At 42.1% G+C, this 63,137-nt stretch overlaps 1 protein-coding gene and 1 long non-coding RNA gene across 3 annotated transcripts in view; one reads left to right on the top strand and one right to left on the bottom strand.

The window, feature by feature from the left end:
- Window positions 1-1,768: 1,768 nt before the first annotated feature.
- SLC22A4 (solute carrier family 22 member 4) lies at window positions 1,769-59,747 on the bottom strand. Of its 2 annotated transcripts, XM_083728517.1 has the most exons (11): window positions 59,137-59,747; window positions 30,455-30,558; window positions 27,845-27,999; window positions 20,885-21,056; window positions 13,788-13,914; window positions 12,367-12,464; window positions 10,424-10,638; window positions 9,138-9,320; window positions 8,161-8,296; window positions 4,214-6,277; window positions 1,769-4,071 (listed from the first exon to the last, which is right to left on the bottom strand). In XM_083728517.1, exons 1-10 carry the CDS (start codon window positions 59,527-59,529, stop codon window positions 6,193-6,195), a joined length of 1,668 nt encoding a protein of 555 aa, XP_083584643.1. In that variant the 5' UTR covers window positions 59,530-59,747; the 3' UTR covers window positions 1,769-4,071; window positions 4,214-6,192. The 2 variants fall into 2 exon arrangements, with proteins under 2 accessions (XP_083584643.1, XP_083584642.1); XM_083728516.1 differs by having other exon boundaries at window positions 1,769-6,277; window positions 59,137-59,659.
- A 1,767-nt stretch (window positions 59,748-61,514) lies between these two features.
- The window catches only part of LOC310839761, a 3,573-nt gene continuing 1,950 nt past the window's right edge, over window positions 61,515-63,137 (top strand). Inside the window, exon 1 of the long non-coding RNA XR_014561645.1 lies at window positions 61,515-61,611. This is a non-coding gene — a long non-coding RNA (uncharacterized lncRNA). The remainder of the gene's footprint in view (window positions 61,612-63,137) is intronic.

Here is a 63,137-nt window from a genome sequence, read left to right on the forward strand (position 1 = left end):
ACCTCTCTCGCCCCCAACTGGAGCTGTTTGGATTTCCAGGTCCTGCAAAAATGGACAGGACAAGATGCCCGCATAAGGGTTAAAAAGTTCTTTAGAATTTCAGACTCAGCCATAATAAAATGCTGTGACTGCTGATGGAGGCTGAAATGATGCAAAAACAATTATGAGGAAGACATACCTTTTTACTGGGTCCCATGAAAAGCTCCTCATTGTATACATATTTCACAAAGCACAAGATAGCTCTGATATAGATATGCTTTAATCCAACGGAAAAATTCCACAGCTTTTCAAAACAGAAACTCAGACTATACAACATTAGGCCTTTCTTTACTAGTGAAGGCTGCACAACTAAACAAGGTCAGGAATATCTTCAAAGACTGAATAGCGTGATTTCACTAGACAGCAATACAGTTTATCTTCTCTATTCTTTTCTGTGCGTCGACAATGAAGTCTGCACACATTGTTTTTATCTTGTCACATCCGAGCTCACAATAAAAATTGCTCAACAGCACTGATAAGAGTACTCCTAGAAAAAAGGCCATTTCATTGCGCTTTTGTTCAATAAAGCAACTGGGTCTTAATTTCTCAGATGTGGCAAAGATTTCTTTCTAATATTTGCTTTGGATAAACAATGAAGGAATATTTTATATTTGTGTGTCTATTTAATATATTAGTCATCTAATAAAAACATTTTTTCTAGTGTATAATCCCAAGTTGCTCACCAACCACCCAGAGCTATGGGAAAGGCAGCTGCTTGCTTATAAGTTAGGACAGCAACTGTAGCCTCCAACCATATGGTGAAGCTGATTAATTAAGCTAGGGTATATGTTAATCCTGTTAACCTGGATTTCTAAGTGGCTGGAAAATGGTGCAAACAAAGTATTATTTTCATAACATTTTATTAAAACCTGAGTTACCACAATACAAAGTTTTAAGCAGCGATGGGTGAACGGCCCTCTGCTCAATTTAGAATTGGATTTGGCAATTAACCAATAGAAATTACTCCCAACTTGGCATGCTCTCATTGACATCAGGGAGAGTACAATGGTACCTCAATAACGTTAGGCATGGGTTATTACACTCAAGTTTAACATAGATGAGTTAGCAACAAGTTTGTAACCAATAACGACTTAAGATGAGAACAGTATAGATGTTTTTAGGCTTATTAACTTTTTGTTAGCAAGACTGTATTGCATAGTGTTAGTAAAAGCTTGCAGCTATAACAACCAAGGTTCAAGAAGTGGCTAATTGAAGTTTTGGAGTGTGTGGAAATGGACAGATTTTACTAAGATTCACTGTGAAAATAGATGCAATTGTTTGGTTGTACCTGGCCAAAAGCAATCACATTTGTTGCATACTGGAGTACATATTGTAGTGCTACTCAGATAGAAGAGTACAGATTTGCAATATTAAATGTATAAATAAAATTATTTTAAGGCTGTAACCCTATTTCAGTCTGGAAATAAGAATCACAGGCATTTGTTGACTAGATGGTCTTTAAGCTACTGCCAATTTTATAGTGCTGTGATTCTCCGTTTCATCATAACATGCAACAGAACGACATGGCTAATCCTCTGGAATTTGTGGATGCAATGGCTGCTGCTGGATTCTAGAATACCTATCTGATGTACTAATAGACACATGCACGGATTCTTTCAATTCTGCAAGTTAATTGTGGGAATCAAAAATTCTAATGGTGGAAAAAGTGACTAGAGACTTCCAAGATGCTCATTACTACTCTCCCCCACCTTCAGACCAAAAAAGCAAATTCTCTGGTAATCACAGTAGCTTTATTTTGTGGCTTTATTATTTATTTATTATACCAAAGAACATGCAACAAAGGTTGAGAACATGGTGGAACAGTAACTGTAGTGCCTTTACTAGAACCAATTAGAACAATGATTCATACTGACAGGTCTATCTATATTATTCAGTGCAAATTCATACCAGTTCTTCCATTTTCAGGTAAGGACATTTGTACTGGCTTGTTTCTCTCATTGTCCCACTTACTTAACACAATATCTGAGTATTTACACAGCGGTTTTTTGTGTTTTTTTTTGGTCTTGCAACCATATCTTAGAAAGAGATTTTTTTTTTAATACCTAGAGGAAACTGATCAGTGCAATTGTATTTCTTTTTTTCCTGCCAGTATGGAAAAATAAAGAGGCAACTGCTACATGGTGATGCATAGCATATTTTAAAAATCACACACAAAACATTTGTAGATCTAAACAGTGTATACATTATTCAGATATAACATGGAAAGGAGAGGGGCATCTCAGATAGCAGCTAGGTGAGGTCTAAGAAAAGGGAGACTTCCACTCAGGTTAGTAGAAGTACTTTGATCAAACATTTCTCCCTTCTAATAAAGAACTATCTTGGGCCCAACCTGACCAGCAGGCACTTTACAAAGATTGCAGCTGAACAAGCCTGCACAACTTAAATCTGTGACCGCAGAGCCATACACAGCCTACTAGGAGCCTGGTATCTTTATAGTTTGTGCCATCCCAGGCAGGCAGCAAAAACAGGCAGATTAAGCTGCTGGTTGGCTGTGTTTTGCCAAGTGGGTCAAAGTTGTACAGCCCTGTAATAAAAAGATAGAATAGTCCCACAAAAGTAAATTAAAGCTTTTGCCAGCACCTTCTGGAAGATTTACAGTAAGAAAGAAAAATAAGAAAAAGAAAAATAAGGTGCCAACAACAGAAGTCTCTCCATCTTGATCCTTCTTTCTTTCACAATCTTTGGACTACCGCAGATACCACCTGGCAAATCCCTGAGAGGAATCATCATTTGGCAGAGAAAGTACATTTTCCTTGTAAATGCTCCACAAGAATCAAGCAACTCTTTCTAGGGTCAATACTGTAAAGACTTAGTATAAAAATCCATTCCAGTCCCCAAGCCCCTACAGTTTTAATAGCAAAGCACATAGAAATGTTATGGTGGGTTTCTTCAACCACATATTGTATGTAGTTACTAAATAAGATCTCTTCAGACCAGAAGCCGTGTTGCATGGCAGGAAGCAGACCCTGACAGTCACAGCTTTTAGTAACGTAACTGATCTCATTATCTATGAAACCATCACCCATACTTTAAAAGGCAAATATACGCCAATAACTTTTAGTCAAATCAAGCAATATTGGGGGAATCTTTACAGAACTGGTCCCTTTTAAAAGGCCTTTATTTTATATCTCATCACAATCCTCTAGAAAGTGCAGCTTCATGTTTTAAGATTCCAAAAGATTTTTTTAAAGCACTGCCTAAGGAGCTACATTGGAATTTGCCCAATTAAAAATTGAGAGAACTTTAAATTGTTACAGAAACACTGGCAAAACAAAGTCTTCCACAAAAATACCACAATATATAGAGAGAGATATTAAAGTGTATATGTTAGAAATAGTGACAGTTACAACAGTGTAAAACAGAATAAGAATCCATTATTTTTGTATAAAATATATACATAAAAAGATGCCATGGTACATATTGCCAAACTGCATGTAAACAATTTTATCCTTTGCAGATGTTAAGAGTGTGCTGAGAAATATATTAGGATCAAGAGCTCCATATATATATATATATATAAAACCTAATCAGAAAGACTGCGTTTGGAATTTCTGCTGCAGAGCGAGCCCATGAAACAATATTGCCAAATATTTACATATAAAAGCAACGACTAGTCTCTGGCTCAGAAACTGGCCATCTTACCAGCAACCAAGACAACCAAGCCATGCTACACATGGGGCTAGAGATATTTTTTGTGGCAACCCTCCCCCCCCCCCAAGAAAAATACACATACATAACACACAAAAAATAAAGGAGTACCTTGTTTTGGCACAATGGTGTATCAATGGTATAGGCTTTGATATGGCAAATTAAATTGTTTCTGGAAAAAACTGGCTAATTTTGCAATGGTGAAATATTGGGCTTGCAACATTAATAACATTTGTTAGGCCTCTTGCAAAATCAGAAAGGTGTTTCCATTTAAGAACTCTGGCATAGCCAGCTGCTCCCCTGCTGTTTAAAGGAAGGCAATGATCACCCATATAGAATGTGGAGCACCAGATCTTTATAGTCCTTTAGAGCAGTGTTTCCCAACCTTGTGCCTCCAGATGTTTTTGGCCTACAACTCCCATCATCCCTGACCACTGGTCTTGCTAGCTAGGGATGATGGGAGTTGTAGGCCAAAAACATCTGGAGGCACAAGGTTGGGAAACACTGCTTTAGAGAACTAGGTGCCAAGAACCTGCAAAACAGGATCACCTTGCCACATTCCCTGCCATTATGGATTAGATGTGATGTCATGAAGCAGGTTCTAACCATATTTAAAACATAGCAACGATATACTGTGGAGTTCTGGTGCATTGGTAAGTTTAGGCTTTAAAAACAGACAAGGTAGGTCCCTCTACTTCAGTCTGATCATTCTAAGTTCAGCTGGACTATATTTTGTTGAAGTTGCAGCATGGAAGCAGACACACCATGGTCTTCCCCCCAAAGGGCTGCTAGTATATATGACTAGGTCCTCAAAATATGCACTAGGAAATTGTTCATTCTGAGGCAACAAACCAGGAGATTATATAATATATATTCCAAGCAGATAATTTCAATGTTAAGTGGGTAATTGCCATCTATACATGAACTTTACTTGGCACAAATGTCAATGTCAATCAATACTTGACTTGTTAACTCTCTCACCAATATTCATTTCTCAGCAGAAAATGTGCTCAAAATCTCTTAAGGAAACAACAAAACGTGTTTAGGTAATGAAGTCTTCTCTTATTTAAATACTTCTACTTCGTCCTAAATATAGAAATTTACAGTGTGCATAATATAAAAAATTAGAAGATTCCAGCTTCACAATGGATTTCTGTGGCAGAATGGCACAAGTGCAACCTAAGATCTGGTTTGCAGTAGTATTGGTCCCAGAAAAAACCAGTGTCTCTCTCTAAATGTCGGTTTGTATCCAGTTCCAATAATTTTATCTGCTACAGAAAATTTAATTTAGCAATTATATTGAAATAACTTTCATTTGCTAGGTACTTAGGAGGAATAAGAGTGTTTGGCATAACAATAGGAAATGCAACTTGCAAGCTTTCAGCGGAAGCCTATATATATCTATTCTGAAATAAGTCCAATGGGTTCAGTTGGCCTTGCTCTCAAACAAATGTATATAGGTTTGCAGCCATGGTTGCACTGTCAAATTTTTTTTGCAAGACCCAGTCTCCAGAAACACTGCCCTGCCTGGGCTTCATTGAAGTGAATAAAACTTGTAAGTACTTTGATATACAGTACTGCTTTCTGTACAAACCTTTATAGTTTGATGAACACATGTTCCTCAGCCACAATTAGTAGGATTTAAGGGGCAAGAGGGGAATTGGTGAGAGTGAAAGAGAAAGAAACCCAAATGTTCAATTTGTGAACATAGTTTAGGAAAAATTATCAGGATGAAGAGCAAGGTACCACTTGGTGAATGACAGCCGCTTTTAAGGGTGTGGAATTCCAGATATGTCATCTGGGATGGTAGGTGAATGGAAATATGGTTCAGGTTTACTCCTGACAATGACATAGACTCTAAAGAGAATGCGGCTATTTTCAAAAATGGCTTTTAAATTTTACATCTATGATTTATTGGGGATAAAGTGTTGTCGACTAAAATTTTGTTCCTTTTCAAGATTTTCCAGTTAGTGTAAGAAAATGAAGCTTGGTTCTCAAAGTACTTTCTGGTAACAGCTCCATTAATTTCAGTACCATTTATTTCCTTAAAACAATCTATCCAGCTATTTAAGGGCCTTTTGAAAGTGAAATATGGGATTCAGGGCAGCTTGATGTGCCATCAACCACAACTGAAGATTCTACAGTAACTACCTCTACTTCGTCCAACCATCATTGATGGCCTGCTCTTAAAATGTACATACAGTTCTACATAAATCCCAAGGAGATGAAAAAAAGTGCTCAAGGCTTCACAAAACAAACCCCAAAACCAAGGCACAAAAAAGAAAAGAAAAAAAAAGATGGAGGAGCTTTATACATGCTGACAATGACTTAGCATAAAAACCCACACATTTGGTACACCAGTGTTCTGAAACATGAGATTAGGACAACTGCTGCCTAGTATGGTAAATATTTTTTTCATTTATCTTCATAGTTGAATTTAACAAGTCCTGGTTGTTCATTTCAATAAAAGGCAAAGATATATGATCACAACGATGTTCTCATAGTCCTGGAGTTCAGTTCACTCTGCTTTGAACTCCCAATTTTGTAGGTGTGTTTTCTATTTCTGAATCTGAAAATAAACGGGAGATTACATACATTAGAAACAGAAACAGCAAAGCACTGGTTTATATTTTCCCCACAGGAACTCTCCTACAATACAATTTTGTTCAAGCATCATATTTCAGCAAAGAGCATCTGTAATCCAATTAAGGCAATCCTAAACACACTTAGTGGGAAGCAAGATCTATTGAACTGAGTTGGATTTACTTCTGAGGAAGCATGCAGAGGCTCAAGCTGCAAGAGCACTCGGGTCATTTTAGAACTGACACTTGCCGAAGGAGAGCATTTAAGACAATGTCCTCACTCAGATACATCCTTTTGTTTTTCAGCATCCACAATGAGAAAGCATTATGTACAATCTTTTTCTCTCTTTTTTTGAGATTAAAATGTATTTTTATTAAAAAATTTCTTGGTTTACAAAAGTATGAGCAGCGTCTCTCTCTTTTTCTTTTCCAGGTATCATTTTTACAGATCAGTTTCATTTGTTGAGACATTAGTGTTACATTAGGAAGAAAAGGGGGAAAGAGGTGGAGGGGGGAAAGGCAAGTGGGGGTGGGGTCGGGTGGCGATGTTTCTATTTTACTTAATGTATGTGTGGAGTTTTGTGTCAGTGTCACTTGTGCAGGTTCTCTGCTGTTCACTTGTGTTCCTTTGGTGGTGAGAGAGGTTGGGGTTGGCCTAGGGTGTGGTTGCTTGTTTGTGATTGGCTGTGGTGAGCTTTGTCTTCATGTGTGAGTGGGGTGGGTGGGTGTTTTGGATCAGGTTAGCCATATTGATTCGTATGCTGTTGGTGGATTCTTGTCGTTGTCTTGTTGGGCAGCGTATGTGATAAAGGGGAGCCATACCGGGGTGAAGGTGTCTTCTTCTATTTGGCTCTGTGTCAGTTTCAGTTTATTGGTTAATTTTCTAGTAGGGCTGTTTCCCATACTATTTGGTACCACTGGTCCATGCTTACTCCTCACAGGTCTCTCCAGTGTCTGGTTATGATGTTTCTGGCTGCTGAAAGTAGGTGGGTTATGAGTTCTTTGTGATGTAAACGTTTTGGAAGATGTTTAGTAGGGCCGATTCTGGGGTGATTTCTAATACATTATGTACAATCTGAACATTGTATTCCCTAACAGTAACACTGGTTTATCTTAATAGTAGTATTATTGTCATGATTGGGGTGTATGGGGTGCTAGGGGAGGGGCAGTATCTCTGGTGAAAGGAGGCGATGGTGGCTTCATAAGTGGGCAGAAAGTGAGATGGGTGCTTTGCAGTTTAAATGCTTGGGAGGAGGATGATGCCAGAGGTTACCATGGGTGGGGTCGTGTTCAAGGGGGGCGTTCCACAAAAGGAGGGGAAGAATGCAGTAGGGTCATGGCGTAAAAAGCGGAGATCCAGAATAAAAGAGAGAAGTGGCTTCAGAAATAGAATTAGGATGGTGAAAAGCAATCTTAGTAGTTGACTGGGGTGGGAAGTAGATGCTCTAAACATTATTATGGAGTGTTCATGTGGGAAAGGCAGAGGAATTGGTGAGCAGAGCAAGCAGGGGCAAAGTACCAAGTAGTATATAAGAACAGTGGCGTAGCGCGTGGGTTGTCAGCACCCGGGGCAAGGCAAGTAATTTGTGTCCCCTAACCCGTGGATTTGCGCCCCCTAACCCTAACCCCCAGGTGTTGTGCCCGGTGCGGCCGGCCCCCCTGCACCCCCCACACTACGCCACTGTATAAGAACCTTAAAGAAACAAACTTATTTTCCTTTATAGTTTGGTTTAGCTCCTAGCATCCTGTTGAAGCTTGCATAGCATCTAAGTAGATTTGACATTCTGCCTCCAGGCCAAAAGTTCATTATACTCGATGACTGCAAAAATACAATGCAAGGGGGAGCTTTATTTTAGTGAAATGTGTTTACCCTTTAACTCGCAGCATCTCTTCAAACGTCTCTGGCAGAGGATTCCCGTAACTCTCTGGGAGGAACAGGGTGAGAATCCCTATCAGCACAGTCAGACTGCCCATGACGATATAAGGTAGAAATCTATCATAGGCACCTGGTGAGAGACAGAAGTTCCAAAGTTTAGATTATATTCCAATATAGTTACAGAAGAACTTAAGTAATTATTACTTTATCATATTTGCATACTGTCCTTCCTCTAAGGACACCAAGGCAGCATGCATGGGTTTATCCATTTCATCCTCAACAATGTCCTTATGAGGTAGGCTAGGTTAAAATACAGTGAATATTTCAAGATATGGCGGGGGGGGGGGAGAGAATTTCATATTTTAACATGAAATTAGCCAATCTGGACTTCCTGAAACAATATGCAAACTGAAATGCGGTTATCCTTCAAAATTCATACTTCTCTGAATTTTGCACACAAAAAATGTGAACACAAATATACACATATTCAGTTTGCATAAAAATATATACATTGGTAAAAGCATAATCAAAAATTGCACTATATGAGGGGAAATTGCTTCGCTTGCAAAATGTATATTAGGAGAAATGTGAACTAAAATGCTAATGAATTTTCATGAGAACTAAAAAAAAAGCAAACTGATGTGAAAATGTTACAAACTGAATTAAAGGTTATTAAAAAAAATAAAAACCAAGTGAAAACAAAGCTGTCAGATTATCCACCCCTAGTTTAAGGTCATTCAATTTCATAATCCTAAATTAGATGGGAACTGGAAATTGAAGGTTGTTTTAAAAACATAGCTCAAATGCATAATAAATAATAATTACATTACTGCATGTTGGAAATTTGAGGGTGTTTTGAAGCAAGGAGTGACTGACGGTTAAGGCAGTCAGAATTGAACTTATGCAACAGCTACCTAGAGATGACAGAAAAGTGAACTGCAAGATTCTTAAAATGATAGGACACTTCTTACCAAGGTAAACAAAGTAAGGAGCAATGATGCTGCCCACACGGGATGACATGGAGGTGGCACCTACGGCCATGTTTCTTACTATGGTTGGATAGAGCTCTGCGGTGTAAACATAAAGCATAGAGAAGGCAGACGTGATGCCAAATTTCCCCAACATCACCAAGATAACAGACAGGAGGTTGAGGTCTGCAGAAAAACAGAAACGGAGTCATAAGACCTCTATTATTATTCACCACCTTTCCAGAAATCCTCCTTTTATCCAAACTATTCTTACTTATCCTACAAACAGTTTTAAATGTTGCTAAGAGCACTGCAGCATGTCAGCATATATGCCTTGTTGGTTAGTGGTACCTGTAAATACTTGATTTACACAACAGGTCTGAGACTAAGCTGCAGGTATACTAGTTAAATGTAGAAAATCTAAGTAATTAACCATAATAGCATTAAATGCACCAAATAAGTTTCTTAACTATTTAACATTGCATATTTGTTATATAGGCAGGGCCATTAAGAGCTGTGCCTTCATCCATGATATTAACCTTTGCCAGAGTTAGACAAGGCTGATGGGAGTTGTGGTTCAAAACATCTGAAGGTTGCACCATCACTACCAGCAAGAGAGACTTGTCGTTTTCTGCATGGGTGCAAGTAAATGAAGGCAAGGACCTGGTCCAGTCAACCTCTGAGCTACATAGCTTTCATTTATGCACATAGATAGGACTAGGAAGTGAAGCTTTCATTCTTCAAATCTCTGTTAGAATAAATGCATGATGATACGTCCTAAAGTACAGAGGAAGCAAGTCCATAATCTAACTTGCAACATGGATAAGCGACTAGGATAATGGAGCTAAACAAAACTCAAGGATACTTAGCTCAAGTCTTTTCCAATACCCAATCCTCTAGCAGAGTCTTTACACCAGGGGTGGGGAACCCTAGGCCCAGGAGCCAAATATGGCCCTCCATGCCTTTATGTGTGGCTCTCAGGACACTTCCCTGACCACAGCCTTCACTGGCCCAGCTGCACACCCTCAAGTGTTTTTATCTGCCTGGAATATGTCCTTGAGCTTTGTTAATGCCTCTTGCTTGCCCAGATGAAGGATAGAGCATTGCATGTAGCCCAATATATATAGTTTATGCTTCACACTTTTGCCTCAGCCTAAACACTGCTATCTGGTGCTCAGAAGGTTGCCCAGAAAGAAATGTGGCCATTGAAATGAAAAATGTTCTCCACCCCTGCCTTGCACAGTACGGTCAAATATCAACACATCTATAGCATTGGTGGGTGTTCATACTTGGAGGTACCAGCTGAATGAACAGAATAACTCCTCCACCCAAGAAAAGGGTGCCAGCTATTGAATAACGCCGAGGTAAGGTTCGGAGCAGAAGCCAAGCAATCACATAGGCTGGAACCTCAATTACTGCTGACAGGAAACAATTGAGGTAGGCATCTCCATGTAGATTGGGGGTGTTGAGTGACAAGCCAAAGTAGCCAATAGATGTAAACATCCTGGAATAGGAAAGGGAGAAATAATAATAATAATAATAATAATAATAATAATAATAATAATAATAATGTGCCTTGATGTTCAAAGTATTAGCCAATACAACAATAGCTAGTTATTTTCTATGCTACCATTCCATGTAGTCACACTTTGTTTTAGAATGTATTTGTGGTTTTAAACTTTTTTGTATACTGCCCTGAGATCCATTTTCAGATACAGAGTGCTCTACGCATTTTAAAAATAAATAAAATAAAATGTTTTCATCCCAAAAGACAAGCATAACACTTGCCTTACCAATCAGACCAAAGGTCACTGAGCACTACTCTCAGTCAGAGGCAAGTAGTAACAACATTTACAGAATTTTGCCCCTCCAAAAGATATAGCTAAGACACATTGGACATTTTCTAGCTTTGATTTTATTTTCTTGTTTGAAATAAGAAGTTTTAAATAAGAGCCTCTATACTAGGCCCAGCCATGGAAAGAAATTTTCTAGCTTTTAATCCTGACATATGTAGGAAGGTAGGAACCTTATCAGGTTTCTGTTACCCAAGGTCTCAAGCCAGGAGTGGAGAATCTGTTGTTGGATTCCAAGTGCATCAGCCCCCACCAGCAAGGCCAATGCTCAGGGATGATGGGAACTGTAATCCAACAACATGTGGCAGGTCAAAGATTCCCTAGGCCTGAGTTGCACTATATGAGATTTTCATGAGCAGGAAGAATTATTATTTTTTGTGGCTGTTCTGCAGTTGCTATGTAACTGAGGGGACTTTACTCTGAAGATGAAATGTGGTCTAATAGATACTCATTATCTGACTCAGTTACCCACATCCATGCAGTGCCAGCATTTGTTACAGCTCTTTGTAAGAAGTGCTTTCATTAGTAACAGCTCTGATTCTTCAAAATGGTCTGGATTTCCTAATGGCCATTTAGTAAGCTAAGTATACTAAGCCCACAACATTTAACTTGTCTGCATTCAGCTTTACATGCATGCCAAAAAGAAGGGGTGGGCAGAAAGGAGGCAGGGTTCTGGGGAAATTATTTTGACAATCCCACCTGCCATTGAACTCAGTGGATTTCTACTATATGTGATTTTGGCTTTAGGCATGATCTTCAGAACGTAAACCCTGTGTAAGTTGTGGACTTACTGTACCTCAAGCGGGTGCATTTTTTCCTCTTGTTTCCATCTTGTAGAAATGTTCAAGAATGTTTAGTAGTTTTAGTGCAAAGAACAAGGAAGCAGCTATTTTGGAATTCCCTGACCTGGGAGGCCCATTTGATTTCTTCGTTTGTCTCAGCTGTTTGCTTTTTAGTGAAGACATTTTTATTCTGATAGGTATTTGACCTGCCAGGATGAAGAATTTTAGTGGGCAATTATTAGGTTTGTTTTGGTTTTTAAAAAGACTATTTTCCTTGACTGTTTTTCTTTTATTGAACATTGCCAGACATAATTGTTGTTACTGGGCCACTTCTGCATGCATTAAGGGAGTAGCCCCCATCACTGTCCTCAGTTTCATAAGGAATTCATTTAATATCGCAGGGGCTAGAAACATGTAGAAACTAAATATTCCCACAATTGCAGTAGACTGCTGAGCAACTCACAAAATAATGTATGTTGAATTTGAACCTGCTATTTAAACACTTAGGTAGGAATTTGAACAACTCAGTTCGTACATGGTTTGCAGTGTCCATATTCCCTTGATCCTTATGTGCTTTAGAAACATACACACACTTACCACAAGAGAAGAGAAAAGACAGTGATAGTTGCAATATTTCGGGTTCTGAACAAGTCCAGAAGTAATCCTTGCTGCTGCTTGGCCTTCATATCTTGTATCTTAGGAGTGGGGGAAAAAGAAAGTGAAAATGATTCCCAAAAAAAAAAACAACAACAAAAATCAAGCTTAAAAGCCCTCAGTACCCAAAATGGGAAACAATTGTGATCAGGGCGGTGGTGCAAAAAAACTGAAGTAATGAAATAGGATTCAAGTTAGCTGGAAATCAGTTGTTAGATACAGGTAATCCACTATCATATGTCTAAGGGAAGTTCTGAGACACCATTACATTTCTGAGTCTGATTTCTTCCCCTTTTGTAGTGGTCCTGTTATCAAATGTATTCTGTTGTTCACTGCAGTATGTCAGCTACCTATTTTATGTGTAAAATGAACACAAGGCTAGAATTGTCCTGCTCTGCCTTTTTCTTTTAGCAATAGTAAAGCCATTGGTGGAACCAAGTTCAGAATTCAAGGTAAGGTGCAGAAGAGGGTTACAGGTTAGAAATCTACCTTACAGTAGAAAGCTAGATGAGTTCAACTCAATTAGGAGTGGGGAACTGGATCCAGCCAGTGGGTCAGGTCCTTATCACTACCCTTCATGGGCCAACTCTGATAGGCTGGCAGGACGACCCACCTGTCAATCACTTGATGCCACATGGAATCAGGTGACCTGTTTTTCTTTGCCCATAGCAGACTAGAGCAACCAGTTGGCCCTTGCACATGTTTCTACAACACTGCTCAGAGACTAAGGGAATTTAAGCGAGTTATTTTACTAACACATTAGCAACAGGTTAGAAAGTCACAGGTTGCCAATTAAAAAATAATAATCTAATGCTAAACACCATTTTATTTCAGTGAAAATATTTTTCAAAGCTAATGATTTGCCCACCAAACTGAGATCCTTATTTTTACTTCTTTGTTGAAAGCATCCAAAGATCTTGCCACAAAGAACAGGCAAACAAGACACACCTATCCTTCAGCAAATTAAGAGAGTTCTTGCTGCTAAAGTAATCAAAGCTGGCCCAAGACATTTTGACAGGTGAGGAAGACCCTAAAATTGTGCCCCCCTCTCTGCCAGGGAAGAAGGGGTGAGGGAACAAGGCAGGGAAGAAAGAAAGACATCAGGATCTGCTGCCCCTGGCGATCCTGATGTCTGGTGGTGATTGCCTCACCTTGCCTCATGGGTGGGCTGGCCCTGAAAGTAATAATAAATGTAAGGACTGCATGAGCCATCAACTGCCAGTGGCACATATTTACTACTTATTAGTATGACAAATGTTCCAGTTGTGGCTTGTTTACTCTCCTGGCTTATTGTAACCACAAAACTCATTTGAAACAGTTACAAAGAAGGATCACAAAGTAGTCAAGCACATGGAAATATTTACCTCCACAGGATCTATAAGTATTGCTGGGGCTGGAACACCATTTATTTTGGCAGCCTTTCGAATAATAATTTCAGCTTCTTCAAATCTTCCTTGAGAGATCAACCACCGGGGAGACTCAGGAATGAGCCTGAAACAAGCGTCAAATAATCAAGCTGATATTTTTAAAACTATGAACTTGCTGGTTCAAAGGAACTTTGTAAGCCAATTACTTCCTTAGTTGGAGTTTGTAGATATGATTGAGCAGGCTATGTGTGTTTTATGCATGTCTCTCCTGTTTGTGTGTTATGCAGGGAATGAGGTCTGTATTTCATATCAAAAAGGTGCATGAGGGCGAGGTGAGCCAAACTCTTCTTACCTCATGGCTATGTTTTATATGTCACAAATCATAAAAAGGTATTCCTCGTTTAATGTAATGCTAAATAAAAACAATCAGATCTGTTTCAGCAATGGTATGGAGCATATCGATGCTTTAGAAGAGTATCATCAAAGTGTAGAGTTGGAAGGGACTCTGAGCATCACCAAGTCCAATCCCCTGCAATGCAAGAATATGCAGTTGTCCCATATGGGGATCAAACCTGTGACCCATGTAAAAGGAAAAGCCAAACAGTCTGGTTCTAAAGCACATTTGCCTCAATATTAGTAATACTGAATTTCAGTAAAACCAAAAGCATGTTTAAACAGCAGCTTTAATGTACAACAACCATTACTAAGGCTGTATACCAATGGTGGAGAACAGGATCCATCCAGCAGTCAGAACGTCAACTCCCCAATCTCCTGTGGGTCACTTTGGCAGGTGAGTGGGGAGGCACACCTATCAAACAGTTCAGGTCGTGACATCAGGTGACTCAACTTCAAAGAAAAGACTTGGAAGTGCACTCTTAAGGGCATTCCAAATTCTTCCTTCCTTTGCAGCCTGGCTCGAAGTTAGGCTGAGCTGCAACTGAGGATACCTTCCAAAAGGGGCTGACTGCAAACCTAGCTGGGATTGGCACTGACTGCAAACCCTACTTACAGCAGGGATTATTGGAAATATATCTGTAGTGTGATGCTGGCCCTGATTCGACATCAGTAATATGGTAACGGTACAGATGTAATGTAGAAGTAGGCTTCGTGAGTGCTTTTTTCTTGATTGCATACATTTTAAAAAAATGAATCATAGTTCAAAAAAATGCTTTGGGCATGGCGTGTGTACACATCAATGCTCATTTACAATTTGGAGGAAGAGCTTGCTTTGACATTTTGAGGGCATTCTTTGCAGTGGCACGAAAACCTGCAAAACGGAATTGCAGCAGGAACTTAGCAAAATGAGGAAATGTTAGTAGTGCCATCTTGTGGGCTTGACTGCTTCTCAAGCAGAATCCAAATGAAGTTAGCCAGGAACTGTGCATGTGATTAAGGCAAGTACATGCTTACTTCTCATTAAGGTTGAAATATCATTCTCATAAGTTGTGGCATTGCTTTCTTTCACAGGGGAAATGGTCCCTCTTTACAGAAAAACACTTCAGAAATTAGATATTCTAGTATCTGTAGAAAGTTTTGAATGATAAGAAACTGCTACCCCCCCCCCCCAAATGCTCAGATATTAATGTAAATGTCAATTCCTTTATAACAGAGATGAAATATATAGAATGTGCAAACCAAATGCTAGGATTTCACATTTGGACTTTCTAAGATTTTGACAACAGAAAGATGTTTTTATCCCTGTGGATCATTATGGATTTGTTTTCTGTTTTGCTGATTTGTTCATGGATAATACCCCAAAACACTACTTGTTCCTTCACTAGGACTCCTCTGTTCACAGAAGTCATCATAAGCTGGCACAAAATAACGGCCCATTCCTCTAATTCTGGCAAAGAACTGATGTGAATCCTACACAGCTACCGGTTCTCTTGCTCCCCCTTCCTTATGCGGTAGGGTGGTGCCACACTGTGTGTGTGTGTGTGTGGACCAAAGCAAGGCTTTCCCCTTACATGATACTCTATGGGCCATTAATTGGCCAGGTAACAGTTGTAAATACTTGCAAAGCTTAGGAACTTTATATAGGGTTAACACCCGAGGCATTTATGGGACTGGAATGCTAAGGACGAATACTACTGGTAGACACTGCATAAGCTTTTTCTAAATCTCTGTGAAAAGGAACATGGGAAGCTGCCTTATACCAAGTCAGTCCATTGGTTCATCCAGCTCAGTAATTATCCAGGCTGACTCGCAACAGCTCTTCACAATATCAGCTAGGGGACATTCCTATCCCTGCCTAGGAACTTCAGACCTTCTGCATGCATGGCAAGTGTTCCATCACTGAGTTAGGGCACGTCTGCCATCTCTAGAAGGCTTGATAAAGAATGAGGTGGCCACTCATGACCATAAAAGAAAAATATATAGTTTCTCACAAGTGCACTTTGATCTGATCTCATGTCAGGGGCTTTTGTACGGTATCATCTTATAGATACATTTCCAATGGGAATTTGAAAAGAACCATCTTTCCCACATACTTTAAAAAAATGCATAAATGCCACTTTTCAACCAAAATGTCCCCAAAGTAAGATAAAAACATTAGTTTTAATTAAGAACAACTGTTAAATGCTAAACATAGTAAATTCAAAACACAGTAATACTAAGCATAGTATCCATATTTACTAGAAGCATGCCCTACTGAGCTCAATGGAGCTTATTTCCAGACACAAATATGTCACACTGTAGCAAACAAGTATTGAGATTTCTGCTGCAAACAAATTGGTCTGCATTGTAATTTAACCAATATAAAATAGGACTGATTTTCCGCAAGCAACCAAGGGGGGAGAGGAAAGAATTTCACAACAGCTTGATTTCATGAGCCCAATACTTTCTTGTTCAGGAATCCCAATGGTATAATGCACAGGTTCCTCTATCCAAACCCCACCGTATGTGCACAGAAGGAGAACCAAGCTCCGACAGGAAATGGGAGGTCTATGTGCATGTCCCTTATTCCCATCCAGCTCCTTGCAAACTTTTGAGGAACATGAGCTTTAGTATATTTAGTGTTGTATTTTATTTTAAACTTAAGTTATTGTAGGATTATTATTTATCTATTTATTTTAAATTATACACCACTTTGCACCTCATCTGGGTCTCAAAGCAGTTTACAAAGAATAAAGAAAATACAATACATTAAAATATAAATTAAAATGTTGCCCAGAGAATGTATGTTATGGGGTGACTAATACATACAGACATTCAGAGAAAAGGGCTGGATGGAGACACAAGAGGTCTGAAGCTCCCTCTATTTCCTATAATGCCCAGTCCACAGAGCTCAAAACCCTATACATGCAGGTGCTTGCCTGCAAGGATGTTTTTGTTTAATACAAAAGAGAAAAATAATAAAAAAGGCAGTAGTAAGGCATTTCTGTAACAAAGTGAATTAATTTGCTTAAACCTATAAAAACCATTAAACCACATTCTCTTTATCACCTTAATATTAAAACAGAGGCTGTTCACTGAGAGAGGATTCTACAAGTTCGGATCTATACATGAAAATAAGTTGAGAAGTTGTCTGTTTGGCATAACTCACTTCACATCACAGATCTTCTCTGAGCGTCAAGCTAAGCATAATAGGTCACCACTATCTTGTATGCTACTTCACCAAGTCATGGACAAAATAACTCTAAATATATATATATATGTATATATATAATCTCTTTTCATACTGAAACCACATAACCAGCCAGAAGCGAGTTCAGTGAGAATTTGTTTAAATTTGTATTGATTTGAAAAAAAAAAAGGTGTAAAGGAAATGACTGCAACTGAAAGCCAAAAGAGAAATATCCAAGAGCACTTAAGAGGGGTAGTTTTGTGTACACACACAGGGGAATTAGCAAGTGTTGAAATGGCCAAGGCTGAAATGCATGAAAATCCAAGAGTTGTAGTGAACATGAGGGAAGAATGCATGGAAAACACAAAATTAACCCTCCTCCAAAAGGGGGGGGGGGGAGGAGAGAGAGTGCATTTTGTTTCCTGAGCATAATAACATGGCAACTCAAGCCAAAGTCTGCTTCCTACACCCTACATACTGTCTAATAATTACCTTCCAAGATTACTTTCCATTCTGGGACCCCTAAAGCTGTTTCTATAAATACCCATCTTCCAAGAAACTAGCTTCACATCTAAAGTCTATCAGGCAAACTGGAAAAGAGAGATTCCACTTGGATCTCAGACTGCTGCAACCCATCTCCTTCAATCTTATGTTATTTGGCCAGCCGAACTGGAAAAGGAGAGTACCTCTTTTTGGGAGTTTGCTACAGATACCTGTGACAGTCTTTTCAAAAATGTGGCCCATTATAAAATGTGGTCTCTTACTTTGTAGCTGCTGAATCACATGGACACTGGCTAGCTATGAGCTCAACAACTCAAGATTTGCAGGAACAAAAAGCAGGAAAATTAGAAGTGGAAGGAAGAACTATATGAAGACACAAGAAGTAACTAAAGGGAAAACTCTCTAGTGCAACCACCATAGGAAACAATACATAAGGTAGCTAGCAGGATTTTGATTAAAACTATCTGCTATTTTATTTTTGTGGAACCAAGGCTAAAAAGTAGGACATTTCAGGGAGTCAGGTCAACCCCAAGGCACATTTCTAATCTCTAACAGTCAGCTTTACCCTTCAGCAAACTGGCAAACTGATTAGCAGAGTAGAAAGCAGCTGCGGCCAAGGTTGAACCACGTTTTTGTTTCAGCAGCTAAAGTGGGGAATTCATTTTAGAAGTTTCTCCCTAGCAAAAACACACATCAAACATCAGCCACCAGAAACTTAGGGAGAGGGCTTTGGTGGACAAGATTAAAGATGGAGGACACCTATGTAGAACTCAAACAGGTAGTCTGAGGTTGGGAGGAATGGAGTATGGGTGGAGAAAAGACACCATACACATTCCCTGTAGACTAAAATGTAATGAAGCAAAATTGCTTAACAGGGTAGCAGATTCTTAAAACCCTTTAAAAAATGCACAGTTCCTGTATATTAAGAGCATCTGAAACTGATGTGTTCACAATAGTGAAATTTTAAGGCCACTGCCAAATCATTATTTCAAGTCAACAAATCTAAAAAGTTGACTGAATCCTTCTCAGAAAATTAAAAATAACCCTTTGTTTGCAGCTGTTCCCACCTCACTCAAGCACATCAAAAGTGGGTGCAGAGATGGTCAAATACCGTTATCAATAGGTCTACAAGGTAGAATCTGTACTAGTTTTTCTAGCCTGTTGTAACTAGCCACCACTTGAATTACTACTGTGCAGTTTCTAGGAGAGTGAATGCCTTATGTTCTGTCGCCCAGAACTTGGGGAATAGGAGAAGGAAAGCAGATAATAATATTCAAAAGTGTGTGTGTAAACAAAACAAAAGGCCTAATGCAAGAAAAAGAAAGAAACAGAGCTGGGATTGCAGAAAGAGCTGGGATTGCAGAAAGGCCTGAGGTAGTGGGGGGAAAGGCGTGTTAGCTATGGAGCAGAAGAGGTGGGGGGGGGACTCAGAGAGCCCTGCGGTGGTGAAGGAAGCAGGGAAGAGAGTGTGTGCGCACTATGGGGTACAGAGAGAACAAGGGATAAATGAGATGGCATAAATACATTAAATTAAATGTGATATGTCCCTCAAGAACATTTGAGCTGTACACCACATTTTAGAATCAACTTAACAGCTTTTTCAGTGAAGATGAAAAAATTATTAGCTGGAGGGTAGGGTGGGGAATAAAAAGGCCCATACTCCTGTTCATGTTATTTGGAGCAGACACCAACTATAGAATGAATAAAAAACTATTATTACTGAAATATTTAGTGCCAACATATTGCTAGCTACTGGAGAAAAAAAATTCTGTCAGGGGAAATCCATGGGCACCAGGGCAGACAGGGGCAGATGGAGGGCAGAATTAGCTCAGGAGCAAAGTGTTGGGGGTAGAGTGGCTCTTCTTCTCCTTCACCATCTGAATACCCTACTAGTGAAAATAGCTATAGCATTAAGCTGCTACAAATGGTGATGCTGGAATAAAGTTAACATCACATCCCAAACTGAGTAGTAATGCAGGAGCGAATACCAAGCAAAACGTACACACCCAGTCCAAGACAGGTACATATGTGTTTTCAATATTTTTCTGGTTTTAGAAGTTGAGTTAGATTCAGCATCCGTGTTAAGAATCATTAGGTCATTCAAAGGTTTTTAGGGAGCTATTCCCCCCCCCCCCAAAGATGAACTTGCAATGCCTTCCCCAATCCCTCACTATGCCTAGATATGTCAGAGTTGCAAATAAGTAAATAGGCTACATATATCAAATACAGTGGTACCTTGGTTGCCGAACGTAATCCGTTCTGGAAGACCGTTCCCCTTCCGAAACGTTCAACAACTGAGGTGCAAAGGGCGATTGGCAAAGTCAATGGAGGAAATTGAAAAAAATGCAGCAGAAGCTGATTGACTTTGGAGGCACGTTTGAAAACAGAAACATTTTCTACTGGGTTTTTGGCGTTCGAAAACTGAAACGTTTGGCTTCCAAGATGCTTGAAAACCGAGGTACCACTGTACACACAGAAAGTATCCAACTAGCCTGTTTTATATAATGTGATCCGGAAGATTTAACCACTACTTTTCTATGACTACTATTGGAGGAGCAAGGTGAATTGTCTATTTTATGTAATTTATAACAGATATTTCAGGAAAACTTTTAGTTGTAACTATGAAGAAAATGGGGATGGAAAAAAAATTAGAGAAAGGGAAAGGTTGTAAAAGAGTGCTCATCTAGTAAGATTCAAAAAAGGCAATAAAAAAGCTGGAGGAAAAAGAATAAGAAAAGAGAGAAATAATTTCAAAATTGCATTGAAGAGCCGGCACAGGATGCACTCAACCAAGCTACCAGAGTCAGTCAGGCTCTAAAAAGAAAGATAATTTATCTGTAAAGAACATGTTCGGCATTGAAGACAATTCTGTTCTCTGCAACCAAAATGCCAGGGGTGGGGAATATATCCACAGCAACCAAAGGCTGTTAAAATCCTCCAGCTGGTTATATAACAATGCAAGTTGAAGGCTATCAGCTACAGATGACACATTTCTGAAGCTGAACGCCTTTCAAACATTAAGACTCACCACCACAGTGGAACGCAGCAAACCCCAGGTACAGTAAGAGCCAGTAGCAGCATCCGCCATTCTCTGATGAAGTAAGCAAATAGTGGCAGCAACATGTAGCCAATTGCAAAAAATATGCAAACTCCTAATGTAGAGAATATAATACGAACTGATTTGCCAAGAATTTCTGTGCCTGTTCAAAACAAGGAGTGTGGGTTAGCATCTTAACTCTCTCCCCCCTCTTTAAAAAAAAGTTACTCGAAATATTCTATTGCATTTTGAAAAAATGAATACAGTCTTTAAAATGGAGCCATTTGTCCTAGAACATTTCAAGAGAAGTATGGCCCAGAATTAAGTTATGCTTGTAACTATGGTTTAATGTGTAAGATAGGATATAATGCTGGGGGAGGGGGAAGAAATGGGAGGGGATTATCAAACACAGCTATAACATTATTAAGAATCTGTTTCAACCTCTATTTAAAAATATCAGAATTGCCTTTGCTAGGTTTGACCAAGGTTCAGATAATCCATTATTATGTTCCCAACACCAGCGAATCATATCTCTCTAGACACTCAGAAGTAGAGCATGAAGGTAAGAGTCATTCCATTTGTAACCATAGCTTAGATCCAGAGATGTCTTGTGCAAGCGAAAAAGCAATTCTGCTTGAGAAAAGCAGCCCTCCCAAATTCCTCCAATTTTCGCAGCCAAAGCAGTGCATTGTAGCCCAGCTTATTCGGCTCCAGAGGGGCTGCTGACCTCCAGGAGAAGATTTTGCAGGGACAGTGGCGTAGCGTGGGGGGTGCAGGGGGGGCCGGCCGCACCGGGCGCAACATCTGGAGGTTAGGGTTAGGGGGCGCAAATCCACGGGTTAGGGGGCGCAAATCCATGGGTTAGGGGGCGCAAATTACTTGCCTTGCCCCGGGTGCTGACAACCCACGCTACGCCACTGTGCAGGGACCCAGATGGCTTTTTTGGTGGGGAGTCAGGATGGCCCTGTCATACAAGCAGAGTCCCATTTGATCCTATCTCAACCCTACAACTAGTATTAATTCTAATAAAAATGACTAGATGTTTGCCCTACTGTGAGTGCTGAAGACCGCTCCCTGCAAGGCCCTTTCCACCTGGCCTTGGGGGCAGGGCCAGACTCATCCCGCTCAATTTCAGAGATTTCTGGGAGGCCAGAGGGACACTGCCCTGTTGTGAATGCTGAAGAGCCCAGACTCACTGGAACAAACTCTGGGGTTGCGTCAAATGTTGAAAATAAGGGCTATAATATCCAAATTTATAATGAGATTTAAGTACTACTTTGGTTCACACCATCTGTAACAGAAAGCTTTGAAGAAGGGGGGAACTTCCTGGTGCCAGTAATTCTGTGAAGACTATGGGGGCTAATGAATTATTTCTTTGGTGAACCTTCAGTGTCATTAAAAATGCACTTATCATTTAGGTAGTCCTTTAAAATATTCGAAGTCCTTCACATACATTGGCCTAAACCAGGGAAAAAGATGGGATATGAATAAATTCTTCATCATCATCACTCCAAGTACCGTATTTTTTGCTCTATAAGACTCACTTTTTCCCTCCTAAAAGGTAAGGGGAAATGTGTGTGCGTCTTATGGAATGAATGCAGGCTGCACAGCTATCCCAGAAGCAAGAGGGATTGCTGCTTTCACTGCGCAGCAATCCCCCTTGCTGTTCTGGTTTCTGAGATTCAGAATATTTTTTTCTTGTTTTCCTCCTCCAAAAACTAGGTGCGTCTTGTGGTCTGGTGCGTCTTATAGAGCGAAAAATACGGTATACATTCATGAAACTGTTAGGGCCATGGAGTTGTTAGTGCCCCCAATGCAGGCAGAAATGTGTCCATCTGTGGAGAGGGGAAGCAGGGTAGGTAACTAAGGGCAGCCCTCTCTACAATTCTCTCTCCTCTTGAACAGTTGATCGGAACAATCACACATTTAAAACTGGGTTTTCTAAGTGCAGTCCTAGCAGCTGCATCAAAAGAGGGAAACCAAGCACAAGGTATCTGAGGGATTATCTCAGCAATTCCTTCAACAAGCAAAGGAAGAAAGGTCCATATTATTATTGTCATAAAAGTGCATATTACTATTATTCCCATATTGGGGACTGGAAGAATACTATTGTGTAAAACTCCCTAGTGAGTTTGCAGCTGAGGCAAGATTTGAATTAGGGACTTCACACACATAGCCACTATGCTACATCATCTCTTACAGTACAATTGCCATTGATACTCATAAAACTGTACCATTATGCATTTCCTTCTCTAAGATGAAGTCACATTACTATTTTGTATTAGGCCCTTTTCCAGATTAGCATCCAGCAAGTTCAAAAATCAAGACGGCCAAACCTAGGGAATCTAATTATTGTTTAACCTTTAAATTCCCGTTTCATAGGTATCTCATCACAATAGGCCACCCCATGACTGAAAGGCCATTGTGTAAACCCAGTCAGAAATCTTGTAAGATATGAGTGATGAACCAACTGGTGCAGCAAATTTTATATTTTCTTCAGTTCTGTGAAGAACTTTTCTCTGAAGCAGTTTATGGAAAATGAAATAATCAAGTATGTTTACTGGTGACAAGATTCTCAACAATGGGTACCTGAGTTTTTGTCACTGAATCCTGCATTTCAGTTCACAATTTCTTATTATGAAGAAGACTGAATTCAGCAGAATCAAGTGGATGGTTCAGATGGAGTTTTTGGGATGTGGGGCGGGTCTCTAGCTCTCTTTCATCCACCCACCCACTCCTACCCCCTATTTTACAGTATGCCTTACACATTATGAAACAACTTTGTATGTTCTGGAATGAATTAAGAAAAGAGGCTCCAAAGTTGCATACAAATCAGTTTCTATAAAATATATTACGTGATTCTTAGCTAGTAAATGTATTTGTTTGATTTCTGTACATATTTGAGTTCTCCCTTTTCTCTTCATTTCCTGCACTTGTGGCCTCCTTAAACACATTTTAAAAACACAAGTTTGTAATGCTGGAATTGTGTGGAATCGTTTCATAAATCATATTGCTTCATTGCTGAATGCCCCTGCAGAAAATAAAAAGAGGAAGGAAGATACTTTCGGGAATTTGTTCTGTCTTAGTTGGAGCATGCTCAAAAAGGTTTACAAGAGCTATGCTACCAGAAATATACATCAGGTCATTTTCAAGTAGACTCTGGCAACTTGAATAATTCTTGAAAATTGCTTGAAAGAACAGTGCAGTCAGTACAACATTTGTTGTGGAAGGAATGTGCACACAAGGGTTATGAGTGCTCTTTTTGACCGCCTTCTTAATTAAGATAGTGTGGCAATATTCCTTTATATACCACCAGGGTGAAGGAGAAGGTATTAGTACACTTTATTTCCTGGCCCTCAGTGCTGCTATTGCAGAATGCTCTCTTTTTATTTCCAAGAGGAAATTTATATTAATTCTCCTTATGAAACCTTGTTTGAAGTGTCATTAAAGGTTATAAATCTAACCATTCTTGGAAGTCAGATGATGCTTAGAAAATTAATATGTGGCAATACAGTTTTGCCAACATGGAGGGGTGATAAAGAAATTGTAGTACTAAAGTTTATGAGCCAGCCTGATAATGTGGGTATGTTTGATCAAGGTAAAACAGGGTGGAATTTTCTGTCTGCCTCTGAACACTAAGGAATGACACACTCACACAAACTTGGGATTCATGCTGGGGATCAAACCCATGGAGATGACAACACATAATAGAAACCTGGGGCAAAAACATGATGTGCTTCAAACAATTTTGGGCAGTGATTTTGGGGGAGGGATGAGGTGTTGGTACTCAATAGCCTGATAAAGGATTAGTAGGGCAACAAAAAAGTGCCTTTTAAAAAACAATTACATACATATACAAGTGAAGTTGCTTGCTTTTGTGTGAACACAGTGTTAAGGCACAGAGGGTACATGAGCCTAGGAAAGGTTTTGAAAATAAACCAAACTGTGTAGTATGATTATTAGATTGAAAAAAGTGCCCCATAGTACAAAAAAAGTCAACAGTTCCTCCAAAAGAGAAAATCATTGCTCCAGTTTATTGAAATGAGCATGTGTGAACTCAAAGCATGTCCAAATGAAGTGATTCCAGTAGTTAGTGGATGTAACTTTCCACAACTGCATGACTCCCTGCCTATACCCCCACTCCTGTCCCCTGTACAATCCTGCTTCAGTGTTTGGGATTTGTGGCTACAGCCTTTGAGATTTCTCCAGCAAAGGGTACCAAATGAGGAAGGAAAATCTGTACAAGTATGGAATATGTCGGTTAACAGAATTGCATTGTTATTCAGTCTACGCTGCTGGAGAGACAATGAAAATGAGAGACATCTTAAGCATATTTTACTTAAATGCACAAAGACATGAGGCATGGACAAAGTGGGTTTAAATTTTTTTAAAAAAACCCAACCCACAGGTATAAAATTTTCCATTTTTAAAATGCAGTTCACCATTCCTGTTCTGTCAGCTGTGGTCGATAGGATGGTGCAGGCGGGGGTGGGGTGCACACCTGACTTCCCAACACAAAGCATCATTGCCACTTACCAAGGGGGGAGGGGCAAGGCGCTGGGAGCTCTGCATGGTGTGGCACAGTACCCACACGGTGCTGAACATCCTGCACCTCACTCTTCCTCCTCTTGGTCAGCGGCAGCAATGCACGGCGTTGGGACACCAGGAATGCATCACTGTCCTGCCTGAGAAATCCTGCTAACCCCGGCTGCCTTCAGCCCAGCTTGGTCCAGTACAATAAAAATAATGCATGGCAGTTCAAGGAAACACAATTTTGCCTCAACAAATAGAAACATATTTTTTAAAATGGAAAGAGTCGCTTTCTACATGTTAAAATGCACCATACAATAACATTCTGACCCTATATCCATCACAAGAGGCTTCAAGTACCTCAAAACAAAGCTGAACATTTTCTGGGGGGTGGGGAAAGATTAAAATATCCCATCCCAATAAAAACTACCCGTATATTAATACAGGAGAGGTTTAAATAAGTGTCAATGAAACTACAGTATAATCAAATTTACAGAAACTTAGTAATGTTTGAAATGGGAAAGACAAGCACCTACAGTGGTGCCTCGCAAGACGAAATTAATTCGTTCCGCAAGTTTTTTCGTCTTGCGAGTTTTTCGTCTTGCGAAGCACGGTTTCCCATAGGAATGCATTGAAAATCAATCAATGCGTTCCTAAGGAAACTGCCTTCAGTCCAGGTCCGGGGACAGTCTGTCCCCCGACCTCTTCTGAAGGCTGGGGGGGGGGGAACAAGGGCTTTTCTTCCCACCCCCAGCATTTTAAAAAACTCCGGGACAGCAGAGGACTTCTCCGCTGTCCCGGGGTTTTTTAAAATGCTGGCGGGCGGCAGCGCTGCCGCCCACCAGCATTTTAAGATCGCCCCGGACAGCGGACTTCTCCGCTGTCCCGGGGCGATTTTAAAGCCCCCGGAAAGGCAGGCGGGGGGGGGAGCAAAGACTTTGCTCCCCCCCGCCGCCTGCCTTCAAAAGCCGTCCGGGAAAGCGGAGAAAGCGCTGCGTTTCTCCGCTCTCCCGGGAAGGCAGGCAGGGGGGAGCAAAGACTTTTGCCCCCCGCCGGCCTTCAGAAGAGGTCCAGGACCTCTTCTGAAGGCTGGCGGGGGGCAAAAGTCTTTGCTCCCCCCCCGCCTGCCTTCAAAAGCCGTCCGGGAAAGCGGAGAAAGCGCTGTGTTTCTCCGCTCTCCCGGGAAGGCAGGCAGGGGGAGCAAAGACTTTTGCCCCCCGCCGGCCTTCAGAAGAGGTCCTCTTCTGAAGGCTGGCGGGGGGCAAAAGTCTTTGCTCCCCCCCCGCCTGCCTTCAAAAGCCGTCCGGGATAGCAGGAAGCGCTTCCCTGCTATCCCGGACCGCTTTTAAAATGCTGGCGGTGGGGAGCAAAGCCTTTCGGCCCCCGCCGGCCTTCCTGGACCTCTTCTGAAGGCCGGGGGGGGGGGGGAAAGGCTTTGCTCCCCACCGCCAGCATTTAAAAGAGGTCCCCGGAGATTTCCCTATGGGCTTTCTTCTTACGAAGCAAGCCCATAGGGAAATTCGTCTTGCGAAGCGCCTCAAAAAACGGAAAACCCTTTCGTCTAGCGGGTTTTTCGTTTTGCGAGGCATTCGTCTTGCGGGGCACCACTGTATATGTAAACAGCTCTGATGTGGTAGCCACTTTCAAATGGCACTATATGGAGGTTGCCTTTACTAAGTAAACCATTTACTTGAGGGTTACCTCCTTTGTGCCCCCTTTTCTTCCAACCACCATTTAGATTATAGATTATAAAGGATTTTGGAGCATAAGCTATTTTTGTTTACTTATTTTACCCTGTGAATCATTGTATACAGTGATGGCATGACACAAATAAATCAAATAATAATAATAACAACAACAACAATAATAATAATACCAGCAGCGTGGAACACCTAAAATAATCTGAATGAGATAATTATCTGATGAGATTATCTGATGAGATAATCTGATTTTTTTAAAAAAACTACAATTTTTGACAATTTTTGCAGATGCATACCACTCTAGTCTCCATAGGAATGTAACATTTTTGAAATGCCCATTCAACTCATTGTTCATCCACATTTTGGGGGATGGAATTTGAATTGTTCTCTGCTCATTTCTCACCAAATTACTGGGAAACTTAAATATCTAAAAATAATTTCCATGCCATTGCTGAAATTGCAATTGGCCAAAGAAAGAAATATCTTCATCATCTCATCTAGTTTGGCCCTGAGAACCAGACCTAAATTCCTGACCTACAGAGCAGAATAGATTATGGCAAATTTATCTATATAAATTTTGCGAAATGTTCCTAAAAGAAGTTTACGCTTTTAGGCACAGGACTATCAGTTACATAGAATCATTTCTTACTAAGTGAAATTAGTATGCATACTCAAACTACCATGCTAATAGGACATTTCAATGGAGTGGAAATAGTCTTACCTAATATGAAGGCCACAACGTAGTTTGAAATCTGTCCCATGCCAACTAGAACAAAAAGAACTGTGAACATTTCCCAGCTGGTAGAGAAGATCTGCAGGAAGCTGAAACCTGTCTGCACAGCCATAGTTGCAAATAGAATAGACTTTCTGCCAAACCTTTTGAGGAAAAGAACAAAAAAACAAACAAGCAAGACCGTAAATGAATCCACAATATTGTTATTGCCGCGTTCTAGAGAAAGCAAAGAAACCTAGCAGGTTGATTTAACTTAAGACTCAAGGAGCAGACATTTCTCCTGCAGAGAGAGGCTGGAACGTTGAGTTTACCTTTTGAAAGTTTAGATATTGGCAATATTCACCCAACATTGCACAACCTGTTCATTATTTTTCACTAGAACACAGAATTGTGACATTTGATGAGCCCCCCTTTTCAAAAATGAAAACAGTACCCTAGTACAGAGATGGGCCATAGAGTCAAATTGAATTCCCTGGGCTCCTTTGTCTGGCCATGGGGACTCAACCCAGGCCACACACCTTCCCCAGCCACACCCTTCAATGGTCCTGCTTTATAGAAAGGTTTCCCAAACTTGGCCCTCCGGCTGTTGTTGGACTACAACTCCCACCATCCCTAGCTAGCAGGACCAGTGGTCAAAGATGTTGGGAATTGTAGTCCAAAAACAGCTAGAGATCCAAATTTGAGAAACCCTACTTTACAGGAACTTTTGGGTGTTATTTCCTGGCTGGAGTATGCCCCTGAACTCCAATAATGCTTTTTGCTTGCTTGCATGGATGCAAGATAGAGTAGGGCATGCGAGTGTGTGTAAAAACTCTACTATTATATGCAAAGGTAAAATTTACATGTTGCCCACTTTTGCTTCTGGTCCTGCCCACCATGGGTGTGTCCCCCCGGAAGGATGCCAAGGATTAACCAACAACTCACAAAAATGTGGCAAGCTTTTGAGTTCTCCAGAACTCTGCATCAGGCAAGATGTTATAAAAAGCAGGGAGTTAGCAGAATCTTTTTTGGGGGGGGAGGGGGGAGGAGTACAAAAATTAGGCAGGGTTGCACTCATGGGGTCAGCTTGTAATAATGATGATGATGATGATGATGATGATGATGTAGACTATTCTTTGAACTCAAATTAATAAAGCTTGACTACCACCAATTTGTCCTGTGCATTCTCTAATTGCAAATTAAAATGGCAATTAACTCATTATGCACATCACACCAAGAGGCGGCACAGCTACAGGTACCTTTGCTTTAAACCACTGAAATTATGTAAATATTATTGAACAAAATTCTGGGGTTTTCTGTATTCTGTCTAATCGGAGTGATGCTTAGTAAATAGAAGCAAGATATAACCAGATAACAAGTATTTTAAGTATCAGCTGATGTCACAATAATTTTACAATTGATAAAGTTAAATAATCTGGATTTGCCTTTCTTAGCAGATGAACACATGGTGGCAGCATGTCATTTTCATTATCTCCTGATGAGAGATGAAAATCTACAGCCATGGAACATCCGGTGGCAAGCACAGGATGAATTTTGCGTTATTGAATAGAACATGGTGACATATTTATGCCATGCATGAATTTGTTGGGGGTTTTAATAGAAATGACAGAAAGCAAAGATTGCCTTTGTCCAGCAACTCAGGGAGCAAACTACATGCAAATACATGTATTGCACTAACTTTGTTTTTAAATGAAATAGCCTCTGGGGAGTTTCTCTGAAGTTCCAGATGCAATATTTGCCCTTGTAAATGTGCCTCTGGAACCCACCAGGGAACAGTATTGGGGGGGGGGGGGAGAGATTAAGCAAACAAAAAAAGTCCAGTAAAACAAGAGTTCAGCACACACTTCCTTTTACTTATGTCCTCAAGATCACAGCCTCTCAAGGCAACATGTCCAGAATATTAGCATTCACAATAATTAATTACTTGCCCTTCTTTCTAAGATCCCAGCGCAGGTTACAACAATTAAAACAGAATATTAGAAGAGTTGAAAACAACTTACAATCACAGAAATAACAATAGCATTTTGCTGGCCAAATTGTAACACTGATTGTGAAAACCTTGCAGCAATGGTTTACCACAATCCTTTTTCTTTTATCTTCATCCTGGCTCGGGTGTATTTTTATTTCCTTTTCCTGTGTTACACTCATACTCACAGTGTCCTTTTACGGAAGTGAAAATTAATCTGAAAGTACTGGCATAAACAGGTTGCATAATATTATTATTATTTACTTTTTGTAGGCAAGAATGAATACCCATATACAGCATGGAGTCTCCCTCTCTCCCTCATATGCATGTGTAAGACTTATAAAGTGCTTTGAGGTTTTTTACAATCAAGTGGTGTATAAATTTTATTAAATACGGTAAATAAATAAGATGTAGCAGTCAAGGAAGTATGTGTCTTTCTTTTTTTACTGAGGCATGCCTAAAATAGTCTAGAAAGTAAAGGGGAAATTCACACTGAGCATGGCACACTATTTGAAGCCTGCTGCGTACGTCTAATTTTGGTTCAGAGCTGGAATTGAAAATACCAAACATGATCCTGCTCCCTCAAAAGTGCAGGGTGAAAATCCTAGGGCAGCCAGCTGACTGTACTTTACCTGTCTGAGAGCTGTCCTGATACAAAGGATCCAAGCAGCACACCCACAAAGAACAATGATGTAGTTAAGGGGGTTTTCCAGTCATCATCACACACCAGATTCCACTGGAAGAGAAACACAACAAAGCAAATCCCATGTCATTAAGGCATAAACTTAGTTTAAATTGGTCACTAACTATATGGATTAGCAGTGACTAAGCAAGAAAGAAAACTTAGGGTAGTGGGGAAGCGCTCAGTAAAAATATCAGCTGAATGTGCTCCTGCTGAGAAAAAGCCAAATCCCAGGCTAGAGTGTACAGGCGCTCTCTCTCTCTCTCTCTCTCTCTCTCTCTCTCTCTCACACACACACACACGCCACTAATGAGCATCCCCATCACTCACAACCACATTTACCATGAAATAAATAAATAGCCCTTCATTCTCTTGGGGCTGCTGCCCAAGCGAGGGAAGGCCGCCTTTGATCAACCAGTGGAATGGGGTGGGTGGTGCCTTCTCCCCACCTCTGCTGCATTTGCACCCGCATTCTGACACCAGTTCTGCTGGGTGCCCTTCTTGGCCCTTCTGGCTCTCCGCAGGCAGGCAGGCAGGCAGGCAGGCAGGCAGGCAGGCAGACAGACAGACAGATTTGGGACCGGCTGGGCTGCAGCCCGTGTGAGTCTCCTCCTCTCCTCCCCGTGCAAACCACTTTATGTGATTTCATTTGTGCATGCAGGGGCTTGGAACAGAACCCCTGTGTAAGTGGGGGAGCACCTGTATTAGCAATGGAACTGAAAATAAAACTGGGGGTTCTATAATAACACTTATCTGTATCCATCCTCTTTATACCATGCATAATTTTATAAACCAGAGTTGGGGAACAAGTGGCTTTCCGGATGTCACTGTCTTTAGCCCTAACTTGTGGTTGGGGTGATGGGAGCTGTAGTCCAACAACATCTGGAAGACCACAAGTTCTGCTTTGTGGTTATAAACCCCTAGCATTTAGATGTACTTTTCTAAACTAAAAAGCCCCAAATGCTTTAGCTTTACCTAATAGTGCTCCAGCTCTCTGCTAAATTTTGGTTGCACCTTTTCCAGTTCTACAGTGCCATTTTTGAAAAAGGTTTGACCATACATGTACACAGTATTGCATAAGGGCAGTTACTATCCCAAATTGGGGAGATATTTACTAGCTTATATGGCTGTAAAGAAAGGATTTTGAAGATGTTCAGAAGCTAACCCTGAGATAGGAGGAGAAGCAAGCTCTGGAACAAATTTAGCTAGCTCCTAAGGTATTTCAAAAATTGGGAACTCATCTTCTTCTTAGTCATGGTGTACTGCAACAACTTGGGGCAAACAAATCAATCCTATATAGACATAATCACCTAGGAGTAAGCCCCACTGAAGTTAATAAGACTGACTTTTGAGTAAACATGTATAGCATTGTGCTATCAATGATGTGCTTTGCAATGTAATCTTAAGCTACCCTATGAACTCTCAACACACAAGCAAATTCACCGAAATACAGATCTTTTTTGTTTACAAATATAAAATACTTTTATTACTAACACCTATACTGTACAGTTGTACCTTGGTTTTCGAACAGCTTAGTTCTCAAACGTTTTAGCTCCCGAACGCCGCAAACCCGGAAGTGACTGCTCCGGTTTGCGAACTATTTTTGGAAGCCGAACATCCGACAGGGCTTCCAATCGGATGCAGGAGCTTCCTGCAGCGAATCAGAAGCTGCGCTTCCTGCAGTTCAGGTGGTACCTTACACCATCAAAACTCTCCAAAATGCATAAAAATATTTCAGACAAATCTTGGCGGTGTGGGGAAACAAAAGGAGATATGTACCATAAGTGGTGGACATGCCGAAAAATTAAAGAGTTCTTGAACCTCATCTATGATGAGATGAAAAAGAGCTTTAAATTAACATTTGCAAAGAAGCCAGAAGCATTTCTCCTTGGAATTTTAGGCAGTGATATCCCAAAAAATATAAAAGAAATCTTTTTATATGCAACAGCCGCTGCTCAGTTATTAATTGCATCGAACTGGAAAGGGGGAAAAGTACCAAGAGTAATGGAATGGCAAAATAAGTTATTAGACTATGCAGAATTGGCTCAACTGACAGATAGATTAAGGGGAAATACAAAACAATCATTCACGCAAAAATGGGATATGCTCAAGAAATACCTACAAAAATATAACAACAACGTAACATCTATGGCAGCATTTGAATGACCCTTGTGTAAATTAAATACTACTAAGCAAGGAAAAATGGTACGATATGTTATAATAAAGTACTACAAACTATAGTAACAGTAAGGTAAGAAGTACACCGTAAGTACACTCAATGTCGTAAATGTAACTTACATCGGGAAATGACGGGAAGTCTGTTTTCATACAATTTAGTTTATTGAATTTTTTACTTTTGTTTATTTTTGTTTAGTCAGAAATTATAAGAAAGGAGCATGTACAAATACAAGTTTAAATCAATATTTAATTGTATAATTATTTAAGGCTGTACATGTACCCAAGATTGTGTATGGATGTAAATTAATAATAAATAAATAAATAAAATAAAAATGGCCAGGATGTAAAAAGAAGCAGCAGCAGCAGCAACGCTTTGGTTTCCAAACGTTTTGGAAGTCGAACAGACTTCCGGAATGGATTCCGTTTGACTCCCAAGGTACGGCTGTATATCTGAAAGAAATGAACTCTTTATTACAATGCATTTGTCTGTGTATGCAGAGTTAATAACAGGCATTTGCTGAAGATAAAATCAATACTCTGCAAATGTAGGCCAAATATTCTTCAGTTGAAAGCTGAGAAATGCCGACAGACAGCTCTGCTCCCGCAGAGCTTGGATTACAAAACTCATGCTCTGCAACATGCAGACAATTGGCAAACAAACCAGAAGTCAAATCACTTTCAACAGAGCGTAAATTAACCTCTCATTTCTACTGTAAACTATTTAGATCTTTCATCTATTTCCAACTCATCGAGCGACGATTACTGGAAAAGGAGAAGCAGAAGAGAAAGAGATGGGGAGAGAGAGAGAAAGAGAGAAAGAAAATACAGTCCAGAAACATTATCAGACTTTATTTATATTTATTATGGACTAAGATATCCAGCTTTTGGAACGAGAGGGAAATCATAGCAAAAAAAAGAAAGAAAAGAAGATATTATCTCACTCACTAGCTTTTACAGTGATGTTGTACAAGCATAAAAGTGTTAACTATAAAGTATTCTGTTTCAATTTGTGCTAGGAGGAAGAGGCATGTAGGGGCATTTCGGTGGGGGAGGGGGGATGATATGGTACCAAGTGTTAAACGTAAAGGTAAAAGACCCCTGACAGTTAAGTCCAGTCGCAAAAACTCTGGGGTTGCGGCACTCATCTCACTTTACTGGCCGAGGGAGCTGACGTTTGTCCGCAGACTGTTTTTCCGGGTCATGTGGCCAGCATGACTAAGCCGCTTCTGGCGAAACCAGAGCAGCGCATGGAAACACTGTTTACCTTCCCGCTGAAGCTGTACCTATTTATCTACTTGCACTCTGATAGGTTGGCAGGAGCTGGGACTGAGCAACAGGAGCTCACCCCGTCACGCGGGTTCTAACTGCCGACCTTCCGATCAGCAAGCTCTAGGCTCTGTGGTTTAGACCACAGCGCCACCCGTGTCCCGTTAGGCAACTGCTGTTCCTTAAACAAATTCAGGCTGAGGAGCATGCATTTGCCAGTTAAGTTTTTGTTTTTAGTCCACTTTTTCCTTTGCAAAGTATTTAAAGAAGCCTTCAAAATATAAAGTACGTCACAAAAAAAATCAAAACAAGATTAAAACAAGACTGGGGAAAAGATGAAAACCTGTAGTTCCTTACAAGTCAATGGCCAGAGAGTGGAACAGCAGTTCTAACCAACACCATCCTATGAGATCAACATCCCAGGAAAAGGCAGAAAAGCTGCAAAACAATGGCCTCAAATCCAACTTCACAAGGTATCCTGGAAGGATACTATGGCTGATGGTATCAAAAGCTACTGATACAGGGGTATTAACAGGATTTCTTCTGGGGTGAGGGAAAATAAAACGCTAAAAGGGGAAGCAGTAAAGTTTTTCCTCCAAAATGAGAATAGTGCCTGTACATTTTGTATCGTATTTCAGGTTCTACATACACAAGCTTTCTCTGCTTAAGTCTGGGGATGACTATTCATGGGGGTGCAGAGGGGCCTTGTTGCTTTCCAGTGCCCTGAGAGGTTCAGCAGAATCAAAAGGTTTGCACCTCCCCTCATCCATCTCCCAGAAACAGTCATGCACCAGGGTAACCAATGTATTTTCTGCACCAAAACTATAGATTTTAGCCAATGTTAGTTCTACACATACTAGGTCCATTAATTTCAGTGGGTTTAATTTGAATATAACTTAGTTGGATAGAATCCCATCTGTTTGTCTGTCTTATACCCCATGTTTCCCCAATATAGAGCCCAAGGTGGAAGCTAGGTCTGAGTAAGACTGTAAAGCATTCCAAATACTCCGTTTTCCCATTCCAAGTGGAAAACTACGCTTTAGGTAAGTACAACTGTACTTTTAATGGGAAAACACCTGAAGCTGAACCATCGCCAGCGTCATGATCCTGCATGTACATGTCTCTGTTCTCTAAGTAGATTGGTTCACATCCTCAGGATGAACACGCTGAAAATGGTATCCATAACATGACTGGGCAGACCCCTAGAACTGATCAGTTCCAACTCTATACATATTAAAAGCCGTATCTAAATTGGAGTGGGTGTGAAGTGTGCTTTTATAAGACTAATAAAAGCTTTGCAGACAGAGAGGCAGCAGTGCTCTGATTACATGGCAGCTGGCCTCAGGAGGAAGGTTGGATTCTGGCCCCAGTGCTTGACTGTTTCTGGGAATCACAAGTGGGGACAGTGCTGCTGCGCTTAGGTCCAGCTTGTGGGCTTCTCATAGGCAACTGTTGGTCACTGTGAGAACAGGATGGTACACTAGATGGGCCTCTGGCCAGATCCAGCAGTGTTCTTCCTAGGTTCTCTTTGCTTCCTCAGTCCTTTAGTAAAAAAACATTTTTATTCAGCAAAAAGTGATTCCAGCAGGCCAACACCAATACGCTTTGCTCAGATTTTTGTGGGGCACAAACTGCAACTATGCAGAGTGACCTTTCCTTGAAGAAGCGCTTGAACCGCCATCCTTCCCACTGAGTCACAGCACAGAGGCAGATGTTACTTGTTTGCATTTATTTACCATGCTTCTTTGGAATTTCCTAAAACTTGCCATTCCCATGTGTTTTTTTCTCCCCTTTTATGTAATTTAATAGGCGTGCCCCAGCCTAGTGAAGAAATAGAATTTTTCTAACTGAACACTAGCTTTCTACTCAAGATTTTTTGGCTTTGAGAATGTCCCTTTATCATGCAATATTGGAATTTTGAAAATTAGCCAGGTGGCTGGAAGAGATGCCTACCATTGCCTAAACTGGGCACGGGGGAGCCTGAAGCACTGTTTCTCAGAATTTTTCAAAAGAAGTTCTTTCTCTCCTTCATATCCAGAAAGCATAATGTAATTTACATTATTATCTAGATATACATATCCGGAGGTATTATTCGGTGGTAACTGGAATTGTGTTTTTGGTTGCGCAGAGTAAAAGTCTGGGTCGTAATGTGTTTGTGTCTTCTGAACTTGTTTAATTCCACATAGTTTAGGAGAGCAAACCAATTAAGGTGCTACCTGGATGAGAGACAAGGAGTGAGTGGTTATGTTGCTGTTTGTATGTTACTTTATTGCCCTAGATGGTGATAGGTGAATGAGCAGGTTGTTAATCATGCTTAAAACTGTCTGGGATTTTTTGCAGACCAGGCATTCTCTTTATGTCAAATGGTTGGTTGCGCATTACCTGTGTTATCAGTATGATTGGTGGGAACGCTTGAGAATGAGGCTTGTAAATGAAAGGTTGTAAAGGATGTATTTGGGAGAGGTTATAGTACCAGGTGTGTGGGAGAATGTGGTGCAACTTCTATTTTACTTATTTTGTTTAATTGCAAATGATGCTGTATATGTGGAATTTTATTGCATTTTTGTATTCAGTTTTTATCTTCAATGTTTATATTTAAGTCGTCCGCCCCGCTAAAACACTGTATATGACAGTCTAGTTATTTTGATATTTTGCAATGTTCTGTTTCATGCTTTAAGATAGGCTGTAAAATGTTTTGAGGTTTTTTTGAAATACGTATCTGAAAATAAAGGACATTAAACAGCTACAGACGTCTAAAACTAAGAGCATGCTTCTTGGGCATTTTAACTATTCTATTCAGAGCAGAGAAAGCTTCAAGCAAACAACAGTTAACAAAGTAATTGAAGGTGGCATATGTTTTCGAAAGTGGGTCGGAAGGATTATCAAGTGAAGTATCTGAAGCAAGCTCATGCTTTAAAACCATGAAGAAAGGTCACTTAACTGCCCACACAGGTTGGGCAATGTCAGATTACAAGTAAGGCACAGTTCTCCTGGCTCAACGCTTTGACCGCAGCTCTATAGCAATATAGTCAGTAAAAGTTAAATGTTACAGTACTGAAAGACACATGCTAGGCATGACTAAGGTAGATAAAGAGGTGCAGCCTGACAAAACAGAGATAACAGAGTGTTGTAACTGTGTTTCCTGTTGAAGCCCACTCCACACAGCCACCCGTAAACTGCATGTTCTGAAAATGAAGGCCACACATTGCTTTCCACAATATAAAATACAATGTGATTATTTTACAGTTTTTGCTTCTTTGTAGACACAATAATAAGGCTAAAGTTCTGAAGCTTCTCTTGCCTCTGACTCTTGCCTCCTGGCTGGAACTGGTCCCTACAAACCACTGTCCTGCTCTCCTGAGTCAAGACTCCAGCCCCCTGCACACTCGCCAGTCCCTGACGTCTGGTATATCACAAACAAAGAACAGTCCACTTTTCAAATGCTTGCCTTAGGCTTGCATTTTACATACCACAATTAAATAAAAATTAAAATCCATTATACTTCTTAGATGCTATAAGCTGGTATGAAAAATTAACTTAAAGTATACAGGCTAAAATGTGCAGCATCTTTAAACAAAACCATCTTATCTTGTTCCTTTATTTTAAAATTAAGCCAAAGGTCATCAGCACATAACAAAGACAAAATGGAACGTGAATTGTTTTGCAGTTCAGAAATTTAGCCAATACAGTAGTTAGTCCTGACTCCTGACTAATTTACAGTTCGCTGAATTTTGAGATTTTGACTTGTCTCTTGTATAACCACACTTCCAATACCACTTTAAAAGGAGCTTTAACAATGGCAGCCCAGTATTATCTGTTCACTTCTGTTGTGGAAAAACAGTCCAATAAGGGAGACAAGAGCTATGACCTAGTTTGCCTCTATAAATTTCTCCCCAGAGTTCCCCATAGCCCTGATAAGACGCAGCTAAATTTGCTATCTTCACCACCTCTGTTTCCCCCATTACTTCTACGTTTAAAATCAAGCCAAATTGCCTCTTGCGCAGCATACTTGCATGTGCGTCATATCTGGTCCCCGAAAGCCCAAGAGTTCTGGGAAGTACTGCATTGGCCTCAGGTTAAGTAAGACATTTCCTTCACCAGACACAATTAACATATTTCCAAACCCCAGACAGCTAGCCTGGTATTTCCCACTCTATGTCCTAGGCACTTAAAGGCAAATTATTCAGTCCCCTCTTGCATTCTACTACCGTGTCTTATATACTTGGGTGAATGAATTGTCTCCCAAGTAGTCAAGAAGTTGACTACCCCAGTACTATCCCTTCATTGCTGCCAAGATGAGGGGCTGAAGCAGAAACACCACAGAATTTTACATTGCAACTTTGTACGTATCTCTTTTGTACTGTGGATATTTATTTGTGCAGCTGGGAAGCCATTTATTATGGAAAAATCTGGTAGAGATTTCCTGGTTTTGCAAGCACTTCTCACATCACAATACATTTCGTCTCACCAGATGGCTAGAAGATTGGGATCAGGGTGTGCAGCATCAGCTAGGAAATACTTGCACCCAGTGTGCTACATAACTTGACACAATTAAAGAGTAGCAAAACACTCGTGCGAGCAGGAAGGGTGGAATGAGAATCCAGCGCCATTATTCTCACATTGTGACTCCTAGAGCCTTGGTATAAATAATTTATTAGCTCATGAAAAATACTTCCTTTTGGGAACTTGAAATGAAGAAAACCAATCAACTGCCTCTTAAAATAAAAGGAAAGCCGTTTATCATCTCCACTAAGAAATGCAGGAGCGTTTCAAAGCAGGCAACAGACTTTGTAGGAAAACTCTCTCTCTCTCTCTCTCTCTCTCTCTCTCTCTCTGTGTGTGTGTGTGTGTGTGTGTGTGGAGAACAGCAATACTGCATTGGCCTGAATATAAGGCTCCCTTTCCCCCCAAATTCCGACCATGAAAAGTTAAAGTGCGGCTTATATTCGCAACCTTGTGGTATGCAGACAGGAGCGCGGGGCAAACAGGGCCAGGAGTGCGGCAAAGCGGCGCCCGCCTTGCACGTAGTACTCTGTCCTCCCCCCCAAGGCCAGGAAGGGAGAGAGGAAGAGGAAAGGGCACCAGCAAACGCAGTGCAGCTCACCTCCCCAGTATGCAGCCAGGAGCAGCGAGGAATAGAGCGGCTTATATTTGGGTGCGGCTTATATTCGGGCCAATATAAGGGGAACAGATTTCATTTTTAAAAGAACATTCCAGTGCTTGTTTGTGTGTCTAAACCCCATGAACAATTCAAGTGTCTGTGTGTTCCTGCCTATGGTCTTTAAGGAATGTCTCCGAGTAAGACAACAATTTACAGTGCTACCCATTAAAAGGAATGGTAAATATTTACACACAGAGTTTTCAAATGACTATTGTTATTTTTTTAAACCGGTGGGTGTGAGACATTATGAAAATGACACATATAAACCTTATGCAATTCAGTTTGGATTAGTATGGTAAAAACAGGAGGCCTATCTACCATTATAGACTTCTGTAGTTACCACAAGCTAAGTTTCTATAACGCACATGCTTTATTTGCTGCATTTTACTGTATTTTATTGTGATGTGAGTTTTAATTTTTTACTGCTTTTAAAGCTGTTTTCAATCACCCAGAAAATGAAGCAGCCTATAAATGGCATAATTAATTAAAATTAAATAATTATCTTTAAAGATTTTCTTTAGAAAACAGTTGTTTGGTTGTTGTTTTTAAAAAAAACCTTGCTGCTCAATTCCAACCCTTCTAGTTCAATTCCAACCCACCTAGCGCACCAGCAGCCACTCTGTCAGGCCTGCTGGAGGCGGTGGCCGGCTGGGCCTTGGAGTTCCCTAACCTATTGGTATTGGGGGACTTCAACATCCATGCTGATGCCACTCCCTCCTCACAGGCTCTGGACCTGGTGTCTTCCATGGCGACACTAGGGCTCTCCCAGTTTGTTTCGGGCCCCACACATCAAGCAGGCCACACGCTGGATCTGATCTTTGGCGTCGGTATAGATGTGATCATGTTTCCTTCGATGAAGGTGCCATGGTCTGATCACTATGCCCTGAAAGCCAGGATTGACGGTCCACCCCCACCCTGCTTAGGTGGCGAGCCAATTTGGGCTCGCCCGCAGAGGCTGATGGACCCTGATAGATTCCGTCAAGCCTTGCGGGACCTTTCTCCCCCTGGCGACTCACTGACTGAGCTTGTCGAGGCCTGGAATACCCAGCTCCTGGCAGCCATCAATGAGATCGCACCTCAGCGCCCTCTGCGACCCTGCAGAAACCGGGCTCCCTGGTTTACCGAGGAGCTCTGGAAAATGAAGTGGGACCTCAGACGGCTAGAGCGAGTATGGCGGGGTGCCCGTGACGGAGCTTCAAGAACATCTTATAGGGTTTTTATGAAAACCTACGAGATGGCAGTGAAGGCCGCTAAGAAGTCCTACTTCTCAGCCTCCATTGCATCCGCTAGCTCTCGCCCGGCGCAATTATTTAGTATAATTCGGTATTTAACGTCCCTCGAAGGACAGCCAAATTTAAATAATAATTTGACACACAGCTGTGAGGCATTTGCGAGCTTTTTTGCGGAGAAGGTCCTGTTGCTCCGCCATGACCTCCCTGCCAATTTGGATACAATAAAGGAACTGGAGGCCCCTCGACTGTCCTCGGGTTCAGTATTGGACCACTTTGACCGGATATCCCCAGCCGATGTGGACAGACTCCTCCGAGCTGGAAAGCCCACCACTTGTCCTCTCGACCCGTGCCCGTCCTGGCTGATTAGAGCGTGTCCAGACGAGGTGCGGGCCCCCCTGGGGGATATCATCAATCTGTCCCTTGGCACCGGGACATTCCCGGGGGAACTGAAGGAGGCAGTGGTGCGTCCGCTTTTAAAGAAAACATCATTAGATCCCTTAGATCTATCCAATTACCGCCCGGTTTCGAATCTTCCATTCCTGGGTAAGGTGATTGAGAGAGCGGTTGCTGAACAGCTTGGTAGGTTTCTGGATGAAACATTGGCTCTGGATCCATTCCAGTCCGGCTTCCGCGCTGGTCATGGGACCGAGATGGCTCTGGTCGCCCTAACAGATGATCTCCGCAGGCAGCTGGATCGAGGCGGGTCGGGGCTGCTGATTCTTCTAGACCTGTCAGCAGCCTTCGACATGGTCGATCACGAACTCCTGGACCACCGCCTTGCTGACGTGGGGATCCAGGGCACAGTCCTTCAATGGCTGCGCTCGTTTCTCTCTGGTCGGGGACAGAGGGTGGCGCTTGGGGGGGAATTGTCATCCCGCCACTCCTTGGTGTGTGGAGTGCCCCAGGGTGCAATACTCTCCCCGATGCTTTTTAACATCTTTATGCGCCCCCTCGCCTAGCTTGTCCAGAGTTTTGGGCTGGGCTGCCATCTATCTGTTGATGGACGGCCACCCTGACTCGGCCCCAGACACACTGATCAGATGCTTGGAGGCTGTGGCTGGATGGTTACGTGGGAGCCGGTTGAAGTTAAATCCTTCGAAGACAGAGGTCCTCTGGCTGGGACGGGACGACATGGGACTGAGGGGGCAACTCCCATCTCTTGCGGGGGTGCAATTAGTGCCAGCACCGTCCGTTAAGAGTTTGGGTGTAATCTTCGATACCTCCCTCTCCATGGAGGCGCAGATTGCAGCTATAACAAAGGCAGCATTTTTTCATCTCCGCCAAGCTAAGCAGTTGGCGCCTTACCTCTCTTGCCCTGACCTAGCCACTGTGATCCACGCGACGGTCACCTCCAGACTGGATTATTGTAACTCGCTCTACGTGGGGCTGCCCTTGAGACTGACCCAGAAACTCCAGCGGGTGCAGAATGCCGCAGCGAGACTCCTTACAGGGTCTTCGCTTAGAGATCACATTCATCCGGTGCTATACCAGCTGCACTGGCTCCCGGTGGAGTACAGGATCAGGTTTAAGGTGCTGGTTTTAACCTTCAAAGCCCTATACGGCCTAGGACCCTCGTACCTACGGGACCGCCTCTCCTGGTATGCCCCACAGAGGAACTTACGGTCTTCAAATAAAAACACCTTGAAGGTCCCAGGCCACAGAGAGGTTAGGCTGGCCTCAACTAGAGCCAGGGCTTTTTCGGCTGCGGCTCCAACCTGGTGGAACGCTCTGTCACAAGAGACAAGGGCCCTGCAGGACTTGACATCTTTCCGCAGGGCCTGCAAGACAGAGCTGTTCCACCTGGCCTTTGGTCAGGGCGCAGCCTGACTCCCTCCTTTGGCAATCTTTACAAAACTTTAGTTTATGGTTGCCATCAATTTTGATTTTAATTACTTTTTATAATGTTTTTATAATGTTGTACTGTTTTAGTGTTGTTAGCCGCCCTGAGCCCGGCTTCGGCTGGGGAGGGCGGGATATAAATAAAATTTATTATTATTATTATTATTAGTTACTCCCTAGACCATGGATTGGCAAGGTTTATCTTGCCTGAGCCGGATCAGTCCCGCAGAGATCCCTCCGTGGCCTGCGATTTCCAGTGTTTGCGCATGTGCAGACGCAATTTCCAGCGCCACGGAAGCAAGTCCTCATGCCGTGCTGGTTTAGCGCAGCGCACAAGCAGGTGACTCGGTTCGGGGTGGCTCGTGGGCTGGTCAAACAACCTCCGTGGGCCGCTTCCAGCCCATGGGCCTTAGGTTGCTGACCCCTGCCCTAGACAGTGACCAGAGCGGGTAAGAGAGCCAATTATTTCCTCCCCTACCTCCTAGAGCCTGATTATCTGCCTGGATAGATATCTCCTTTACCACATGGTTTTTTCCCCATTTAAGTAGGCTCAGTAGCAGTAACAGTCAGTATTGTACCAGCCTCCATCTTCTCTCAGGGTAAGAAGAGAGACAGTGGAGATGACAGAAGAAGAATAGGGGTGGGGAGAGTGTTCTGCCAGCACCCCCACCCCCTACCTTTAATATATAATCTTCGGAATTTTGCATATTGCATAGAAGAACCTTCATGTTCTATGAACCAAAGTGCATAGCACTGATAACCAAGGAAGGAACAGATAGAGCTGAGAGACATTTCACAGGGCAGTGTACAGCACACACTTTTTCTTTGCTACTATTTATTGTTATATAAAGACCTGTGGTCATATCCGTTTAGAATTTTAACAGCTAAGTTGAACTGTTGCCAGTATGATCTTAGTTCACCGTAGACTGCAGTTAATTACTTGACAGAAATGTAATAATCTACAATTTGAGAGTTGGTGTCACTAAGGCTGTATGCCTCAGATAAACAAGTGTTACACACCGTTAAAGACCAACAGGTCATGAACCATAAAGGATACTGCCATATAACTTGACAAACTGACTTCAGTAATTGTGTGTTACTGTGGAATATTTTACTTAATTAAAACAGTTCCAACTGCCCTAAGGTAATCCTGCTATGATTACCATTTAAAATAATAGTCACCACACATGTGTGACATAGCTGTCACATGTTTATGTATGTATGTGACAGGTGGGGTGGTCTTTAATCCTTTGCTACTGTCATGGTCCCCACTGATTTGCCCCTCCCTCATCCTTGCTTTTTGCGGGCACCAGGGAAGATTGTAATTGACACCTTTACCCTACATATTTGGTCCAGCTTTGTTTTTATAAGGAAAAGTAATGAGACATTCGAATACTGCTCCATATATTTTTTCCTGCATGCAGAAAATAAGACATGCTGGTTTGGAAGGGATGTATTCTAACATGCAAGCTCTTGTGAGCTCTTATGTTTGGGTTTACTACCAAACACAAGGTTAACAACACTTGAGTATGAAGGCTGCACCAACACATCAGTATGAAAACAAAGGAAGCGCTATGTTAGTCATTAACTAGGCAATGAGTTTCTGTCATTTGATTAAACATTATCACAGGGCAAAGTCTCTGGAAATTTGACATAAAACAATTTACTAGTGTGCAAGTAGGGACTGGAATCCTATACTAAAGGACTGGCCTTGGCTTTTTGCAATTATCAATCCCTCAACTTCATAACTATCCACTATGGATAGGATTCTTCCTTGCACTGGACTCCCGTTTGCACTCTCTCTTCATTGCCCATGAACCATACAATGGGAAATTACTCTCTCTTCATTGCACTCTCTCGTCATTGCCTGTGAACCATACAATGGGATATTACTAGGAATAGGAGAGCTGCACGTGTAAGTTATTCTGAGACCACAGGGCAGGGTGCTGTGCCTCAATCATTGACCAGGGAACCAAGGGTCAATGAGAAGCTGTTGTCCCTGCCTCCCAGAAAGAACATCATAGCAAAGGGAAGACAAACCTAGTTCCATCCACCAGCCAAATGAACAATGGCAGTGAGAACTTACAAGAACTATGCAGCTAAGAACTAGCACCCAAGCTCATTTGTTTTCTTCCTCAGTCACAAAACCTTTTCCTTCTGTATCGTGTATTTCAGACTAAGAAAACACACACACACACTAAAACCAGAAAGTATTCAAAAATAATGAGCAAAAAGGAAGAATAATTCTCAGATACCAAAAAGATATGCTGTTTTCAGGATGTTCAGTATGCTGGCATGTTCATTACACCTAAATCCTCAATCTGCTTGGCATCTGTGAGATGTATTTTTTTCCTTTTCATTCGTCACTTTAGATTCCAAGCCTGAGGGTAGAGGCTATCTTATTACTGAGAGCCTTTAGCTAACTAGCAGGGTACAGATATTTAAAATAAATATTCCAAGTCAGCACTTCTACACCATTCAGAATCCTCAAATGGATGCTGCTGACATAGTTTTACTGAGCAGAATGGGAGGACTGGATGGGATTAAGGCAGTACTCACAAGCCTCCTCATTTCCAGAGTGCTGTGACATACAGTTTGCATATGGGGCCTTATGCATGTCCAGGAAGGCGAGGTTGAGAGGGAGAGTTCTGTTATGCCCATGTAGAGGAACACTGCCTATATGAATAAAGGATCTACCCTAACTATTAATATGAGATTATACGTGGTTGCAAGCTGCAAGAGAAAGTTGTGCCATGAGCACTAATTCTGAGAATAATCAGAACATATAATCTCTCTAATGTGAGAAATTTCTCTAGTAATACACTTTTCTTGTGGCATAGAAAAGACTTTCGTAGCCTATTACCCATTCTGAAGTTACTAATTAACATACCTCTTTGCTCCAGGGTGCCACAGGCCACAGCCTTGCAAAGCTTCACAAAGATAGGATCCAATATTTACATATTCCTTGGAAAACCCTGAATACACAAAAGTGAAAAACAAATTTTCTTCATTCAAAACCCTATCGAAAGGCCACAGCAGTTTTATATTCACTGCTTTTATAAAACCTAAGATGACAATGCCTTGCCAAAAAGAATGGCTCTAGAATTATGAAAGCAACCCTAACACCAAGCATGTGGAACTCAAAATAGCTATTGGTTGTCATGGCAAAAGGAGATTATTCATCATTACTACATGTGTTTACCAAAACAAAAGCTGGCATTAAAATCACATCAGTGGCTTATGCAGAGTGGATTATACACAGTAACAGCAGTTTGTGTTGGAACTTTATTTAGATTTATTATTAGGAAATCATTTGGCAATCAAACAGAGTTATTATTAGGAAATCTCTTGGCAATCAAAAATAAAAAAAATTATTTTATGTAGTTCTCTACCCAGCAGGGGTAGGGTGCATACTTTTGATAATTCTAACCATACACTCCCAACCTAAGGATCAAACAACAACCACCCCCGCCTTTCACAAGCACATGTTCAGAGAGAGAACGAAGGAAAAAGAATGTACCTCAAGACAATAGTCTATGACAGTTCAGTCAAAGACTGTACTTATAGTTACTGTATCTCAAACCAAGAAGTACAGGAGGGAAATAATAAATGCCACAGACATACAAGTCCACAGCACATGCCCAATAGCTAAAACCATGGTTTGGCTGGAGCATCTGAGGTGGGTCATCTTCAGGAACCAGGCAACTGCATGGTAACACAGAATATACACAACCTGGTCCTGGGCATGGTCCCTCTCTCTCTTGCATGTGCATACACCTACATACAAAGTAAGTTTCAATGAACTCAACAGAACTTCTGAGCTGAAATGCACCTGGCTGAAAATCTCTTGTAAATACACAGCACACAACAGTCAGAAATACCAGTGCAATACTTTTTTAAATGATTATTTTTTTAAAAAAAGTGCATGGTGAAAGTAGTTTACATACCACTGCTTTCCATGGAAAAATGCTCAACTAGTCCATTACAGAATGAACCTACATTACTATCCTTGATGACATGGGCTGCTTCTGCCAGACTGAGTTCCAGATTGGTTCACATATTGGGATTCCCAAACATGCCTTCCAATAAACACTGTGTGATTTCTTCTACGTTCGAAATTAATGATTTGCAAATGGCGGATATTACCGTATTTTTCGCTCTATAACACGCACCTGACCATAACACGCACATCGTTTTTAGAGGAGGAAAACAAGGGAAAAAACATTCTGAATGAAACAGTGGATGTATCATTTTTGTGCTTCATGCTGTGGCCACAGACATGTGATCTGATGGTGAATTTGGGCTGACCCAATGCAAAAATCCTGAGAATCCCTGTGCATCCATGGTTTGTAACCACGTTTTTGCACCATTGCAGCCCCAGGCAACAGTGGGTGCGTGATTTTTGGGGGGCAGGCTGTAGCCATGGACATGCTATGTGATCTGATGGTGAATTTGGGGTGACCCAATGCCAAAATCCTGAGAATTCCTGTGGATCCATGCTTTTTAACCACATTTTTGCACCATTGCAGCCCCAGGCAACAGTGGGTGCGTGATTTTGGGGGGGCAGGCTGTAGCCATGGACATGCTATGTGCTCTGATGGTGAATTTGGGCTGACCCAATGCAAAGATCCTGAGGATCCATGTGGATCCATGGTTTGTAACCACGTTTTTGCACCATTGCAGCCCCAGGCAACAGTGGGTATGTGATTTGAGGGGGGGCAGGCTGTAGCCATGGACATGCTATGTGATCCGATGGTGAATTTGGGGTGACCCAATGCAAAGATCCTGAGAATCCCTATGGATCCATGCTTTGTAACCACATTTTTGCACCATTGCAGCCCCAGGCAACAGTGGGTGCGTGATTTTTTTGGTGCAGGCTGTAGCCATGGACATGCTATGTGATCTGATGGTGAATTTGGGGTGACCCAATGCAAGGATCCTGAGAATCCCTGTGGATCCATGCGTTTTAACCACATTTTTGCACCATTGCAGCCCCAGGCAACAGTGGGTGCGTGATTTTTTTGGTGCAGGCTGTAGCCATGGACATGCTATGTGATCTGATGGTGAATTTGGGGTGACCCAATGCAAAGATCCTGAGGATCCATGCTTTGTAACCACATTTTAAGTGGGGAGGGAAGGAAAAACAAAGAAGGGACATTAGAGGGGTGTGCAGAGAAGCAGCTGGCTAAGAATGCAGGAGAGGGATTTAACGGGAGGGAGGAAAGAAAGGCAAAAGTTTCCCCCCACCCAAGCCAGCCATCTCTCTCTCTCTCTCTCTCTCTCTCTCTCCCTCCCTCCCTCCCTCCCTCCCTCCCTCCCTCCCTCCTCCTCTCTCTCCCCCTCCCCCCTCTCTCTCTCCCTTCCCCCCTCTCTCTCCCTCTCCCCCAGCAGCAACGGAGCTTGCCTGGAGGGGAGGGGCTTTCCCTGCTCTTTGTTCCGTTTCAGCAAACACAGCAACGAAACAGAGGAGGCTGGGCAGTAAGACCCTGAGGCAGAATGCAGGAAAGCAGCCGCTTCCTCTTTTCAGGTTTCGCTTCTCCGTGCAGCGTGCAGCGCCGCGATTTGATTTATGCATGATTTTTCGGCTCCAGGGACCACACATTCGCTCTATAACACGCACAGACATTTCCCCTTCCTTTTTAGAAGAAAAAATCTGCGTGTTATAGAAGGAAAAATACGGTATTCCCTTTTTAGTCAAGTGAATTAATACACATGGCTTCAGACACTGCCAATGCCCTGTTGGTCTTTGCCTTATTAAAACAGCTGGCATGGACCTTCTAAAACCGCTCAACCCAGTGGTCCTGAAGCAGTTCTAAGTATCTAACTAGCACATATTTATTTGGATCTATGAAAAGAAGGTGGCCATCTGTTATGGCTGCTGTTATGGCAGACCAACTCTGCATTACAAAGATGTCTGCAATCATGACATGAAGGCTGGCAACATTAACGCCGCTGTATGAGAATCCATTGCAGATTATTGTAGTGCCTGGAGTCACAGGTTGTGTATCCACAGCAGTGTCCATAGAAGGAATAAGAACTGGGAGGATCATAGAGAAGAAAGGCTATGATGCACCTATAATAGCAAAACCCCAGATGCATTTATTTGCCTCACCTGAAGTAAAATATGCCTCTCCCATATTGGTCTCTACAGTCTTTTGGAAGCCGAATGTCCAACAGGGTTCCCGTGGCTTCTGATTGGCTGGAGGAGCTTCCTGTAGCCAATCAGAAGCCACGATTTGGTTTTTGAACATTTTGGAATATTTCCAGAATGCATTCTGTTTGACTTCCAAGGTACGACTGTATAATGAATTGAAAAAAATATTTTAAAGATAATATTTGTAAAAAAAAAACAACCTAGAAGCTTTTCGTTTGGGAATAATGGGGTCAGAGCTACCTAAGCAGTACAGAAACTTATTTATGTATAGAACTACAGCTGCAAGAATGTTATTTGCCCAAAAATGGAAAGAAGAAGTTCTGGCAAGAGAAGAATGGTTACAGAAATCAATGGAATATGCAGAAATGGCAAAACTTACCGGAAGAATTAGAAATCAAGATAACAAACTCTTTATTAAGGATAGGAAATGGTTTATTGAAATAAAAGCTGTAAACAGATTAAGACGTTAGCTTGATTACTGTAAAAACTTTTCAAAACATATATAATAATAGAGGAATAAAAAGAATAAGACAAGATAATTTATGATATGCAGGGAAAGATGAAAACAACTTTAAGGAACCAGAGGAAGGGGAAGGGAAGTTGAGGCTTAAAATGTTAAGAGTTATTGTTGAAATGTTTTCTTTTTGGTTATAATCTAAAATTATAAATAAATAAACTTTTTAAAAATGAAATGCTATGCAATGTTATATCACACTCAGCTTTCAAAATTTCCCTCACTTTTGAAATGTATTTGCCATCTGGTATGGAGATTAGGTAGTAAAGAAGCACAAGCCTGCATCAGGCACAGCATGCTGGTGTCGGTAAAGCTACACAAGTAATTCAAATACTGCAGGAACAAGCTTAAAAAGGGAGAGGCAACAAAAATGTAGTGTTTTATATGCTTAGACTGCATTATTAAATTGATATCAGACTGACTTTTTTTCCATGGGAAAGCTGTGCCTTTGAAGTCTTATGAAACATATTTACGTTTTTTCCCAAAAAGAAAATTAGCTGTTATCCTAATTCTATTAAAGTAAGTGTCACAGATCCCATGACTTAAAGTGGATTAGGACTACTCCCCATAACATCCAGCCCTTTTCCAAAACATATTTTGCAGTCTGGAACATACTGAAACAATGGCAACCCCCCCCCCCGCCTTCTATGGAAAATTTTATTTTGGCAAAATCAACATAGCAGTCTGGCATTTTTGTTTATTTGATTTCTAAACCACGCTTTATTCAAAGATCACAGGGTGGTGTACACCATTAAGAACATACCGTATTTTTTGCTCTATAAGACTCACTTTTTCCCTCCTAAAAAGTAAGGGGAAATGTGGGTGCGTCTTATGGAGCGAATGCAGGCTGCGCAGCTATCCCAGAAGCCAGAACAGCAAGAGGGATTGCCGCTTTCACTGTGCAGCGATCCCTCTTGCTGTTCTGGCTTCTGAGATTCAGAATATTTTTTTCCTTGTTTTCCTCCTCCAAAAACTAGGTGTGTCTTGTGCTCTGGTGCGTCTTATAGAGCGAAAAATATGGTAAATTATGGATCATAACAATGACATAATAAAATAATCATAATAACTGTCGCGCCCACACACATTTAACAGGTCATAGATCAGGTATCCCCAACCTGCGGCCCTCTAGATGTTTTGGCCTACAACTCTCATATTCCCTAGCTAACAGGACCAGTGCTCAGGGATGATGGGAATTGTAGTCCAAAACATCTGGATGGCCGAAGATTGGGGATGTCTGTCATAGATTATTTAATGACCAAAGACGCCAAAGACCTGAGTACCTAAAGACATGTAATGATGGCGCTAGGCAACCCTCTCTGAGACCATACCGCAGATGAGGAGCCACCACAGAAAAAGCCTGTTCTCATGTAGTCACCCTCCGAACTTCTTGGGTAGGGGAAACATAGAGAAGGGCTTGAGATGAGAAGTGCAGGGTCCTGGTCAGTTCAAACGTGGAGAGCCAGTCTCTAAGGTATTGAGGTCCTGAGCCATGTAAGGCTTTAGACGTCAACACCAGCACTTTGAATTGGCCCTGAAAACTAACTGACAGCCAGCGCAGTCAGGCCAGGATCAGCTCAAATCTTGTTCTGGCCATCAAATTTTGCACCAGCTGAAGTTTCTGAACCACCTTCAGATGCAGCCCCTCGCATGATGCATTGCAGTAATTCAACCTAGAGGTTACCAGAGTGTGGCCACAGATTTTATAAGAAAGGCATAGAAACACATATAAATCTAATAAATAAAAATAAAAATAGAAGACTTAGTGAAGCAAAGACAGAGAACCAACCACAGCTTTAGTGTTTCTGCTCTCCATTACAAGAGACTGTGGCATTTATTTATTTATTTATTTATTTATTTATTTTAAATAGAAGCTGTCATCACCCATAAAAATGACATGGAATCATATTAATGAAATCATTTCAGTTAGGTTGTATTAAAAATAATCAGAGCAATGTCCGGCCACTGCATTAAAAAAAGACAGCAACAATAAACCCAGATCATATTGGTGTACAAACTAAAGATGACCAGAACATGAAATTGCTGCCTTATAGATGAAACAAAACTGGAGAAAAGAAATACTATTGAAGTGCAAAGGAAGGGAGAGACATGAATGGGAAACAGCTGTTTGTTGGCCCAGCTTAAACTTGTTAGTGCAATGTATGCACGCTCACCTAGATGGGGGGGGGGTGCTTCCCTACGGCCACTGCCCTAAGTGGAAGCACTTTTACATATTGAAGAATACAGTGCCATGTTTAGATGTTTATAATCTGGGTATCTGCACAAGCATATTGCTCCTGTAACATGGTGGCAAGGCCTTGAACAATGAATCCTTTGAGCTCTCACTTGTCTCAGATTTCTGCATCAAATGAATATTGATGCCCACATTTAATTAAGGAACAAACTAAGACATGAAAGAACTGAAAGTATTATTTTGATTCAAGTGTCTTTTATTTTTTGAAGCTGTGAAACTCCAAGTGAAAGTTCTGAATAGGAAGCTATGGATCTTTCAGACACTAACTGGTAAATAAACATAATGCTGGAATTATTTTCAATGCTATATATCGTATTTTTCGCCCTATAGGACGCACTTTTCCCCCTCCATAAATGAAGGGGAAATGTGTTTGCGTCCTATGGGGCGAATGCAGGCTTTCGCTGAAGCCTGGAGAGCGAGGGGGTTGGTGCATACTTGGCCCGCAGTTACAGAAGATTTGTAAACGTAGAGAGAAGAGCAGAAATGCACCATCACAGGGGTTAGACTGGAGAAAATAAAGTTCTCTCCTTTGATTCTCTACCAGAATCAAAGTACTGAAGCTGGCTTGCACGGGGAAGAAGCTAGGAGATTGGGATTGGGGAAGCACACAGGACAACTCATTCCCAACTAAGCCAAGTATTTTGTGTTCAATTTAGCCTAGAAACTCAAAACACACAGAGAAAAATATGCAGATCTCACTTATGGAAATTGTAGAAATAAGGCTAATTTGATTTAAAACAGCCCCGAATACGTACATTGGCTAAGTACTAAGCCCTTTCGACCGGGTGCCCTCCCTTAGCTTCATTTCTAATTACTCTTTTTTTTTTTTACAATTAACAAAGACCTTTAAATCAAAGTAGAAGCTGGCCAAAGTATATGTGGGGAAAGCAGTACAATGAAGTAGTTTTGCCCCTATTTCCAAGAACCTAGTCCTCAAGTACCATCAAATGTTGAAACAATGCAGATAAAAAGATTTGTATCATGCTAATGCTTTCTGTCAAAATTGACAATGGACAACAGATGGCCCAACCGGTAAGCCTAGACAGCTATTATCTAGGGTAAATGCAGCTAAAATGGTGGCAAAAAGAATTGTTGCCAGGGAAGAAAACAGGGAGGGAAGAGCATCTGTTCCACATGTTCACATATATATATATATATATATATATATATATATGCTTTCGTAGATTTTCACGGGTACAGGAATGCAGGTTTTGGTGTCCTCGGGTGTCTTCCCGTGTAAAAGTTGGGGTGTCTAGGCGACGTTTCGACGAGGTCTCACTCGTCATCTTCAGGCTGGTGCTTTCGGCTTCTTGTTACTGGAACAGAGCGGGATCTCAATGTTTGAGTTTTCCTGAGAAGATGGCTCAGATATGTTGACGACACCTTTGTAATTTGGCCACACGGGAAGGAAAAACTGGATAGCTTCCTCACACATCTCAACAACTTACACCCCAAAATACAATTCACTATGGAAATAGAAGCCAACAACCAACTTCCCTTCCTTGACGTCCTAATCTACAAAAAACCTGATGGCTCCCTAGGACACACTATCTACCAGAAAAAAACACACACCAACCGCTACTTACATGCCCAATCACACCACCACCCTGCACAAATAAACTCCGTAGCCAAGACTCTCATCTCCAGAACCAAACGCCTGGCTGACAAAGACCACTTGACAACTGAGTTACAGAATCTCTCAAATGTGTTAATTGCCAATGGATACCAGCAAAACAGGATTACGAAGCTAATCCAAAAGGAAACACCCCCCAAAAACCAAGACACAGAAGAAAACAATGGCATGGCCCTCCTTCCTTATATCAAGGGCACTACAGATAAAATTAGCAAAATCCTCCATAAACACAATATCAAAACAGCCTTTTGCACCAACCAAAAAATAGCCAATATCCTCAGAAACCCCAAGGATAAAATCCAGTTGGAAAACCAAGGGATCTATGAAATACCCTGCAAAGTCTGCCCAGCCACGTACATTGGACAAACAAACAGACGAATAAATGCACGTATCGCAGAACACAAGAATGCCGTCAAAAAAGAAGAAAAAACTTCCTCTCTTTTCCAACACATGAAAGAAACAGGACACGAAATTAATTTTGCAGATTCCAAATTGCTCTTTAACACGGAACATCACCACAAGAGAATAATCATGGAAGCCATCGAGATAGAGAAACACCCTCACAACATGAACAAGCGTGATGACACATCCCGCTTGCCAGACATCTGGAAATTAGCCCTCCCCACAAAAACTGACACCAGATCCAGAGGCACACAGAACGCCAACACCAATCAACCACACCAGACCCAAACCCAGACCCTCTCCACAGATGAATTACTGACACCATCCAGTAGCCAATCCATGGTGGCACCTCCGGATGCTGCACCCCCCTGCAATCCCTACACAGATCTGGCTGACACAAGCCACAAAACCACAGCTCGCCCCTATACACGAAGCCAAGCCAAAGCACAACTAAGTGCAATACAGCCATCTTCTCAGGAAAACTCTTCACAAAGTTCAAGAGGTCAAGACACAAAGACTTTAGCAACTAATCCACACCTAATGACCCACCTAAGTGGTACTCAGGATATCACTCAAGAAATCACTCAAGGTATCTCTCAAGTAATTAAGGAACAAAAGAAGAAAAGGCACACTAGCCTGGGAACTTCCTCTCTGCCCAGAACATTGGAGGCTAGACACCACACCCCCTCTACAGTATTTATAGGAACTCAAACATTGAGATCCCGCTCTGTTCCAGTAACAAGAAGCCGAAAGCACCAGCCTGAAGATGACGAGTGAGACCTCGTCGAAACGTCGCCTAGACACCCCAACTTTTACACGGGAAGACACCCGAGGACACCAAAACCTGCATATATATATATATATATATATATATATATATATATATTAATGCTGCAGTCCTTTAGGAGCACACAGAAATGTGGCCTATGGTTTCCAACTAAGGTCTGCAGAAAAAGCATGCTTCACCTGGTCTGGATGCAGTGGGGGAAGCTATGCTTACAGCAAACCAGGACGTCAGCGGGGGGTGGGGTGGGTGGGATCAGAGTACACGAAAGAAGGATGGATAGGGAGCACGGAAGCCCCTAAGGTCTAAACCATCATCACTGAAACACATTGTAGTTTACAGTAGTTTCGCACAACGTGGAGCTTGCATGCAGTCCGCCTGCTGCCTCCCCCTCAGCTGTAGAGTGGCATCCTTAGGAGGAGGCAGCGGGCAGGTGCAAACCGCACACTGCCCTTTCAGACAGCGCGGAGCCTGCAGAGACCCAAGCCACCACGTCACTCCCAGGAGACATGTGGCTCAGGTGCACTGCAGGCCCAAGTGCCCCCTGCCCCCTAGCTATGCCTCTGATAAGGCACACCTTAAAAAGCGTGCATAACACTTAAGCAGCCAGTGCATGTGGCTACACTGTAAATGAAAACATTTCATTTACTTATTTAAGGCATTTCTTCCATACCTTTTTATTTACCCAGGCCTACCAGCTCTGCTTTGCTTATTGGCTTTTATTGGTTTTAACGCCTTATTTGTACGTTATTTATAACAGTGTTCCAAATTACTGGTGCCATAATGTGAAAAACCTTGGTTTGCACAGAAACTGAATGAATATGAGTTAGCTGTGGGGCAGTTAGGATGATTCAGCCACATGACGGTAGTGCTCTGGTAGGTGTATAATGCATTATAGGCCATTAGGACTTTATACACTAATATCGTGAACTTGGTAAATGTACTGGAAGCCAGCGTAGAGCTTTTAGCATCTGTGCAATACGCTAATGTGGAGCCGCTCTGGACCACACCATTCTACATTAGCTGAAATTTCCAAACCACCCCAAATGTAGCCTCACATAGAGCACATTCCAATAGTACAGTGTAGAGGTTACTAAAGCCTCCATCACTAAGACCAAGCTATCCCTGTCAAGGAACAGGTGTAGATAGTATATGTGCCGGAAAAAGCACTATTGGCCACTGAGTGACAATGATGGATTTAAGAATACTCCCAAGGAAGAGTGCAAACCTATCAAGAATAGGCAACCTGCGAATTTCTCAAACTTAGGAACCGCTTATCCATAGAGCTTCAGATTACTGGCCCTCATCCAGCCCATCACTGACTCAAGCCATGTTGGTACAGAACTTGCATCGTCTCAATTGATTTCAGATGTGGCAGCGTAGTGTCTTCAGTATACTGATGACACCATGTTCCAAATATGTTCCAAATATCCCAATGACTGCACCCAAAGGCTTCAATGTTATGTTAAAAAGCATTAGGGGCAAGATGGTAGGCATCAATAGGAAAAGGACTGAAAATAAGGCTGTCAATATCATAACCAAAAGCATGAATCCATTTTGAATACTGTGTACAATTCTGGTCGGCTCATCTCAGAAGCAAGAGTACTGACCAACTCACCTATGAGGAAAGGTTACAACATTGAGCGCTTCTTAGTTTAGAGAAAAGGCAAGTGAGAGGTGACACAATTAGAGGTGTATAAGTTTAGAGAAAAGGCAAGTGAGAGGTGACACAATTAGAGGTGTATAAAATTATGCATAGTATGAAACAATGTGAATACAGTGTTCTCCCTCTCTCCTAACACTAGAAGTCAGAGCACTATGGACTTTTGGAAGATTCCTGAATTTTTGAACATTCAGGACAGACAAAAGAAAGTAATTCTTCATGCAGCACATAGTTAAACTATGGAATTGGCTTACACAAGAGGTAGTCATGGCCATCTACTTAGATGGCTTTAAAGAGGATTAGAAAAATTCGTAGAAGATAAGGCTATCAGTAGCTACTAGTCAAGGTGGCCATGTTCTGCTTCACTATTTCACTGGGAACCACAGCAGTGAGAGCACTGTTGCATTCATGTCCTGCTTGTGACCTTCCTACAGGCTGGCCACTGAGAGAACATGATGCTACACTAGATGGACATCTGGCCTGATCCAGCAGGTTCTCCTTATGGTAGAAGGACCCCATAGTGCAAATGCCAGTGGGCTGATGGACAGTTGGACAAAGCCATACTCTGTGAACTGTCCTAAAGCTAGAAGTTAACAACAGGCAGCAACCATTTTATGCATATCTGATTGATGCACGACTGAAAACAGGGCATAATGGGGAGGGGTGGACTTATGCGCACTCTGCATAAGTCTTAACTTTTCATGGTCAGAATTTGGGGGGAAAGGGAGGCTTATATTCAGGCCAATTCGGTATTGCTGTTCTCCCCACCACACACACACACACACACACACACACACACACACAGAGTTTTCCTACAAAGTCTGTTGCCTGCTTTGAATTACAGTGCCATCAATCCCACTGCACAAAGTCAGTTTAGGAGGATACTACGGTCAAGCAACAACAGGATTATACGGTACTCTCCTGCTCATGATAAACGTCAGCTAACACTGTTTTATTATACTGTATCTGTTGCTGTTTTATGTGAGATACCCCAAGAGTTTTAAACTGAAAAGCAGCATCTAAACATGTTTTAACAACAACATCCACCTCAACACAAGGTTTCCAAAATGCTGCTAGGGCAGGAATGAAGGGACAATATTATTGCCTATCACTGTAGGTGTCCCTGTACAACTCTATTCAACACAACAACCACAACAGAAACAAATGCTAGGAGAAGAACTATTTTGTGAGTGGCTATGAAATGCTCTCTCTGTCTTTCTGCAAAGTGAAGACTTTGAGGAAGTATTTAAGACTGGGAAACAACTGCACACATAATAAGAGCAAGAGCAAGCCAATGGCCCATCTAGTCCAACATTCTGTTTTCACAGTGGCCACCCAGAAACCTGTGAGAAACTCGCAAGCAGGATATGAGCACAGGAGCACTCTCTCCTCTGTGGCCTCCAGCATCTGGTATTAGGAAACATTATCGCATCCAGTGACTTAATGCACAGTCAATCTTGTTGAAAGACCCCACATCAACTTAAAACTGCAGTTCACTGACTACTGGTAAGATGTGGTGCTTTTTCAGATATTTTGGAAGATCACAATAAAAATAATGGGCTTGTGCGTCTTATTCATAACTATATGTTCCGTTTCACTGACCCCATTTTCAGGACCAACAAGAGTCAGTTAAGAATAGTCAAGTCTTCATTTACGGTAAATGTCTAAACAGTATTAAACTACAGAAAGGATAGAGTTTAAATTGATAAGTCTTTCAAGCAGTCTCCCGGATAGCATCCATAACATGAGGCAATGTAGCGGTTCCCAAACAAGCAAGTCTGAACAGTGGCCTGACCAGTTTACTGGGAGTAAATTCCGTTGAGCTCAATGGGGCTTACTTTTGAGTCAGCAGGTATAGGATTGGACTGTTATTGTTACCACTCAAGTATATACAAAAAGTACGTGTTGGGTTAACCTAATCCATAATCATCCAAATATTAAGCATGAATGTTTCAGAAATGAGTCAGAGTTTCAACTCTCATCTACAAAACAGTTCCATTAGAACAACTGTTTGTGAAATAAATATTTTTTTAAAAAAAATGAAAAAAGAGAAATCTGATGTGATCTCTAGATTAGTTCTAGAGATTGGGTAATTATTACTACCAGATTTATCCTAGATTAGTTACGGTAATCTAATTTGTTTTGGACTGTGCTCCTTTTTTCTTCCCCTTAAGGAGGTGAAATAACATGTTTTTAAAATCGTATTATGACAACACCCTTTGTATGACACACCCTTAGCTACCACATTGATGTTATTCCACACCAGTGCCCACACTTACACAGTTCAACAGAACTCTAAATTGATCTAATCTGACCTGATATAATTAGCATGCTAGCAATAGCTGTGTTTTTTATTTATTTACAGTAGCCTACCAGTCCAGGATACAGATGGCAATGGGAGGTACCTATGCAGTATTCTGGTTGCTGATCATAAGGGTGCCTATATGTTTTCCTCCATAGGGTAAGAAGAAGCTTGGGAAGGGAGTGACAGCTGGAAAACAACACACAGGGAGAAGGGGTACACAACAACAAATCTTTCCCAGCATCATGGCTCCCTTACCCAGAAGAGCCTGATCCATCAGATAACTTAGAGCCTCACTCTGGTGTTGTGTTTTGCAGTTATATTTTCTCTCTCTAATATGATTCCCTTGAGAGCAGAATCCATTAACACAAAATGTTATGGGTGCATTCAGTTTATTTACACGTGTGAACCAAACCAACATATCATCCACCTACACACAGCACATACAACACTTTGCAATGGAGCCAGTCCACACGTTCAACAGTCAGTGGTCTAATGGTGACGTACAGCGACGTGGCATCGAGCGGCTATAAGAGTAGGGGCCCTAAATGTTTCCTGGGTTGGATGGGTAAACAGGTCCCTTATGGTACTGCTGGATCTTAACCATACGAAGCTAAATGCATTGACCGGGATCTGTTACATGGGCCCCAATGTATGCATGCACGTTGCCTGAGGGCCTTTCTCGGTCCCTTCCTCATACACCCAATAGATCACGAACAAAGCAGCATTGTCCCTACGCATGGAAGGGCGAAGAGCAGAGGCTTGTGCCACGACTTCAGAGAGGCAAACGGACCGAGGTGCCGCGCGATGCACGAGACAATGCCAGAGAAGCAGGAAAGCATGAGAAGAAGACCCCGCGCAGCCTAAATGCAACCCTTCCTCCGGGGAGCCAGGCGGCAGCAGAAACGAATACAACCGCGCGGGCGACACGTGCCCCCAGGACAGGCGCCGGAGCCGGCCTCCGCTCTTACGAAGGGGAGCTCGGCGGCGCGTCGGCCCCGGAGCGCATCTTCTGCCCGTGCTGCAGCCTACCAGGCCCCTCCTGAGCCCCGACCCGCTCCTCCATTTTCTGACTCCGAGGCTCCAGACACGCGCGCCTCCTTTCCCTCACGCCGGCAACACACGCAATTCACTCTCCCTTCCACCCACAGCTGACGCTTCCGCACCCAAACACACACACGCGCCACAGCCCAGTCATAATAATCAGCCTCCCGGAGCAGCTGCTGCGGCGCCTGCCCGCCGCCCCTCCCTACCTCGCTGACGATGGTGGAGAGGTAGGGCTCTCGGCTGTACTCCCAGCCGTCCAGGCACTTCTCTTGCTCCACCTGGCTGAGGTTGACGTCCCTCCCGGGCACCAGGTTGCGGGCGGAGAAGTTGGCCAGGGCCTCCAGGCTGTAGCGGCGGCAGCGCTGCGGGACCTGCCGCCCGCCGCGCTCCTCCAGCGGGATGCTGGCGTTGAGCCACTCGCGGCTCAGGTTGGCGCTGGCCGGCACCCGGCACCGGTGCTCGGGGGTGCCGGCCAAGAAGACGGCGGACATGCCGTTGAAGCCGTTGGGGATGATGCTGGCGCTGAGCAGGAAGAAGATGAGGCGCTGGAAGGGGCCCCACTCGCCCAGAAAGGCGATGATGTCGTCGTAATCTCGCATGGCGGCGGCGGCGGCGGGAGGCTGACGGAGACGCAGCAGCAGAGCGCACACCGCCGAGTGGGTATGAGGCAGCGGCAGCCGCGCTGCGCTCTCTTGACTGGCTCTGTCATCTCTCCGGAGGTGGGGTCTTCCCCCGGCGGACTCCGCCTTTCCCGCGCACACCCCCTTCGCCTGGGCGACCGGCGCTAACCGGTCCTGACCGAGATAACCTTCGCTGGGGCTGCGAGCGGGTTCCCGCCGCTGGAGGGAGGCGCCGGCGACGAGCCCGCCCCAAGGCGTTCCGCCTGCCTCGCGGCGCCCGGGCCTTTGGGCGGGAAAAGGAATCTGGAGGAGGCTGCCACCCAGGCGGGCGCGGGATGGAGTGAGGCAGAGAGCGCCGCACGAGAACGAAGGCCCTGGTTTTCGCTGCCCAGTGGGCTGCCGGTCGCGCTGTTTCCAGAGGCTTCTGTGAGGAATTTATTAAGAGAAAGGTGGCCAAGCACCGTGCAAAGAACTTTAAAATACTTCCTTGAAAGGGGTGTCGCTCTAAAGGGGCTAATGTTCGTTTCCAAAAATCACGGCTCCTCACCTTGTATAACAGGGTGGTTTGTTCTGGTTTTTTATGACCCAAGGATAAAGTACTCTTGAGTACCTGCAGGGTGCATTTCTTTTGTGAACCTTATTTTCTTTGTCCTGAATATGTCCAGCGAAGGGATGACCGCTTGGAGGAGTGCAGAGAGAAGAAACGCCGTGGTGCATCTGTAATAGCAAAACTAGACACCTTCATCTGCCCCAACTGCAATAAACCATGTCTCTCCTCTATTGGTCTCTCCAGCCACAGTAAGCGCTGCAGCCTTCCAACAGTTTGACTTCACCCTTAAAGGCACATTCCTCCGTTGTCTCCCAAGACAGATGGATGCTGACTGAACAGGCAGGCCTTTCATTTATTTTTATTTATTATTACAGTTCTATTCCACCTTTCCTCCAATAAGCTCAAAGTGGTGTATATCTCCCATTTTGTACTCGCAACACATACACTCAGGCTAAAAAACAGTGGCCAGCTCAAGGGAGCTTCATGGTTAAATCAGGATTGGAACCCTGGTCTTCCAGCTCCTAGTTCAACACTAACCACTGCACCACATTCACATACGATGAATGTGGTATCCTTATCCTTAGTAAAATTATCATGATGGCATGGGACTTCCCTGTTTTCATCAGAGAAATGTTGGAGGGTATGGTACAGCTACCAGTGCACCCGGCAGATGGCACAGTGGTGGTGAGTATCCTGTGGGTGGTGGTGGAGTGGCAGAGCAGGATGGCACTTCCTATTTTGCCTCAAGTGGTGAAATGGGATGTACCACCCCTGATCTCAAGCTGTTAGTTTTGATGGAAGGCAGGCAAGGACTCACTAGCTTGGGGTTTCCCTGAGTTTACGACAAATCATATATCGGTAGTTATTTTTGGACTCATGGAGGGCACAATTTGAAAACACTGGCAGTAACTGGCTTGCCTAAGATTATTATTAATTAAATTTTTATACCACCCTATACCCATAGATCTCAGGGTGGTTCACAACATAAAAATTATAATATAAAAAACACAAAATACATAATAAAAACAAAGACAACCCAATAATCCTCTCTTCCACATCACATTTTAAAAGGGCCTTGGATGTCAATCAGCCCAAGGCCTGGTTAAAGAGGCCTAAGATAAAGGAGTCTTTTCACATATAGACCAACAGAGAATGAAAGAATGAGAACATTCTTTAACTTCTCTGCCTACTTGTGAACTAATGAGCAAGAGTGCACAAACAAATATTTAAATAAGTTACAGAAGACAGCCTGAAGATGCAAATACATTGGGAATTTGTGAACAGTTCACTGGAATCAGTCCCCTCCAAGAGTATACAGCTAGATCTGCCTTCCCCACCACTTTCATGTAAAGGCTAAGAATAATGTTTTAATGTTTTCCTTTTTATTTATCATCAAGCAAGCACTACTACTGTATAGCTGTTCTTTGCATTGACTGCTTTTGATGCCCATAATTCCCATACAATGCTGGGACCTCACAGTGATAAATGGATCCCAAGACGGAAGTGTTATGGTAGGCTATGACATTATAAAGTGTGCTGTCCTTCTGCACACATGTTTGCCTGGGGCACAAATGTATGACGTATTATTCTCCCAAGCACCAAGATGATTATCTTAAAGCAAGACATCACAGGTAAAGTAATTATCTCAAAGAAAGACATTTGGTTTAGAAGAGCATAACCTTAGAATCAGGTATGACATTTGAAGGTTTTTCTGGAACCAGCCATGCTCCTGAGTGATCATGCAGTAGTGGAGTGCCCTCTTTGCTAGTTCCAGTTGGTTCCCTTTTTTGTGAAAAGCTTGGCCTAACTTCATTCATTCTCCTGTTCTAGTCACTTCCAGGTTGCATTATTGCAATACATCTGGGGATGTTTAGGAAGACAGTTAAGAAAATTAAATGGGTTCAGACTGCCACCACCATAATATTAAGTGAAGCCGGAAGGTCACAATTATAACTCTCCTAAAAGAGAGAGAGAGAATTATAACATCTGCTCTGGTTTTCAGACTTAATTTAAGGTGCTGTTTTTTATCTTTAGGGCACAGGAATAATCTCTGCCCATATTAAACTGCCTCCTCCTTTAAGTCACATTGCTCTGGAACCATGTCACAAAAATAGATTATTTCCGAATAGCACACTGGGTCTTGTATTCCCAGTTGTTCCTCCCTTAATCTGGTAGTTTTATGTTGCTTCATGCCAAAACAGTGTGATGTTGTAGGTCTGTCATATATTTTCCAACTCCTGGTATGTAGACCTTCCCAAAATCATATCTGGTATAATTAATCTAACTGGTTGTTTGTTTGTTTTTGTCCTGCTCATGGACAGCCCTGCTCAGTATTCTCCCCACAGTCTAAAGTGCGGTGGATGGACATAAAATAAATAACAGGGCCTTTTCTGTGCCTCTCTTGGAGCATTCTGAGCAAAGCGAGCGAAACAACAGCTTGATGGTCTTCATAAATAGCTTCAGAATCCCATTTCACCAATGAGATAAAATGAAGATGTCTAGAACAGTTTAAACGCTACTTTTAAGGCAATATCCAGATTACAAGAACAGTTGAATACACGACATAGTTTGGTTAGTGAATTTATTGTACGCTTGAGTAAATCAAAAGGAAAGGTGTAATATTTACAAGTCCACTCCATATTTCTTATAAATATAATATCAGAAGCAGTTCCAAATTAGGTTTTAATTATGACTCAGTATCTTCATAGAATCATAGAGCTGGAAGGGACCATGAGGATCATCTAGTCCAACCCCCTGCAATGCAGGAATCTTTTTGCCCAATGTGGGGCTCGAACCCATGACCTTGAAATTATGAGTCTCATGCTCTTAATAACTAAGCTATCCCACTGCCTATATACCAGATATAATGGGTCAGGCAGCCATGAAATATTCTTACTATTGAGTATATTTATTATTATTTATTGAAATTTAAGACCTCACTCTACACCTTTGTTTAAAATACAGTTGTTTTAATAAAAATAAGACTTTGGCCTAGATTCAGCTAACTCTGCATTCTAGCAGAAGTCAGTCCAAGGGC

Source organism: Podarcis gaigeae, assembly GCF_964106915.1.
Source record: "Podarcis gaigeae genome assembly, chromosome: 2".
Lineage (NCBI taxonomy): Eukaryota > Metazoa > Chordata > Lepidosauria > Squamata > Lacertidae > Podarcis > Podarcis gaigeae.

What these genes read in the sequence shown, in the direction of transcription:
- SLC22A4 (XM_083728517.1), bottom strand. Translation starts at nt 59,529, where the DNA reads ATGCGAGATTACGACGACATCATCGCCTTTCTGGGCGAGTGGGGCCCC. An exon ending in TCTCCACCATCGTCAGCGAG is followed by an intron (nt 30,559 to 59,136) that starts GTAGGGAGGGGC and finishes TTTCTCTTCCAG; the next exon opens with TGGAATCTGGTGTGTGATGA. An exon ending in TCCTTACTTTGTTTACCTTG is followed by an intron (nt 8,297 to 9,137) that starts GTAAGAAGTGTC and finishes GTCTCTCACCAG; the next exon opens with GTGCCTATGATAGATTTCTA.